Source organism: Mobula hypostoma, chromosome 8 (genome assembly GCF_963921235.1).
Source record: "Mobula hypostoma chromosome 8, sMobHyp1.1, whole genome shotgun sequence".
Taxonomy (NCBI): Eukaryota; Metazoa; Chordata; class Chondrichthyes; order Myliobatiformes; family Myliobatidae; genus Mobula; species Mobula hypostoma.
In genome coordinates, this window is record NC_086104.1 from 139,627,041 (window position 1) to 139,699,129 (window position 72,089).

The following is a 72,089-nucleotide window of genomic DNA, read 5'->3' on the forward strand; positions in this document are numbered from 1 at the left end:
AGATGGGGTTGGAGGGGGAGTTGGGGCCTTAGCGGAAGTTAGAGAAGTCAATGTTCATGCCATCAGGTTGGAGGCTACCCAGACGGAATATAAGGTGTTGTTCCTCCAACCTGAGTGTGGCTTCATCTTTACAGTAGAGGAGGCCGTGGATAGACATGTCAGAATGGGAATGGGATGTGGAATTAAAATGTGTGGCCACTGGGAGATCCTGCTTTCTCTGGCGGACAGAGCGTAGATGTTCAGCAAAGCGGTCTCCCAGTCTGCGTCGGGTCTCGCCAATATATAAAAGGCCACATCGGGAGCACCGGACGCAGTATATCACCCCAGTCGACTCACAGGTGAAGTATTGCCTCACCTGGAAGGACTGTTTGGGGCCCTGAATGGTGGTAAGGGAGGAAGTGTAAGGGCATGTGTAGCACTTGTTCCGCTTACACGGATAAGTGCCAGGAGGGAGATCAGTGGGGAGGGATGGGGGGGACGAATGGACAAGGGAGTTGCATAGGGAGCGATCCCTGCGGAAAGCAGGGGGTGAGGGAAAGATGTGCTTAGTGGTGGGATCCCGTTGGAGGTGGCGGAAGTTACGGAGAATAATATGTTGGACCCGGAGGCTGGTGGGGTGGTAGGTGAGGACCAGGGGAACCCTATTCCTAGTGGGGTGGCGGGAGGATGGAGTGAGAGCAGATGTACGTGAAATGGGGGAGATGCGTTTAAGAGTAGAGTTGATAGTGGAGGAAGGGAAGCCCCTTTCTTTAACAAGGGAAGACATCTCCCTCGTCCTAGAATGAAAAGCCTCATCCTGAGAGCAGATGCGGCGGAGACGGAGGAATTGCGAGAAGGGGATGGCGTTTTTGCAAGAGACAGGGTGAGAAGAGGAATAGTCCAGATAGCTGTGAGAGTCAGTAGGCTTATAGTAGACATCTGTGGATAAGCTGTCTCCAGAGACAGAGACAGAAAGATCTAGAAAGGGGAGGGAGGTGTCGGAAATGGACCAGGTAAACTTGAGGACAGGGTGAAAGTTGGAGGCAAAGTTAATAAAGTCAACGAGTTCTGCATGCGTGCAGGAAGCAGCGCCAATGCAGTCGTCGATGTAGCGAAGGATAAGTGGGGGACAGATACCAGAATAGGCACGGAACATAGACTGTTCCACAAACCCAACAAAAAGGCAGGCATAGCTAGGACCCATACGGGTGCCGATGGCTACACCTTTAGTTTGGAGGAAGTGGGAGGAGCCAAAGGAGAAATTATTAAGAGTAAGGACTAATTCCGCTAGACGGAGCAGAGTGGTGGTAGAGGGGAACTGATTAGGTCTGGAATCCAAAAAGAAGCGTAGAGCTTTGAGACCATCCTGATGGGGGATGGAAGTATATAAGGACTGGACATCCATGGTGAAAATAAAGCGCTGGGGGCCAGGGAACTTAAAATCATCGAAAACTTTAAAAGCGTGAGAAGTGTGACGAACATAGGTAGGAAGGGATTGAACAAGGGGTGATAAAACAGTGTCGAGGTATGCAGAAACGAGTTCGGTGGGGCAGGAGCAAGCTGAGACAATAGGTCGGCCAGGACAGGCAGGTTTGTGGATCTTGGGTAGGAGGTAGAAACGGGAAGTGCGGGGTGTGGGAACTATAAGGTTGGTAGCAGTGGATGGGAGATCCCCTGAGCGGATAAAGTCGGTGATGGTGTGGGAGACAATGGCCTCAATGGAGACAAAGCAGGATCTCCCAGTGGCGACACATTTTAATTCCACATCCCATTCCCATTCTGACATGATATCCACGGCCTCCTTTACTGTAAAGATGAAGCCACACTCAGGTTGGAGGAACCACACCTTATATTCCGTCTGGGTAGCCTCCAACCTGATGGTATGAACATCGACTTCTCTAACTTCCGCTAAGGCCCCACCTCCCCCTCGTACCCCATCTGTTACTTATTTTTATGCACACATTCTTTCTCTCACTCTCCTTTTTCTCCCTCTGTCCCTCTGAATATACCTCTTGCCCATCCTCTGGGTCCCCCACCCCCTTGTCTTTCTTCCCGGACCTCCTGTCCCATGATCCTCTCGTATCCCCTTTTGCCTATCACCTGTCCAGCTCTTGGCTCTGTCCCTCCCCCTCCTGTCTTCTCCTATCATTTTGGATCTCCCCCTCCCCCTCCAATTTTCAAATCTCTTACTCACTCTTCCTTCAGTTAGTCCTGACGAAGGGTCTCGGCTGAAACGTCGACTGCACCTCTTCCTAGAGATGCTGCCTGGCCTGCTGCGTTCACCAGCAACTTTGATGTTTGTTGCTTGAATTTCCAGCATCTGCAGAATTCCTGTTGTTTGAGATTTAGTTCAATTTGATTTGTTGTTTGGCGCACTCGTGAGCCGAGAGACCTTTTCCTGCGCTGTACTGTCTTCTGTTCTATAAGGAATTGTGCACAGCTAGATCCCATAAACATTGTCTAATGAACAGACGACTTACAAGTCATCTTGAATATGAAACCGAGAGCACTTCGTGCTCCCTCGGTACCTTGGGCCAGCGGCTTGAGGCAATCCATTGGTCGGGGTCGACCATGGATGTTGCGTCCGATCTGTTTACGTGAGACGCGAGCCAGGGCAGAACGACATGGAGTCAGCGTTGAATCCAGTGTAGGAACTGCTTAAGGATTTTTGCTCGGGATTTACTCCCGACGCCTTCCCCATGAGTGGGTATAGCCACAAGGCAGCAGAGGTTTGAGATCAGAGTTTTCCTTATCCAAGATGAGCTGCCAACCACGGCTGACAAGCCCGAAGCCTCGGGTTTTAAGGTGGTAGTACAGTACCCTGCCTTTACCCCTTCTCCTGTCAGTAGAAACGATTCCGTGGAGAGAGAGCGCCTGCTGTACGGACAACTGCTTGCTCTCCTTATCATACTGCCCTGGTTTTCGTATCACCTAGCTAAGCCACAGGTGAAGGGGTTGTCAGAGGCTATTTGAGATGTACGCCATTGGGAGCATTGGTAGAAGGAGCTTATTCCCACTACATCTCCCGGCTATGACAGCCAGTGGTTCATTTACTGACATGCCTGAAAGTATGGTTTCAAAGACGGCTCTTCCGACAGGAGGCGCAGTCCCAGCACTGCAGTCCAATGTCAACCCTTAGCTTTTACGCAGGGCTCTTATTGTTGACTCGTTGGGCAGAGTGGCCTGTAAACTTCTGTGAGGGGTTTGAATCGCTGCAAATGGCTCACCTCTGATAAACACGAGAGGTGCTAAAGCAATTAAGGAACATCCGTTTTCATGGACATGTGTAACGGAGGCTCTAGGCTGGACGTCGGCTTTAAGCGTAATGAATTCTCCTTCCCACTTCCACATTGACATGCCTTGTGGAGGCCAAGTCACCTGGGTATATTTAAAGCAGAGGTTTGTAGGCACTTGATTAGTAAGGGCGTCAAAGGTTACGGGGAGAAGGCGGGGGAATGGGATTGAGAGGGATAATAATTCAGCCATGATGGAATGCCGGAGCAGACTCGATGGCGAATGGCCTAATTCTGCTCATATATATTACGGCCTTATATCTGGCTCGGCTTCCTCCAGTGCCAAGGTGCAGCTCAACGCAAACGAGAGCAACATCACCTCCCATTCCGTTTGAGTAGTCTACAACGTTGAATTCGCCAATTTCAGGTAACCGGTTCCCTCGTTGTCCCTTTCCGTCCTGGTCTACCCATTTGGTCCTACACCCACCACAACCAACATCATCCTGTTCCTCTCCCCTGCTCCACCTACTCTGTCAGTCCATCACCCAAGCATTCCTCCCCCGGGACCTGTCCCATCACCCTCATTTAATTCCATTCTCCACCATCCTTTCATGTCAGATTCTGCCATCTACAGACCTTTGTCGCTATTACCTATCACCATGGCCTCTGTCACCATTTCCACTCTTCCCTGTTCTATCTTGCTTTCATCTATCACTTGCCAGCTCTTTCTCCACTCATCCCTCGCCTTTTTCTACCAGCCATCTACTCTCTACCTGTCAGTCCAGGGGAAGGGTCTCGACCAAAACCGTCTCCTGTCCATTCAACTTTAACAGATGCTGCCTAATCCGCTGAGTTCCCTCAGCATCTTGCTTGCTGCTCTAGGTTCCAGTACCCGAATCTCCTCTGCCTCCGGCGTAGTAACCATGCCCGCTGCTCTTCCCTCTTCACTGTCGGACACGGAGCTGCCAGTAAACCTCCGGTGATCAAGGAGAGCGGCGACTCAACCAGGCAACCCAGAACCAGAGGACGAAAGCTCTGGCGCTCTTCTCCCAGGTCCAGAGACCTTCCAATCCTCAGACGTACCTGTCCGCCCCGCAGGAGGAGCTCCTGGGCAGTGTAGAAGCTCACCTCCACCCAGGTCAAGATGTAGTTCCAGAACTGTCGCTCCAAATATACCAGGCAGAGGCAAGACAAGACCCTGGAACAAAGGGCAGTTCCGCCTCCTCAGCGGGCTGGTGATCGTTCCAGTATTGATACAGGACTACAAACCTTACCTCGGAAGTTCGCAATTCTACACTGCCCTTTGCAACATCACAGTGAATCCCTACCGCTCCCTACAAGGTTGCCGCTTTGCCGCTGATTATGGTACTAGAAAATGAGTCTACAGAGGCTACACTACGACGACAGGCGTGTAAGGGGGTCCCAGTAGCATCAAGGTTATGGGGAACCCAACATCGTCCTCTCAAGAGGCGTTGCAGGGAATTCATCTCCGGTGAGACCAGACCAAATTCCTTTGATGGTTGGGAGTTGGATTTGGAACAGGGATCAAAGGTTAGAGAAAAGTGAACAGACTGGACACGGAGGTTACACCTAGCGGACGGCTCTATGTAACACTCTCTTCTCTGAATCTTAGAGCCACAGAGTTGTGCAGCAGACCCTTCGGCCCAACTAGCCCATGCTCACCTGAGCTACCTGAAGAAAACTAACATAATTTTCTTAATTATATTAAGCGACCAAGGAGGAGATCGTCCCATGTGATTGTGAATGCCGAATATTCTCACCTTACCTTTCTCTTTATTTCATAAAAAAAACTGTTTTGGACTCCATCAACTTTTTTCCCGGAGTCATCGTGCTCTCCGTTTTGAAATATCTCGCTTCACCAACAAAACAAAGGGTGCTTCCGATCTTCGTTGTGTTATTATTATTGGTAGTGCGAGTGCATTAGTACTCCGGGCCCATTGTCCGAGAACACCGGATTACATTCTTGGTTGTCTCTATAATTAGATTGTGTTCCGGGGCAGCTCGTATTACCGCAGGTGAAGAATAAGAAGCTGTTTTCAATGGTTGCGGTTAACACGTTGTCACTAGAATGACATAGGTGCTATTCGTAAGAATGGTAAAACTGCTGGAATCAGATAAGACTAAAAATAACTGAAGGAAAATATGTAATATGAAAGCAAGCTGGCAAATAATATCAAAGTGGAAAGTGAAAGCTTTTACAAGTATGTAAAATACAAAGGAAGAGATGAGAGTGAATATAGGACCCCTAGAAAATGAGGCTGGAGAAATAATAAGGAGATGGCAGATGAATTAAATGAGTAGTTCACATCAGTCCTCACTGTGGAAGACACCAGCAATGTGCCAGGTGTTGAAGGATGTGAGGAAAGAGTAGTGAGTGTAGTTACTATTACCGGGGAAAAGGTGATCAAAAAGTTGAAAGACCCAAGGGCACAAAAGTCACCTGGATCAGATGAACTGCACTCTAGGGTTCCAAAAGAGGTAGCGGTAGATATTGCAGAGGCATTAGTAATGATCTTTCAAAAACCATTGGACTCTGGCATGGTGCCAGAGGACTGGAAAATTGCAAATGTCACTCCACTCTTTAAGAAAGGATGAAGGCAGCAGAAAGGAAATTATAGACCAGTTAGCTTGACCTTAGTGGTTGGGAAGATGTTGAAGTCAACTGTTAAGGATGAAGTTCTGGAGGACTTGGTGACACAGGACAAGACAGGACAAAGTCAGCATGGTTTCCTTCAGGGAAAATCTCGCCTGACAAACCTGCTAGAATTCTTTGAGCAGATTACAAGTAGGATAGATAAAGGGGATGCTGTGGATGTTGTAAATTTGGACTTTCAGAAGGCCTGTGACAAGGTGCCACACGTGAGACTGCTTACCAGGTTAAGAGCCCGTGGTATTACAGGAAAGTTACTAACATGGTTAGAGCATTGGCTGATTGGTAGGAGGCAGCAAGTGGGAATAAAAGGATCCTTGACTGATTGGCTGCCAGTGACTAGTGATGTTCCACAGGGGTGAGTGTTGGGACCACTTATTTTTTATGCTGTATATCAATGATTTAGATGATGGAATGTATGGCTTTGTTGTCAAGTTTGCAGATGATATGAAGATTGGTGGAGGGGCAGGTAGTGTTAAGGAAACAGGTAGAATGCAAAAGGATTTAGACAGATTAGGAAAATTGGCAAGAAAATGGCAAATGAAATAGGATGTTGGAAAATGCATGGTCATGCATTTTGTTAGTAAAAATAAATGTGCAGACTATTTTCTAAATGGGGAGAAAACCCAAAAATCTGAGATACAAAGGGATTTGGGAGTCCTCGTGCAGAACACTCTAAAAGTTAACTTACAGGTTGAATCGGTAGTGAGGAAGGCAAATGCAATATTAGCATTCTTTTCAAGAGGACTAGAATACAAGAGCAGGGATGTGATGCTGAGGCTTTATAAGGCACTGGTGAGGCCTCACCTTGAGTATTGTGAACAGTTTTGGGCCCCTCATCTGAGAAGAGATGTGCTGACATTGGTGAAGATCCAAAGGCGGTTCACAAGGATGATTCCAGGAATGAAACGGTTTTCATACGAGGAATGTTTGATGGCTCTGGGTCTGTACTCACTGGAATTTAGAAGGGTGAAGGGGATCTCATTGAAAACATTCGAATGTTGAAAGGCCTAAACAGAGTAGATGTGGAAAAGATGTTTCCCATGTCAAGGGAGTCTAGGACAAGACGGCACAGCCTCTGGATAGAGGCAATTCCATTTAAAACAGGTGTGGAGAAATTTCTTTATCCAGAGGGTGGTGATTTTGTGGAATTTGTTACCACAGCCAGCTATGGAGGCCTGGTCACTGGATGTGTTTAAAGCAGAGCTTGACTGGTTTATGATTGGACATGGCATCAAATGTTATGAAGAGAATGCCAGGGAATGGGGCTGTGGAGGGGAAAGAAGGATCAACCATGCTTGAATGACAGAGCAGGCTCGATGGGCCAAATGGCCTAATTCTGCTTCTATGTCTTATGGTCATGGTCTTATGGAATCCTTCGGTATCTGAGTGTGACAATATTCCTGAGTCTCCACCCGGGACCGACATGACTGTCAGTAGTGAAAACTGTGAGGAAGCTAATGATATGACAAGGGAAGTCCTGAATGCTGCCAGAGATAGAAGATTTTTATTCTTCCTCTAAATGCCAGCAACATAACAGGACTCAATAAAATTGCACTTAGAGATTGTCTATAGTGCCTATGGACTATGGGTGGGTGGGAGAGCATTTCTCAGTTGCAATACAGCCCTGGTGAAAAGGCTGTATTTTTTCAGTCTGGATGTCCATGCAGAGATGTTTTGTATCTCTTGCCCGTTGATAGGAGATTGGACGGGTGATTAGTGGGGTAGGATGGGCCCATCACGATGTTACGAGCCCGCCGTAGAGCGCATGAGTTGTAGCTGGTTTCCATATCTGGTCTGTGAAGTCCTGATCACTCTCTAAAGTGCTTTCTGGCCCATCTTGTTGCAGCTAGTGTACCATACAGCCATGCGGTCGGTCGGTATGCTCTCAGTAGCACATTAGTAAAAGTTCACCAACAGCTTTTGGGGCAGATTTGCTCTCTTTAAATTCATAAGATAGGTAGGCACTGCCGAGCCTTCCCTACATTGAAGGAGGTTCATGCCCAAGAACTTTAAGCTGGGACCCTTTCCGCTGCTTCACTGTCTATGAGTATTAGAGCTTGTTGATACTTTTCGTGATTTTCCAAAAATTGATAATAATTTCTAATTTTATGTTGAGTGAAAGGTTATTGCGTTCTGCCCCTCCTCTCTGCCTGCAGTTTCATCGTTATTTATAATTAATCCAGTCACTGTGGTGGCGTCTGGAAATCTGATGATGGAGTCGGCGGCATTGGCAGGGACGCAGCCATGGGTGAAAAGGGTGTAAAGGAGTGGGTTCAGTACACATCCCTGCAATGCACTGGTGTTCAGGGCCAGGGAGATTGATGTGTACTTGCCTAGTCTTATTGCACAATCCAGTTGCAAAGTGATATATTGAGTCCTAGACTGTCTAGTTTAATGGCCAGATTGTTGGGAAGTACAGTGCTGAAGGAAGAGCTGAAATCAATAAAGAGCATTCTGATGTAGATGTCCTTATGCTCCAGGTGCTCCAGTGTGGAGAGTGATGAGGGTGGTATCCTTGGTTGATCTGTTTTCCTGAAAAGCAAACTATTCTGGTCCAGAATAGTAGAAATGGCATTCTTAACGTGGGATGTAACTAGCTCTGGGAGTGAGTACAACCAGTCTATAATCATTAAGGCATGCTGCCACTGACTGCTTTGAGATTAGTATAATGGCTGACGTCTTGAAGTATGCAAGTGACAGAGGGAGGTTATAGATTTCGGCAGAAAACCTCTGCCGGCTGATCAGTGCTGTCCCTGAGGACCCGCTCAGGAACGCGTTCTGGTCTAGCCACTCAGAATGTGTTGATACTGCGGAGAGCACGTCTCACCCCACGTGTCCTCAGTGTCAGCACTGTGTCCTCCTCAGGTGTGAAGACCTTCACCACTGGGTCTTTGCTGTCCCTGTGAAACCGAGTAAAGACGTTGTTTAGCTCCTCAGGTAGTGTGTGTTCACCGTTTGCAGGAGATCCTTCCTTTATAGTCAGTGATGGACCTGGTGCCTTCCCACATGCATTGGGGGTTGGTAACATTATTGAAGTGTGCTTCTATCTGTTGTTTGTATCTGTACTTGGCAGCTTTAATGCTTCTTTTAAGGTTTGGCTTTAAAATAGCATGTTTATTTAAAATAGCATGTTTAATTATGACAGGCATTTAAAAATCTCTCACGGAGGTGCACGTCTGAACTAGACTTCTGGCTCCATCACTGCATATTTAAGAAACAGCTGTTCCACTATTAAGACAGGTAGCTGGTGCAACCCTCCACCCTAAATGGAACTCTGAATAGTGGGGAGAAACACTTTGAATCAGCCTCAATGTCAGCTGGGCAGCGTGAGGTAAACATTTCTCATGACAGTCCAAAATACCTAGGATTGAAGTGGAATGAAGAAACCCAGTGCAATTGGGTGTAGTCCTGCGTGTCAGTATTTTCATGCAAGGACAAGAAATTAATCACGTTGGGAATGCGTTAAGTGCATTAACCGTTCGAGAGGCATGTTTTGCACCTGTGACAACACTGCTCCGAGACTACTTCGTTCACTGAAACAAGGAGAACTTACAGAGATTAACCATTGGCCAGCCATGTGAAGGTCTTTAAAGGATTCCAAATCACAGGATTATTGTCTTAAATAATAATGAAATCCCTGCTTCAACGAGAAGGCAAAATCTATTCCAAGAACTGATGATAAGTCAGTCTCTTGCTAGAAGGCCACATTAACAAGCTTCTATGCCATCGTTCGGTTAAAGTTCAAAGTAAATTTATTGTCAAAGTACAAAATGAACGTTAAGGTAGCATATACTACCCTTACATTAGAATAAAAATACAATAGAATCAATGAAAAACTGCATACAAAATTGACAAACAAGCAATGAACAAAAAGACAAAAGAAGAAGTGTTTTCTACATTTTCTGTTTATGTTTCTAGCCACCTCTCACGTGAGGAATATGAAATGATCCCAGGTCTGTAATGTTCATCACACATCACATCTCTGACAAGAGAAGACTGGGAAGTAATCGGGCAGCAAATAAATCCTACAGTACCAACCACGGACGAGAGCTGCTCACTGTCCCACCCACTGCCAGTAGGGGGCAGAGTCAGCAGGGCAGTTACGAGCTCAGTAGACCAGCCTTTCTCAACCTATCTACCTCAGAGGAACCCTTGAAATAATTTTCAAGTTTCAGGGAGCCCTGCATAAAAATTATTATATCTGCAGCTCACGGTACATTAGCGTGATCAGTAAGTTGCAGATATAATATTCCAAAAATAATTGTCAATGCTCTTTTGAGTAGAGAATGAATTTTTATTCAATTTTTCTTCAAAAAAAAGGTAGTTAATCTCTGCCCGCCAAACTTTCCAATATGATGAGACTGAACTTGAACCTTCTCCCAAGCTTCAGAACCAATTAAAGCAACACACACAAAAAATGCTGGTGAACGCAGCAGGCCAGGCAGCATCTCTAGGAAGAGGTATAGTCAATGTTTTGGGCCGAGACCCTTCGTCAGGACTAACTGAAAGAAGAGCTAGTAAGAGATTTGAAAGTGGCAAGGGGAGGGGGAGATCCGAAATGATAGGACAAGACAGGAAAGGGAGGGGTGGAGCTAAGAGCTGGAAAGTTGATTGGCAAAAGGGATACGAGGCTGGAGAAGGGAGAGGATCATGGGACGGGAGGCCTAGTGAGAAAGAAAGGGGGAGGGGGGATGCCCAGAGGATGGGCAAGGAATAGCACTTTCTTTATTCTCATTTCACCATTCTATATAAGAGGCCATTCAGATAATCAAGTTTATGCCAGCTTTTATTTGTCACAGATTGTTATAGAGATACACAGGATGGAATCAGACCATTTGGCCCAACTCAGCTATGCCGACCATTGTGCCGATCTGAACTGTGCCTATTTGTCTGCGTTTGGTCTTTATCCCCCTAACCCAGGAGTTCCCCTCCCGGGGTCCACAGACCCCTCGGTTAATGGTAGGAGTCCTTGGCATAAAAGTGGTTGGGAACTTCTGCTCTAAACCATTTCTATCCATGTAACTGTCCAAATGCCATCTAAATTTTGTAACTGGACCTGAATTACCGCTTTCTCTGGCAGCTCCATATACCACTACCCACTGTGTGAAAAAACAGCTTCAAAATCCATTTAGGAATCAGATGTCAGAGGGGAAGAAGCTGTTCCTGACTCACTGAGTGTGTGCCTTCAGGCTTCTGTATCTCTGCGCTAATGGTAACAATGAGGAAAAGGCATGCCCTGGGTGGTGGGGGTCCTTAATGATGGACGCCGCTTCTCTGAGTCACCGCTCCTTGAAGATGTCTTAGATACTATGGAAGCTAGTACCCATGATGAAGCAGACTAATTTTACAAGTTACTTTTGATCTTGTGCAGTAGCATCTGACCCTCCCCACCTCCCACCACATACCGGACAGTGATGAAGCCAGTCAGAATGCAGAATGCTCTCTAGGGTACATTTGTACAAGCTTTCTAGTGTTTTAGTTGACAAACCAAATCTCCTCAAAATCCTAATGAAATATAGCTGCTTCTATATCTATTTCTACGGTGGTTGGCAGAGAGCTTTAATGTGCATTAGCACCACTGGAGTGTGTGTCAGGTATCTAAATCCTATATATTTATATTTTGTATCAAATTCTTTTAAAAAGACCCATATTCTTAAGGAAATCAACCTTAAGCATACACCCAATTCTTCAAAATATATCCTGAGTTAATACAGTTTATCATAAAGATGCTTATTTCCAAATCCCTTTATAGAATAAAAGTGGGTAATTCAGCCCATCTGGTCTATGCCAGCCCTCAGGACAATGCCATTGATCCTATTTTCTTTCTTATTCCCTGTATCCTATCTCTCCTTCTCCACCCATTCTCATTCCGCCCAAAGCCAACCAGGCGCAGAGCTGATGTCATGAGTGAATCATAGTCAGTAACTTCATGCAAACAACAGCAATACACTCATGATCAGATCAGCAGGGATCAGTATTGAACAGGCACTGGGAGGGATAGAGGAATGAATCCCCTCTTGGAAATCTAAAACACAAAACAGAAAATGCTGGAAACACTCAGCAGGTCAGTCAGCACCTGCGGGAAGATGAAGTTAACATTTCAGATCAAAGAGGCTTCTTCAGAACTTGGAAGGAAGCTAAGGGAGGTGCCTCTAACAGGGTAAAAAGGGGGTGATCATGGGAATACACTGAGAACAAGGTTATCTGTTCAGTGAGTGAATAGGAGCAGTTAAAGTCTGAGCCTTTTCCCCAACCTGGGGAAGTTGAAAACTTGAGGTATAGTTTTAAGGTGAGAGTGGGAAAGTTCCAAGGAGATTTGTGAGTTAAGGATATTACACAGAGAGTTTTAGGTGCTTGAAATACACTGCTCGAGATAGGGTGGGGGGGTAGGGCGGGTAGGTTCAAGGAAACAGAGATATAAACTGGAGACATCAACGAACACACGGCCACAACACCATCATTGCTCCTTTTTCGAAAGGCCAGTGGATACAAGCCTGGTCTGTTCAACTTTTTCTCATAAGCCACTCACTCATTCCAGGTATAGATTGAGTAAACCTTCCAACACATTTTTCCTTAACAAGGAGACTAGTAGTGGACAAAGTCACCTAAGTTAAAAGGTTGCATCAATGAAATGAACATCTCATGTTTGATTTCTACAATATGGCAGGAGGTCATTAAGTCCACTGAGTTTTTGCTGGCAAATCCATTAGTCACCATCTTCCATTTAATTCCTTGTAACCTATTCCCCTCTGAGTCTCAACACAGGAGCTCCTCGGGGCTGTGTAGTAAGTCCTCTCCTTTACTCCCTGTATACCCATGACTGTGTCGCCACCCACAGTTTTAATCTGCTAATTAAATTTGCTGATGACACTACATTGATTGGCCTCATCTCAAACAATATCGAGGTGGCCTACAGTGAAGGAGTCATCACCCTGACACAGTGGTGTCAAGAAAACAACCTCTCTCTCAATGTTGCAAAAACAAAGGAGCTGGTTGTGGATTACAGGAGGAATGGAGTCGGGTTAACTCCTATTAACATCAATGGATCTGGGGTTGAGAGGGTAAACAGCTTTAAGTTCCTCGGCATCCATATCACCGAGAACCTCATATGGTCTGTACACACCAACTGTGTGGTGAAAAAGGCACAACAGTGCCTCTTTCACCTCAGACGGTTAAGGAAGTTTGGTACGGGCCCCCAAATCCTAAAAACTTTCTACAGGGACGCATTGAGAGCATCCTGACTGGCTGCATCACTGCCTGGTATGGGAACTGTACCTCCCTCAATCGCAGGACTCTGCAGAGAGTGGTACGGACAGCCCAGAACATCTGTAGTTGTGAATTTCCCATGATTCAGGACATTTACAAAGACAGATGTGAAAAAAGGATCATTGGGGACCCGAGTCACCCCAACCACAATCTATTCCAGTTCCTACCATCCAGGAAGTGGTACCACAGCATAAAAACCAGCACCAACAGGCTCCAGGACAGCTTAACTATATAACCATATAACAATTACAGCACGGAAACAGGCCACCTCGGCCCTTCTAGTCCGTGCCGAACTCTTACTCTCACCTAGTCCCACTGATCTGCACTCAGCCCATAACCCTCCATTCCTTTCCTGTCCATATACCCATCCAATTTAACTTTAAACGAGCTTGTTCCACCAGGGCCATCAGACTGATTAACTCATGCTGATTTGAGTGTATTTCTATGTTAAATTGACTGTTCTACTTATTATAAATTACTATGATTGCACATTGCACATTTAGACGGAGACGTAACGTAAAGATTTTTACTGTCATGTATGTGAAGGATGTAAGAAATAAAGTCAATTCAATTCTTTCATGAGCCTTACAACTCCCCATGGCCTTTGGCAGCTTTGAACAAGACCATACAAAGAAAGATGCACATCAGGTCAGTCCACACTGGAAAGGAAGATGCATGTTGGCATGACTAAGAGCAGGGAAAGTACAAGAGGTGATATTATAGGTCCTTTACCCATTTCTACAGGAGACTGGCAAAGCTAAGCTGTCCCAGCCCAGGCAGCAGTGGGAAAGTAGAAGGAATAATTGCATTTCTCTGAATGTTCATTTTCCATGGATAGGAGGGGTTTAGAGTGATACGGACCAAACATAGGCAAATAGGACTTGTTTGTGATCACTATGGCTGACATGGACAAGATGGGCTGAAGGGCTTGTTTCCAAGTTGTATCACTCCAATGCTCTACGACAAATTCAGGTCATTGGAAAAAAGGTTTATAGTCAATAAAATGTATTGTAAATTAGAAAGCTGGTGGCCAGTTTGTGTACAGCAAGTTCTAACAACTGAGTGAGTACCAAGGTGAAGTCTCTTCCTCTGAATCTTTTCTTCATCTGATACAGTCAGGCATCCAGGGCAGGGGGCGCCCCCTGCTGGTGTCATGCATATTCTTCAGCTTTTTCTCTCTCCACAGTCACCTCCAACAGTCCAGGCGTGAGTTTCGTTATTTTGTGAGGGTTTTGAGTAAACAGCCACTAACATCTGAATCCACCCACTAAAACAGAAGAAAATAGGTTATACGCATAAGCCCAGACCACCTCTCCCTTGCTAGAGACAATCTGACATCCATCAGATCCCTGATTAGGCTGCAACGCAGCGGGATTTGAATATTAAAATGTAAAACGTATATTGGCCATATGCAGTCAGGTATTGCCATGTCAGTGATACATAGAACCTAACAGACTAATGTTCCATGTTGAATTGGAATGGGTGCAGAATTGGCTCAAAAACAGAAAACAATGAGTTTTGGTGAAAGGATCATTTTCACACCTGGAAGATGTTGAAAATGGGGTTCCGCAGGGACCAGTTTTGGGACCTCTGCTGTTTTTGATTTACGTTAATGATTTGGATAAACACGTAACAAATAACTAGTAAAGTTTGGCGATGACAGAAAATTTGGGGGATGGGCTGATAACATTCAGGCAACAGAATCAATACAGTTACATCTAAACCAAATCCAGATATGGGCAGATAAATGGCAGATGAAATTTAATGTAAGTAAATGTAAAGGATTACATTTAGGAAGTAGAAACATTAGATGAAAATGTACAATGGGAGTCTTAAGTTAGAAAGTGCATAGTATGAGAAGAATTTGGGCATCCTGGTAAACTCATCACTATCAATATCTATCAATATCTAGACAATGCATAGAGGCAATCAGAAAGGCAAATAGAATGTTGGGCTATATAATACGCTCACAGGAGTTCAGGTCTAGAGATGTTCTCCTTAAGTGTATAATGCATTTGTGAGATCACATCCTGAGTACTGTGTTCAGTTTTGGTCTCCATATTGTGTGAGGGATATGAAGACACTGGAGAGAGTTCAGGGAAAGGCAACGAGACTCATTCCAGGTCTGCAGGGTATGAGCTATGAAGAAAGATTGAAAGAAATAAATCTTTTTTAGCCTAAGTAGACATGGAATGAGAGGAGACATGATAGAAGTGTTCAAAATCATTAAGGGTATAAATAAGGTGGATGACAGCAGCTACTTCAAAATTATTCCATCACCAAGGACACGGAGCCTTAAGTGGAGACTGATTAAAAGGAGATTTCAGGCTAACATCAGGAAGCATTTCTTTACACAGCGAGTTGTGGACACATGGAACAAACTACCTAGTGGTGTAGTTGAGAGTAGTAGCTTAGAGACTTTCAAATCGAAACTCAATCATTATTTCAACACACTATGTGACTAGGAATTTGGCAAGCTCTGTTGGGCCGAATGGTCTAAACTCGTCAAAAACTTTCTAACGTACTAATGGTCAAATGATAGGGTGAGGGAGATGGTACCTTTCTCTCTGTTGCACATGCATGCATGTGCACGCACTCACATACACACTGACACATAGACACACACATGAGACAGGCAAAACAGACATACACACACAGGCACACACAAACACACAGAGACTCAGTAAAAAACAGACAACACCAGGGTTACAGATTTTACACACACACACACACAGAGTGAGAGAGAAGTGGACTGCAAAAGAGAGAGTAAGATGGAGATTGTTTGGCCAATACTCACCCCCATGTCTTAGCAAACCCCCAACTTCCACCTCCACTGCTGCCCACAGTCCCATTTCCATCATATCTCTTACATCACACCCACACCACCACTCCCCCCACCGCCAACCAGCGTCCCACAAATCCAACTCACAGCTCCAACTTCTCCTATAATTTGGTTCTCACATCCTTCCCCCTCACCCATCAATTCCTACCTCTCCCCACATTTCCCCATCACCGTACACCCTTTCATAGTTCCACCGAGCCCAGACCTACCAACTCCTACCTCAGATTCCCCATGAGACTCAAAATCTCCCACATCAGACCCAGCCCAGTCCCCTCTTCCCTCACCACCCCGTTTCCATGCATTACCAGCAGAACAACCCCTCCCTTCTCCCGGTCCACCATGGACTTCCAAGCCCAGCAGAACTCCAGTGAATCCCACCCAAACCACCCTTGGAACAAAGCTCCATTTCCTCGTTGGTGCTGAAGGCTCCATTGGCTTAACTTAGATTAGATTAGATTATGAGGACACGCAGTTCTCTTTTGTTGTCATTTAGTAATGCATGCATTAAGAAATGATACAATGTTTTTCCAGAATGATATCACGAAAACACATGACAAACCGACTTAAAAACTAACAAAAACCACATAATTATAACATATAGTGACAACTGTGCAAAGCAATACCATAATTTGATAAGAACAGACCATAGCACGGTAAAGTCTCAAAGTCTCTCGAAAGTCCCATTATCTCACGCAGACAGTAAACCTCCAGCACCGCCAACTTGCCGATGCAGCATCCCGGAAGCATCTGACCACAGTCCAACTCCGAGCCTCCGACCACCTCCCGACACCGAGCACTGAGCACCATCTCTGCCGAGCGCTTTGATCCCGGCCTGGCAATAAGCAATAGGCAAAGCCGAGGATTTGGGGCCTTCGTCTCCGGTGATTCTCGATCGCATAGTAGCAGCTGCAGTGAATCAGGCATTTCAGAAGTTACTCCAGGTGTTCCTCCGTACTCTTATAGCTGTCTCCATCAAATCCGGATTGTGCACGGCCCCCCTAGTTACACATACGATATTCATTCGGAACGGCCGCACACGATACATCGCGTCGCCATCTTCTCCTCCCTCCTGTTGTGGGCCTTGCACTTTGTTTGCCTACCTGCACGGCACTTTCTTTATAGTCAGGTTATTCTGCATTCAGATTTTTTCCCTTTCGTCCTATCTGAGTGTATTTGTATAAAATTTACCAGGATGTTGCCAGGACTTGAGGGAGAGGTTGAATAGCTTAGCACTTTATTCCCTGGAGTGTAGCAGAATGAGGGGAGATTTGAGAGAGGTAGACAACATTATGAGGGGTATAAATAGGATAAATACAAACAGGCCTTTTTCCACCGAGGTTGGCTGAGATAGAACTAGAGGTCATAGGTTGGGGGTGAAAGGTGATGTGTTTAAAGGGAACCTGAGGGGGAACTTCTTCACTCAGAGGGTGCTGAGAGTGCGGAACCAGCTGCCAGTGAAAGTGCTTGACACGGGTTCAATTTCAGCATTTAGGAGAAATTTGGATCAGTACATGGGGGGGGGAGCGGTGCAGAGAACTGTGTCCACTCTCATGTCAATGGGACTAAGCAAGATAATAGTTCTGATGATCTAAATGGCAAAGAGCCTGTTTCTCTGCTGTAATGCTCTATGACTCTATGACCTATCTGGATGGGATGCAAACAAAAGCTTATCACTGTATCTTAGTACATGTGACATGAATTGCCACAACCACAGATTCGGCACCGCAACAGATACAGCAATTGCGCTCGTGAATATGCACGTGTCAGAAATTATTTCATTGTGATGGTATTTAATTCCATTCTTTTCTTCACAGCGCTTGTCGAGACCTGAGCAAAGCACAGCAACGTTTCGCTGCCTGCTTGCACTCGGCCTTGCCTGGGAAATTGGTCTGTCAAGTCAACTGGCTCTGAAACCAGCAGTATTCGTTTTACATTTAGTTGTTTCTTTCAGCTGCAGTGTTGGCTTCGTTTTCCATTTGAGAGTTTTAGTTAACAGCCCTGTTTGGCCTAGCGTTTATTGTTTCCCTTTCCCTCCAACTCTGTTCGCATTAAAATCTGCGAACTATCGACCCACTTCAGTGAATCTCGCTCCGCACTTGGGCCATATCCAAACGCAGTGACATGAATAACCCAGTTACCAATTCCCAGAACGCAGGTAAGCCAGGTCAGAGATGACGGAGAATGGAATGGTGTAGAAGAGACCAGTGTCGCTCCTGAAGCCGCTACTCCAAGGAGACTGAGATTGGATGGAGTTTGGATGTGCACACTGTGGAGAAGGAGGATATACTACACCAGTGACACACAGACACAGTGATACTGCTGCTGTTTCACTGGTTCATTTCCAACCTCCGGGGCTGTGCGTGTGACGATTGCACGCTCTCTCTGTGACCACATGGGTTTCTGCCGGGGACTGTAGTCTCCTCCTACACCCCATAGACATGCAGGCTAGCTGGCTAATTGGCTGCTAAAGGTTACGATGGGGTTTAGGCAGGTGGAAAATGAATCAAAGAGAAGATGGTGGGAACGTGTGAGAGAATGGTTTGTGAGAGGTCTCATAGGGGAACAGCTAACAGATGGACTGTACCACACACCTTTTCAAACCAAAATGGTGCAGTACATTGCAAGGTATAAGTACCATAAGTTACTGAAATAGACAAGTAGTGTAAAGGAGTGTAGTGAGGTCATGCTCATGGGTTTGTGGACCATTCAGAAAATTCGGCAAAGGGGAAGTAGGTGTTCTTAAAATGTTAAGTGTGGGTCTTCAGGCTTCTCTACCTCCTCCTTGATGGTAGTAACAAGAAGAGAACATGTCCCAGATGTGAGCGTCCTTAATTATGGGTGGTAGTGTCCCCTGAAGAAGAAGAAGAAAGCACTTAACTCTGAGTGGAGTCTGGACACCGTCTTTCTTATTTTTACAAGGACGAGTTGCTAGCTTGACGCTCAGCCCAGCACCGATGGAAAGCGTGCAAGAGAGCCGGCTGGATTCGAACTCGGGAGCCTTCGCTCCGAAGTCCGGCGCTGATGCCACTACGCCACCAGCTGACACACTGTCCCCTGAAGATGTCCTTAACAGTGGAGAGGGGTGTGCCCGTGATGGAGCTGGAGACTCCAACCTTCTAAAGCCTCTTTTAATCCTGTGAGTTGGAGACTCCGCACCAGATTGTGATGCAGCCAGTCAGAGCACTCTCTACTGGGCACCTGTAGAAACTTGCAAGGGTCTTTGGTAACATACTAAATCTCCTCAAACTCCCAATGAGTTTACATAAACTGGGGATAACTTCAAAAGGTGATCCCTCAAGAAGGCAACATCCGTTGTCAATGACCCTCACTATATGGGACATGCTATTTCTCTCATTAATACTGTTAGGGAGGTGGCACAGGAGCCTGTAGACCAAACACTCAACAGCCTTTCCCCTATGCCATCAGATATCTGAATGATCCAGGAACCCATGAGCATTACCTTGCTATTCCTCTTTTGCGCTATTTATTTATTATAACTTATAGTATTCTTTTATGATCTGCACTGCTGCAACAAAGCAACAAATTTCACGACATACGGATGTCAGAGATAATAAGATTGATTCTGGTTCTGAAGTAGATACAGGCAGGCCGAGCTTCCAAGCCTCAGTTTAAAGCTATACTCTAACTCACCTCTAGGTGGCACTCTACCCATTCTTTTAGAGAATCTACTCGCCTTCCCCCAGGGAGATTTTGTATTGAATATCTCTACTGCTATCACCTCCTGATTCACATTCTCTGCTTCACAGTCCCTGAGAATTGAGAGGAAGAAGATTAAAGGGGAAGGGAAGGGAGAGAAAAGGTGGGGAGATGTTTGTGGGGGTGGTGGTGGGGACATGTTTAAGTGTTCCTTCGTCCACCTACTGTTTGTGACTTGGTGCTTATTCCGTCCTCTGCTCTCTCCCTGCCATCCTACACCCATCACCAGTTACAGGGTGAGCTCGCCCTCCAGCACTGAAACAGAAAGGCAACTGTGGCAAACCCATTTGTGATGAATCCTATCCTTGTCGCCCACAAAATGGAGGACAAGGACCTGCCTCCTTCTGAAATTCGCCTTAAATAGTCTCATTCCGTATTTCTCCTTCTACCAGTGACGTCTTTGGTTGGTGACCTCCTACAGATTAACCATGCAAGCCCTAGTTTTTGGTGTCTAACCCTCTCACCCCCAAGCCCCAGCTCCACCCACCACCTCCAATATTGACACCAAGCAACTATCCTGTACCATACCATCTTTTTGAAAAATGTACGGAAATTTCAGCAATTTGTGTATTTTTTATGATTCACTGGCTCAGAATATCCATCTCCTATTCTTCCCAAAATAAAACTATTTCTCCAGTCCTGGTTACCGGAGATATGGATCTCAGTGGGCATTATCCCTTGGAGAGGGAGCAAATAATAGCCAGGTGATAAACTTGGGGTGTTGCAGTTCAAAAGGGAGGTGCAACAACATTTAATGGGGGTTTCTGAAAGCATAGTGTCATGGAGTTGTACACCACTGAAACAAGCCCTTTGTCCAACGTACCTACACCAACCAAGGTGCCTGCCTTAGTTGATTCTATTTCCCTGCATTTGGCCCCGATCACCCTTCCCAATCATGAACCTGTCTGAATGCATTTTAAACATCATTGTACCTCCCTCTGCCACTTCTACCAGCAGCTCATTCCACACACCCTCCACCCTCTGTGAAAAACATAACCCACAGGTCCCTTCTAAATCTTTTCCCACATACTTTAACCCTATGCCCTTTCATTTTAGATTCCCTACCCAAGGCAAAAGACTGTCACAATCCATCTTATCTACGCCCCTCATGATTTTATAAACCTCACTAACAGGGGTTCCCAACCTAGGGATCATGGACCTTTTCCTTAATGGTATTGGACCATGGCATAAAAAGACTGGGAACCTTTCTAGGCACAGGCGAGGTCCCGAAGGACTGGCGAGTGGCTAATGTTGTATCTCTATTTAAGAAAGGAACAAGGGAAAGTCCTGGGGCCTATAGACCATTGTAGGGAAATTACCAGAAGTCATGCATTGTAGTTGAGAGGGGGCATGTTCAAGGGGGGTGTGAGGGATAATTTTTTTATTCAGAGCTGTGGATGCTTGGAATGCACTGCCTAGTAAGCTGGTAGAGGCAAATAGATTAGAGGCTTTTAAAAGACTTTTGGATGTAAGGAAGATGGAAGGATATGAACATGGTGTAGGTAAGAGGGATTAGTTTTTTTCTTTTTCAATATTTTTATTAATAACTTGCTACTGTATACCTAGACAAGATTTTTTCACATTATAGGGACCTTTACGGAACTACTTTCACAATTTTTGACTTGTTCAGCAATGATGATGGCTATTATATGTTTGAATTTACAACTATATGTCAGAGATTTTTTTTTCCTTTCTTTTAACCAAACAGCCGTTTTTTTGTTCTCTTTTTCTTGTTTTGTTATGGGGTTTTGATTTTGCTTTAGATTAGAATAAAATATACCTTTTCATTATTATGGTTAATTTACTATACATAGTTATGGGGCATTTCAATCTTGTTTCTGTTTCCATAATATCATAACATATTTTGTATTCGTCTATGGGAGGGATTACTTTTTGGGAGATTTTGGTTTGTTTCTTAGCTGGTTTAGCACAACACTATGGGCCAAATGGCCTCTGCCTGTGCTGTATTCTACGTTGAGCTCTGCTCTATAAGTTCACTCCCCTGCTTTCTTCACTCCGGGGAAAACAGTCCCAGTCTATCCAATCTCTCCTTATAACCGAAGTCCTCTTGCCCCTGCAGCATCCTTTTGAAGTTTTCACTCATTCTCCCTCATTTAGTCACATTCTTCCGGTAGTGTTTCAACTAGAACTGCACATAATCTATGCCTTGTACAACAATGACATGACATCCCACCTCCTATACTCGATGCCCGCGGTGTGGTACAATGCCAGCTCTTCTCCGAGGATCGTCACCTTGTCCTGGCGCGTTCCGGAGATGCTGAGATGGATGCCACCTGTGGCTTAGCTCCTGGTAGGGCGGTCAGGCCGAGGGGGTAGTTTCAGACAAAGAGCAGTCCAACCAAGATGTCAGTGGCGGAACTGGCAGAAGATGATCACACGTTACAATAGCAGTAAAGGCGGAGGAAGGCTGCAGCAGTGAAGGGTCCTCAGTTGTCCTGCACTCCATGCCACTCGACCATGTCCCTGGTCTGTCAAGGATGGTGTGGTGGCCATCTTGCACCATTGTCGTCGTCGTGGTTATCCCCCGAGATCGAGGATGATGGTCTTCATTCTGTTGATCTACTTATGGGCTCTCAAGTGGCTTATGAGCCCAATCTCGGCTTTGAAAGTTCTTCCGCACAGGACAGGTCATTCCAGATGGCAGACCGGGCTTTGGTTGTTGCTGCCTCTCTTTCCATTTTCTTCTCTTTTCTTCTCATTCTGTACATCTGTTGGCTTCGAAAGTTGCTGTTCCTTCTCGGATGACAGCTTCCCAGAGTTTCCTGTCCTTGGCATTGGTTTCCCAATTGTTGATGTCAATGTTATATTTCTTCATGTTGGCTTTTAAGACGTCTTTGAATCTCTTCTGTTGTCCGCCTCTTTTACGTTTGCCTTCTTTATCTTGCACCAGCCTCCCCATGTTAAACAAAGGCATGCACAGGCATTCTCCATTAAGGGAACAAGCCCTTAGGAGAGCATCTTAATTCAACTCGAGTGATCGCACCACTAATACAATGCCACTGTAGCATATGCCTTCTTCACCAGCTTGTCCACCTGTGTTGCCACTTTCCAGGAACAATGTACTTGGACATTAATTCACTCTGTTCTACTATGTTTCCTAAGCAAGACTGGGAAATCTGGCATAATAACTTCACAAAATGGAAGGAGGCCAGTCAGCCCACCAAAGCTATGCTGGCTCACACAGCAATCCAATCCTTTCCTAGTTTCCCCAGTAACTCCTGAATTTCCATCCATTCCGCTATGTGCCTACACTAGAGATTACTTACAGTGGGCATTTAAACCATCAGCCATCTCATCTTTAGGATGTGGGAGGAAAGTAGAGGTCGCCAGGGAAGCCCACATGACCACAGGGAGTGCATGCAAACTCCACATAAACAGCAAGTAAATTGAGGAAGATTTTACTCCAGATTCCCAGATTCTCTTGTGTCTGCATTCTACATGAGGTCAGGACTGAACCCAAGTTCACAAGAAGTCTGAGGCAGCAGCTCTTCTAGCTGTGCCAGTAAGATGACACATCATGTGAGTGCATCAGTTCATAGGTGACCTCACCTTTAACACTAATATCAATCCACATGATGGATCTCCTGCAGGTGAGGCAGTTCAAGTCTCAGTTCCCTGTCTCCCTCTTTGTGTCTCTGTACCTGTTTCGCACATGCAGCAACACCTCTCAGGTTCCTGCTTTAAATCATTTTGCCATTAACCTACTCCAAGGAACAATTTACAGTGGCCCAGCAAGCCACCAAGTCGGGTCAGGTTATAACAAATGCACAGTTACAGGTGCAATGTAAAACGTGCTTCCAGCTGTATCCCAGGCACACAGTATTAGGGACACAACTTTCATCAGGAAGTACATGTCTTTAAAGACGGGCAAAAAAACAGATCGTCCCAGGAGAAAACAGTCACAAAAAGAACATGTAAACTCCACACAGGTGGAATTGGACCCAGGTCCCTGGAGCTGTGAGATGGCCACAACAATTACCATTGCAGAGATCTACAAAATCGTGAAAGGTATAGATAATATGGATTGTGATAATCATTTTTCCAGCGTCGGAGGGTCTAAAAGTGGCCAGCATAGGCTTAAGGCGAATGAGGAAAGATTTAAGAGGGACTTGAAGGTGGAGGGTGGATGGAATGAGCTGCCAGTGGAAGTGGCTCGAGATTCCCTGCTTTGGTTTTTAACATGTCACAGTGGCATCTCTTATGATTAGTTTTATTTGTCTCAAGTACATCAAAACATACATTGAAATGCCAGTGGCCACACATTTTAATTCCACGTCCCGTTCCCATTCTGATATGTCTACCCACGGCCTCCTCGACTGTAAAAATGAAGCCACACTCAGGTTGGAGGAACAACACCTTATATTCCATCTGGGTAGCCTCCAACCTGATGGCATGAACATTGACTTCCCTAACTTCCGCTAATACCCCACCTCCCCCTCATACCCCATCCGTTATTTATTTATATACACACATTCTTTTTCTCTGTCTCCTTTTTCTCCCTCTGTCCCTCTCACTATACCCCTTGCCCATCCTCTGGGCTTCCCCCCTCCCCCTTTCCTTCTCCCTGGGCCTCCTGTCCCATGATCCTCTCATATCCCTTTTGCCAATCAGCTGTCCAGCTCTTGGCTCCATCCCTCCCCCTCCCGTCTTCTCCTATCACTGGATCTCCCCCTCCCCCTCCCACTTTCAAATCTCTTACTAGCTCTTCCTTCAGTTAGTCCTGACGAAGGGTCTCAGCCCGAAACGTCGACTGTACCTCTTCCTAGAGATGCTGCCTGGCCTGCTGCATTCACCAGCAACTTTTATGTGTGTTACATAGAAGTGTTGATCGAAATGCATTGTTTGTATCAAATCAAATCATCAAGGATTGTGCTGGGCCACACTTCCGGCACCAACATAGCATGCACACAACTTACAAACTCTACCTGTACGTCTTTGGAACGCGGGAGAAAACCAAAGCATCCTGAGGAAACCCAGTCAGTCACGAGGAGAGTGGGTGAAAACTCGTTACAGGCATTGGCGGGAATCTAACTTCTACCTGCAAATACTGGCACTGTAACAGCATTACACTAACTGCTGTGCTGGGTGTCACTCTAATGTGCGACTAGCGAGCAGACGGGGCTTTATTTTAACCTCATCCCTGCGATGACACCCGTAGCAGTTTACCAATCCTACAATGCAGTATCAGCCTTGTAGATATGTGTGTCTCTTCCATGGGACTTCAACCTACAACCTATGAATTAGGAGATGTGAATGCTGAGGTCTGAATACTGTGGTTCTAACTGGTTGCATCACGGCCTGGAATGTAGGTTGCAATGCACAAGATCAGAAAAGGCAGCAGAGGTTTGTTGACTCAGCCAGCTCCACCACAGACACAAGCCTGCCCACCATCGAGGACATATCCCAAAGGGGGATGCCTCAAGTAGGAGGCATCCATCATTAAAGACCCTCACCACCTGTGTACAAGAAGGGCCAGGACCGCCTCTATGTCCTGAGGAGACTGAAGTCTTTTGGAGTATGCAGGCCTCTCCTGCACATGCTCTACCAGTCTGTTGTCGCCAGTACAACCTTCTATACGGTGGTGTGCTGGGGCAATGGTATCAATGTGGGTGATGCCAAGAGGCTCAATAAACTGATTAGAAAGGCTGGTATTGGAGTCAAACTGGGCACACTGGAGGCTGTGATAGAATGAAGGACCCTACAGAAAACCCTGGCAATTCTGGACAATGTTTCTCAGCCTCTGCATGCCAACTTGACTGAACAGAGGAGCACTCCGCTAGACTAAGACAACTGCATGGCTCCAAAGAGCGCTATACGAGGTAATTCTTACCTTCGGCCATTAGGCTGCATAATGGGTCAACCTATAGCTGGGGAAGTGATGACCCCTTCCTGTTAGACTGTTTGAGGTAACATATTTTTTATTCTTTCTTACTTCTCTTCTAATATTTGTTTATCTGTGCACTTGTAATGCTACTATGACACTGTAATTTCCTTTTGGATCAATAAAGTATCTATCTAGCTGGAATTTGCTTTCCTTTCATTCCTACCATCAGGGAGGAGGTACAGGAGCCTGAAAACCCACTCTCAAGATTTTAGGATCATCCCATCTGCCATCAGATTTCTGAACTGTCCACCCCTCCTTTGTAGTGTTTATTTAATTTATTGTAAATTTTAGAAATTTACTACAAAGTAACAAATACCATGATAAATTAGTGATAATAAACCTGATTCTGAACCACGGATTGAACCAGTGACTATACTGCAGGAAAGGTTGCAGAATAAAGTGACCAAAAAATTGATCAGGAAAGCTTCCGCAGGACAAATATATTGCTAGGCACCAAAAAAAAACCAAGCTGAAACATTGGGTCTGCAGGCAGCATCTGTAAAGATGTGAACGTTTTTATTTGAGCAAGGGAAGAAAGGCCAACTGGAGTCGAACGTGGGAAAACAGACAGTCAGCCAGCTTCAGGGCCGTTTCTGTTGTGAGAGCAGCAGAAACGAACACAAACAAACAGAGCCAATTGGTTGCGCAGGTGAGGCAGGGTCGCTGGCTAAACTGTTGGCCAGACATCCAGTAGCAACGGAGGCCACCCAGGATGGCAGCACCTCACTCGAGCAAGTCAAACAAGGCACTTGTAGTGGGGAGCGACTCAGCAGACGCTCTTGCACTGGGAGGGCCAGCGCTGGGTCACATCAGGCCCGACAAGAACATCTGTTCAGATGCAGTTTCCCAGAAACAGCCTCCCCATGCGAAGCCTTTCATTGGAGAGTGAAGCTTAGACAGGAGGTATAAGTAACAAATTCGTGCCAGTCTCGGCGGCTCAGTTACCTGTGCAATAGGCTGATGTTTCACCAGAAGCTTGGTTCTTTCATACTAGTCCTGGATGCAAGGAAAGAGAATGGCCACACAACTCTACGAGTTGCCCTACCCCATCCAATATAGGCACATTACAACTCTTCAGACTCGGTATTGATATTAACAATTTCTGGTGATCACCCTGCCCTTTTTGTTTCAGATCTGTCCATTCCTATGTAAAACCATACACCCACAATATAAGTGATATCACTCTCCTTGGACTGCATCATAGTGATATTACACTCCCCAGACCACAACATAAGTGATATTACACTCCCCAGACCACAACATAAGTGATATTACACTCCCCGGACTGTAACATAGTGACATTACACTCCCCAGACCACAACATAAGTGATATTACACTCCCCAGACTGCATCATAGTGATATTAATCTCCCCGGACTGCATCATAGTGACATTACTCTCCCCGGACCGCAACATAGTGATATTACACTCCCCAGACTGCAACATAGTGACATTACTCTCCCGAGATTGCACCATAGTGAAGTTACTCTCCCCGGACTGCAACATAGTGATATTACACTCCCCAGACTGCATCATAGTGATATTAATCTCCCCGGACTGCATCATAGTGACATTACTCTCCCCAGACCGCAACATAGTGACATTACTCTCCCCAGACTGCAACATAGTGATATTACTCTCCCCAGATTGCATCATAGTGACGTTACTCTCCCCGGACTGCAACGTAGTGATATTACTCTCCCCGGACTGTAACATAGTGACATTACACTCCCCAGACTGCAACATAGTGACATTACTCTCCCGAGATTGCACCATAGTGAAGTTACTCTCCCCGGACTGCAACATAGTGATATTACTCTGCCCGGACCACAACATAGTGATATTACACTTCCCGGACTGCAACGTGGTGTTGTCACTCTCCCCGGACCGCAACGTAGTGATATCACTCTCTCCGGACCGCAACATAGTGATATCACTCTCCCCGGACTGCAACATAGTGACATTACTCTCCCCGGACCGCAACATAGTGATATTACACTTCCCAGACTGCAACGTGGTGATATTACTCTCCCCGGACCGCAACATAGTGATATTACTCTCCATGGACTGCAACATAGTGATATTACTCTCCCCGGACCCTGCCTGATGTGCTGAGAATTTCCAGCATTCTCTTCTGTTTCAAATTCCCAGCAACTGCATCTCAAAGATGCAGCTTGTCAATTTCTCTCCAAATTGCCTCATTCATTTCCTATGATTTACAGCAGGTGTTCCCAACTTTTATAATACCATGGGCCAATACCTTTAAGCAAGGGGTCCATGGACCCCAGATTGGGCAACCTTGATTTGCACTCACCCTTTCAGATTAACTCTGATGAGCCAGTATTCATTTCCCTTTCTCGGACAATTACAAAAGCAATTGTGTCACTTGGACAAACTTGGTCTCCGCCTTATTTCCATGTCCAGATTTCCTTACAGCATTGAGGGAGACTACTTGGCCCATCAAGTCTTTGCTGGATAGCAATTGTCCTACTCCCCCTTCCCCTGCCGCCAACTAATTTCCCCGTCATCTATGCTCCTCATATTCTCACTTCCAGACTCTATGATTCAAAAATCTACTGAGGGAGGAAATTATGTGAGCAATTGACCAACCACCCCCCCAGACTTGGGATGTGCGAGGAAGTTTCCTGGGATGCAATGCTTCAGTTCTCAGGAGAGACACAACAGCATTGTTGTTCTTATAGGGGAGGACCTGATAAAAGACATACCAAACTATGATTGGTATAGATGAGATAGACAGCAAGAAACATTTTCTTGTGTCCAAGTTGAGAAAGACCAGAGGGTTTAAGTTGAGGAGTTGGAGATTTAGAGCAATCATAGGGTGAGATTTTTTTTTTCACCTAGAGAGTGGATACAATCTAGACACATTGCCTGAGAAGGAGGTTAAGGAACTTGAATTGTTAGTAGGAGATGGACCTGGACCAAGTGTAGTAGAGTAGAGTAGCCAGAATGATGGGCTGAAGGGCCTGTTTCTGTACTGTTTGACTGGACTCTGACTCTCAGATAGTCATAATGAGAATGTGCACACTGACAGCACCAGAGGTCAGGATTGAACCTGGCTCTTTGAAACTGAGAAGCAGCAGCTCTATCCACTGTGCTACTGTGCCTCCTAACACAGATATTCCCTTTGTTCCCTCCACCCCTAACCCTCTTGCAGTATATAACTGGTTTTTATTTCCCTCTTTTTCCCATTTCCAATGATCATTGGCCTGACATGTTAACTCCGTTTCTCTCTCCGCAGGTGCTACCAGACCAGCTGAGTACCTCCAGCACTTTCCAGTTTTGTGTCAATGTTGGCAGGATGTCCTCATCCACAAGGCAATATTTCTCAGAGCATTCCCGTCCACATATCAAAATATTTTGTAGGTGAACCAGAGTCTGAGGCTCCCATTCATTAATGAAATGGACACGCCTTATCCCAAGTGGAGTACAAGAGACTGCAGGTGCTGGAATCCACAGCAAAATCTATCAGCTAAAAGGGCCCAGCGGGTCAAGCAACATTCTTTAGGGAGAAAGGAGATGTCAAAGTTTCAGTTCAAAACCACGTACACCCAATGACTGATTGTAATTCTTGTTTCTGCCCAACCCTCATGTCCAGTTGTACAATTTAAACCAGGAGCTTCCAACCTGGGGTCCACGGACACCTAGCTTAATGGCATTGGACCATGGCATAAAGAAAGGTTGGGAACCCCTGGTTTAAGTGCTTTTCTTGTGGGAGATTCATTCAATTGATTGCACCAGGAAATTTTAAACTGGCTATCCAGGAAGGAATTTTGGTAAATATGAGAAAATATGAAAGGATTCTTTCATCTGCCAGTTTTAGTAAGGCAGTTGCCAAAATCCCTCATGGGAGGTTAATCCAGAAGATTAAGGCGCATAGGGTCTGAGGCGATTTGGCTGCTTGGATTCAGAACTGGTATGCGCATAGAAGACGGAGGATAGTGGTTGAAGGAACTTATTCAAACTGGAGGTCTGTAATTAGTTGTGTTTCACAGGGATCTGGGCTGGGTCCTCGGCTGTTTGTGATGTATATCAATGACCTGGATGAAACTGTAGATGGCTGGGTTAGTACATTTGTGGATTATACCAAGATTGGTGGAGCTGTGGGTAGTATATAAGACTGACAAAGAATACATTGCGATATAGATCAGTTGCAGAAATCGCAGATGGAGTTTAACCAAGATAAATGTGAGGTGTTGCACTTTGGCAGGGTAAATGCAAGGAGGCAGTACACTGTTAAGGACAAGATCTTTAACAGTGTTGCTGAGCAGAAAGAATTTATAATCCACGTTCATAGCTCCATGAAAGTGGCTACACAAGTCAGTAAGCTGGTTAAGAAGGTTTATGGAATACTTACTTTCATTAGTCGAGGCATTAACTTCAAAAGTCAAGCAGTTATGTTGTGACTTTATAAAGCTCTGGTTAGGCGACATCTGCAGTATTGCATGCAGTTCTATTCGCTCCACTATTAGAAGGATGTTGAGGCTTTGGAGAGGGTGCAGAAGAACTTTACTAGGATGCTGCCTGGTTTAGAGGGCATGTGTTATCATGAGAGTCTGGATAAACTTGGATTGTTTTCTCTGGGGCATCGGAGGTTTACCCATATATCTAGAAGATCAAATAGAGGTTTTCAAGATTATGAGAGGCATAGATAGAGTTGGCAGAGAGCATCTGTTTGCCAGGGTTGAATTGTGTAAAACCAGAGGTCATGCACTGAAGGTGAGAGGGGGTAGGTTCAAGGGGGATTTGAGGGAGAAGTTTTTTACTCAGAGAGCAGTGGATGCCTGGAATGTGCTGCCTAGTATGGTGGGTAGAAGCAAATACGTATATATTAGAGGCTTTTAAGAGATGTTTGGATAGGCACATGGATATAAGGAAGATGGAGGGATATGGGTATTGTGTAGGTAGGAGGGATTATTGTTTGGGTGTTTTTGATTCACTTTTTAGCTGGTCAGCACAACCTTTTCCTGTGCTGTACTGCTCTATGTTCTATCCCTTGGTAGAGTGAATCAGAAATTCAGGAGAAGGTCACTTGATCCATGATGCCCTTGCCAACCAGACAAGGTTCCTATCTGTGGACCACAAAAGCAGGCTATCTACTCCAACTGGAGGCACAAGAGAATGCAACTGCTGGAACATGAAGCAAGAATAAACAAGCTGCTGGGTCAGGCAACATCTCTTGGGGAATATAATTGTCAATGCTTCAGGTCGAAACCCTACATAAGTTCTGACAGGGCTACAAGGTGGAAACCAACAATTCCTTCACCAGCACCCACCCTCACCCCCCTCGCAAATGCTGGTCAACCTGCGGAGCCCCTCTTTATCCCACATTCTGTCGATGAGAAGAGATTACTCAGCAGACTGAGGACGAGGCACAAAACCCACTTGAAGAAATACAGCATCCCTGCCGTCCACTGAGAACTTCTGGTCCATCACAGTTCAAAGGTATTGAAGGGGCATTTGGATAGTATTGAGAATGTCATTAATATTATTATTTAATTTATTACTTAGAGATACAGAATGGTAACAGGCAGTATCAAACAACGAGTCCACACCGCTCAATGACACCCATGTGACCAATTAGCCTACTAACCCATACATCTTTGGAATGTGGGAAGAAACCAGAGCACCAGGAGGAAACTCACATGGTCACGGTAAGAACATACAAGCTCCTTACAGACAGCGGTGGAGTCAAATCGAATCCCTGGTGCATTACACTGACCTATCACAAGAACCAAGAGATGGTCCATTTAATATTCCAGCATGCTAGGCTCTGGTTTTATTTATTGAGAGATACAACATAGTAACAAGACTTTCCCGCTCAATATTACCAGCCCTTCCTGCCCAAAGTAACAAGCCCTTCCCGCTAAATGTTACCAGCCCTTCCCACCCAATGTAACAAGCCCTTCCCCCTCAATGTTACCAGCCCTTCCCACCCAATGCAACAAGCCCTTCCCGCCCAATATAACAAGCCCTTCCCGCCCAATGTAACAAGCCCTTCCCGCCCAATGTAACAAGCCCTTCCCACCCAATGTAACAAGCCCTTCCCGCCCAATGTTACAAGCCCGTCCCGCCCAATGTTACCAGCCCTTCCCGCCCAATGTTACCAGCCCTTCCCGCCCAATATAACAAGCCCTTCCCGCCCAATATAACAAGCCCTTCCCACCCAATGTAACAAGCCCTTCCCACCCAATGTTACAAGCCCTTCCCACCCAATGTTACAAGCCCTTCCCGCCCAATATTACAAGCCCTTCCCACCCAATGTTACAAACCCTTCCCGCCCAATGTAACAAGCCCTTCCTGCCCAATGTAACAAGCCCTTCCCACCCAATGTTACAAGCCCTTCCTGCCCAATATTACAAGCCCTTCCCACTCAATAATACAAGCCCTTCCCGCCCAATGTACAAGCCCATCCCACCCAATGTAACAAGCCCTTCCCACCCAATATTACAAGCCCTTCCTGCCCAATATTACAAGCCCTTCCCACTCAATATTACAAGCCCTTCCCGCCCAATGTACAAGCCCATCCCGCCCAATGTAACAAGCCCTTCCCACCCAATGTTACAAGCCCTTCCTGCCCAATGAGCCCACATTGGGAAAACAGAGAAGTGGCAGAAGGGATGCTCCCCCTCATAAACAAACCAGCCACCAGTGTCGTCAGGCATCACCTACCCCATCTCTGAGTGAATTATTCATTTTGTAGGTCCTGAGGTGGTTGATGAGGCGTAATGGAAACAGACCATCCTAAGACTGAGGATGGCTGAAACCAAAGAATTATTCCTCCACAGACCACTCAGTTTCATTTAATATTGTTTTAATCTTTTTCTCAGCTCAAGCTGGTAAAACCTGAGCTACAGGCATAGCCAAGCATGCTCATTTGTCAATTGCTAGGAACCTTCGGACAATTCTAGTGGTGGTTAGTATTGTGGCTTTCTGGAGATTTACATAAATGTTGTTGTGTAGGCCTATTTATTTAACGCTATAGTGCAGTGACTTTGGAATGATATTACTATTGGGCCAATGTATACCCTGTTCATGTTCCATGGTCTTTTGTTTTCCTCTTTATTTGGCATATTTCTGGCATTTTTCACTTACTGATTTCTGTATGTTATGTCTGTTTGGAATGGCTGTATCTATAAAGAAAGTAGCTCTTGCTTGTTTATCCTGCAATATTATATCAAAATGATTATTATGGATTGTCCTATCTGTAATAATGGATCAGAATATAATCTGAAACTAAAACTGGATCAGTCATATTCAAGTTATAGTGTCTTTTATGAGTTTCTATTTTAAAGCAAGATGTTGGTGTATGTTGCTTGCCACCTGATTGTACCTGTGGAAGTAATCAGATTGAGTTAAACTGCTGCAGGATCCTGTAATGTGTTGGGTTGTTACTGGTTTCTCTTGGAATTTTCTGTATTTATTGTCTTGAATTTGTTGATTTTTTATGTATTTAGGATATTGTTTCTGTGTTAACCACCTGCTCCTGTACTGCCACAAGAAACCCCTCTGTTTCTGGGAAGAGGTCTCCAACACTGAGCCAGGGGTTCAACACTTCCCTGTCGACAATTAGTCTGCTCAGATCGTGGGGGTGTTTTCCATGAGGGTCATGCTCTTCCGTTGGTTAACTTTTTCTTCTGTAGTTGTAATTTCTTCAGTTTTCTGGGTTGTGCTTTAATTTAAGTTGAGTGGTGTGTATTTCTTATCAGTGCTGAAGCCTGTTTCCATTGATGAAAATATATCCTTAGAAGTTTTATCTGACTGTCGTGCAAAATTTTTATGGCTGTTATTTCTTTTCCTCCTTCTGTCCCAGGTATGTGTTAATCTATATGCATTCACGTGTGCATAGTGTTTTCTAAAATGTGTCATTTCAGTTCTTATTTTTCTTTGTAAATCTCTCAGATCTGTTTCGGACCAAAATATTATGCCAAAGGAATACATTATTATAGGTATAACGACAGTGTTTATTGCCTTTGTTATGTTTTTACTGTTGGGCTCTGTTTGGCAGATCTTCTTAAGCCTTGAAGTAAATTCTGATGAAAGTTTTCCCTTTATTGTGCATAATCTATTTTCTTTGCTTGTTGATATCCCGGACACTTATAGGTTTCACATTCATCTATCAGTTGTATTGTTCACTGATATTATTGTAATTACTATTTGTAGTATATTATTTTTTGTTACTGATTTTTTTTTCTTCTGCAACCCTGTGCTGTGTGCTGTGTATGGCTGTTGGTACTGGTTGACAATTAAACTTCAAATTGAACTTAAACTGAACTTATTTTGGAAGTTTAAATGCGTCAGTGCGGTAATGCAGATACAGCAGCCAGCCTTCACATAAACGAGCATCACAGTGGTAAATAGGATGAGTAAACTTAGAATGATGAACATGGTGGGTCAAAAGGCCTATTTATAATTCCAGGACACCCACAAAATACCATAGTGAGAACATGCACCAGTTGAGAACAAAACGCTCCAGATGTTCTAAATTCCTGATGTGACCACCGCTCCCTGGTCATTACCATTATTATGGAAAAGGATAGAATCAGAGAGGACAGGAAAATTTTTAACTGGGGAAGGGCAAATTATGAGGCTATAAGGCTAGAACTTGCAGGTGTGAAACGGGATGATGTTTTTGTGGGAAATGTACTATAGACATGTGGTCGATGTTTAGGGATCTCTTGCAGGATGTTAGGGATAAATTTGTCCCGGTGAGGAAGATAAAGAATGGTAGGGTGAAGGAACCATGGGTGACAAGTGTGGTGGAGAATCTAGTCAGGTGGAAGAAGGCAGCATGCATGAGGTTTAGGAAGCAAGGATCGGATGGATCTATTGAGGAATATAGGGTAGCAAGAAAGCTTAAGAAGGGGCTGAAGAGAGCAAGAAGGGGGCATGAGAAGGCCTTGGCGAGTAGGGTAAAGGAAAATCCCAAGGCATTCTTCAATTATGTGAAGGAAAAAAGGATGACAGGAGTGAAGATAGGACCGATTAGAGATAAAGGTGGGAAGATGTGCCTGGAGGCTGTGGAAGTGAGCGAGGCTCTCAATGAATGTTTCTCCTCGGTATTCACCAATGAGAGGGAACTTGATGATGGTGAGGACAATATGAGTGAGGTTGATGTTCTGGAGCATGTTGATATTAAGGGAGAGGAGGTGTTGGAGTTGTTAAAATAAGTTAGGACGGATAAGTCCCTGGGGCCTGACGGAATATTCCCCAGGCTGCTCCATGAAGTGAGGGAAGAGATTGCTGAGCCTCTGGCTAGGATCTTTATGTCCTCGTTGTCCACGGGAATGGTGCCGGAGGATTGGAGGGAGGCGAATGTTGTCCCTTTGTTCAAAAAAGGTAGTAGGGATAGTCTGGGTAATTATAGCCCAGTGAACCTTAGGTCTGTGGTGGGAAAGCTGTTGGAAAAGATTCTTAGAGATAGGATCTATGGGCATTTAGAGATTCATGGTCTGATCAGGGACAGTCAGCATGGCTCTGTGAAGGGCAGATCATGTCTAACAAACCTGATAGTGTTCTTTGAGGAGGTGACCAGGCATATAGATGAGGGCAGTGCAGTGGATGTGAGCTACATGGACTTTATTAAGGCACTTGACAAGGTTCCACACGGTAGGCTTATTCAGAAAGTTAGAAGGCATGGGATCCAGGGAAGTTTGGCCAGGTGGATTCAGAATTGGCTTGCCTGCAGAAGGCAGAGGGTGGTGGTGGAGGGAGTACATTCGTATTGGAGGGTTGTGACTAGTGGTGTCCCACAAGGATCTGTTCGGGGACCTCTACTTTTCGTGATTTTTATTAATGACCTGGATGTGGGGGTAGAGGGGTGGGTTGGCAAGTTTGCAGACGACACAAAGGTTGGTGGTGTTGTGGATAGTGTAGAGGATTGTCGAAGGTTGCAGAGAGACATTGATAGGATGCAGAAGTGGGCTGAGAAGTGGCAGATGGAGTTTAACCCGGAGAAGTGTGAGGTGGTACTCTTTGGAAGGACAAACTCCAAGGTCGAGTACAAAGTAAATGGCAGGATACTTGGAAGTGTGGAGGAGCACAGGGATCTGGGGGTACATGTCCACAGATCCCTGAAAGTTGCCTCACAGTTAGATAGGGTAGTTAAGAAAGCTTATGGAGTGTTAGCTTTCATAAGTCGAGGGATAGAGTTTAAGAGTCGTGATGTAATGATGCAGCTCTATAAAACTCTGGTTAGGCCACACTTGGAGTACTGTGTCCAGTTCTGGTCGCCTCACTACAGGAAGGATGTGGAAGCATTGGAAAGGGTACAGAGGAGATTTGCCAGGATGTTGCCTGGTTTACAGGGTAGGCATTATGATCAGAGATTAAGGGAGCTAGGGCTTTACTCTCTGGAGAGAAGGCGAATGAGAGGAGACGTGATAGAGGTATACAAGATATTAAGAGGAATAGATGGAGTGGATAGCCAGCGCCTCTTCCCCAGGGCACCACTGCTCAATACAAGAGGACATGCTTTAAGGTAAGGGGTGGGAAGTTCAAGGGGGATATTAGAGGAAGGTTTTTCACTCAGAGAGTGGTTGGTGCATGGAATGCACTACCGGAGTCAGTGGTGAAGGCAGATACACTAGTGAAATTTAAGAGACTACTAGACAGGTCTATGGAGGAGATTAAGGTGGGGGAGTTATATGGGACGCAGGGTTTAAGGCTCGGGACAACATTGTGGGCCGAAGGGCCTGTACTGTGCTGTACTGTTCTATGTTCTATGTTCTAAATAAAACTGTAGCCTGTAATGTGCTGTAAATTTCTATGTTCTATGTAAAAGCGTATATTCTACCCAGTGTCTGGAGAGAGAGGGCAGTGAAGGGGTTAAATTTCTTCTAGCAAACGCCTCCTATAATTAACCCTTAGTTTGCGCCGCGTGACATTTCAGAACGCAGCATAGGTGTTGGGCAAGTATTTGGGTTATGCGTCCCACGGAGATAAAATGAAATTTAAGTTAAAAAGCACGTTGAAAGAGACCGAGAGCCTGTCCGGTGCATCTCCGCACTGGACAGGGGAAGTGACCGGGGCCGTTCGCCAGAGCCCAGAGCAGACAGCGGTGATTGCATCTGAGGAGGAGACGGACTCCGCCTCTCCCTTTATGCTGCACCTTCGGGTATAATAAAGCCGAGAGCCAAGAAACCAACTTAACACTTCCTATCCCTGACCTGGTTACTGCTCCAGATCCAGGGCCGGAGGTATGTCTGTCACCACAAAACCATTCACATCTTTCCTCATCCAGGACATCCTGGCGCAGCAGGAAGTACCGGGAGGTCCCGGTCGGAGATCGGCCCCTTCAGAAACAGGTGCGTCCAAGCCCTGGCCGGAGGGCAGACGGTCAGCCGACCAGAAGACAAGATACGGAGGGGATTCGGAGACTGGGTTCCCTACTGGAGCTGGAGATCTTGCGAGAGAGACAGACCTGGAGGTCGGAGGTAGGGGAAATCTCTGGAGGTGATGGTGGGGTGGAGGGTGATATCTTTATTTCTCTCGCTCTCTGTAACGCGCCGGCATTGCGCTCGGCCTGAAGCTGATAGAAGTGAAGCAAGTCGGAGTTTCCATTAAAACCCCGTCGTCAGGCCAAAGACTGTCCAAAGGGACTGTCAGTGTTCTGGTAACCCAGAACCAATGGCTTCTGTTAACGGGTCGAACGCGGACTGCTGTCAGTTTCCGAGATTTCCAAACTCAGTTTTCGAGCGGCTTCTGCTCGCGGTCCCGTCCGCTCGTTCGTTCGCTCTCCACGTTCCTGCAAACGGCTCAAATGCTATGATGCGAACTTCGGGCAATCGGGGAAAGTCTGAGAAACTATACGGTGATTTAGAAGTGAAGTAAACGTACTTCACCCGAACGTTGGGATCCTTGGGGTCCGAATACGTAAGTACCCGCACAACAGTGTTCTGCTGTATCCTATTGAAACGGCACAAATTATGGGGCGGTCTGTTTCCCGACAATAGAGTAAAATGTGTTTTTTTCTGGCTGTATTGAAATTTAAATCTACCAATGAAATAATCTGCAACTGGCCCTAGTGGGAGGGGGCAGCAATAGCGGATGGACGGCAATATTAGCGGAGACTAAGCAGCAGTAACACAAGGAATGAGGAGGGGGTGGCTCTGTTGTACTGGGAGTTGCGTAGACCCAAAGGGCAAAATGGCCTCCTTCCGGGTACAACTTGTGAAGTTTTTCATCTCAGCTTAGTCTTGCTGGTGAGTTGATTAACACGCTCAAAATACTGGAGGAGCCCAGCAGGTCCGTCCAGAAGAGTGCGAGTGCGTGTTGCTCGCTATTTCCAGCTTCTACAGAATCCCCTGTGTTCATAATCCATTTCATTGTTGGACACCCCACACACACAGCTAGTTGTTACTCGTCCCAAACGTCTGCAGTTTATTCTCCTCCAGCACGTTTGTGTGTTACATGTTGGCTTTCGCTGCCTCCAAAACCCTCTTTTTGTTTATGATTTTCTCCAAGATTAAAGGTTTAGTTCTGTAAGCATTGTGCCTGATAACAATAATCCTGCTGCCCTAGGTGGTTTCGAATAGAAGGTTTTACACATAGGGTTCGAAGCACAGTCACTTCCACACATCTCAGTTTCAGTTCAATGCTTCATTTTTAGAAGGGTTGACTTGGTTTCTACACTTAGCTGGTTGGAGTAGGACAACCAGTTGAGCATAGAAACCAATTCTTCCTGACTCAGTAATATGAACCACATCAAATAATCTGAAGCAAGGTTCTGTCTGTCTGTATCTTGTTTTACTGCGGTTGGCAAAGCAAGGTTCACTAATCAAACTTTGAGCAGCACCAGTCCACACTGACTTCCCTCCTCTAGCACCAACCCTTGTGTCTTAGAATGCAAGGCACAATATAACTAAAGACCTCCCCACCCCACAGCTTGGTCATTCTCTCACCTTTCTCCTTCCATCGAGCAGAAGATACTTGATGCTTGAAAGCACACACACCAAGCTGAAGGACAATCTCTATGCTGCTGTATAAGATTCTTGAATAGATTAGTGTACGATAAAGATCTCTTAACCAACCTTGTCATGGTACTTGCACTTCATTTGTTTCCTGCACAGCACTTTCTCCATAACTCGAACACTATGTTCTGCATTGTTATTTTTTTCCTCAATGTTCTTTCATATGGAGTGATCGGTCCAGATGACATGCAAAGCTGTGTATCTTGGGACGTGTGACAATAATACACCAATTACAATTACACAGCAAGACAAATGATGACTTGTGTCAGGAAACCCTGGGTGTAAAGGGACAGATACTGTACCTCCACAACCAGAGTCTTAAACTGAAGGTGGGATTTTCCTCTTCCCATTAAGGGGTAGCATTTAGCAAGAAGGTGATTCACCAATCAATCTTTGTGGATGAGAAAGATTGGCGAAGCTAGGGCTGTACTGATATCATCAAGGGGGTTTCTGAGTGCTCAAAATCATGAAAGGTCAGACAAAATAAGCAAGGAGACAACCGAAGAACACATTAGGAGAAGCAAATTTAAGATGATGAGGCAGAGGTGATGTGTGGAAATTTTATTTTCACCCACATCGTGATGTTTGCGCAATTCAGCTGGTGTAAAATATTCCATTGCAACTTTCAGAGTTTGAAAGAGAAAGAAAGTGGGACACAGGCAATACAACTGAGGAACAGGCTCTTCAGCTTACACTGCATGAGCTGACCATGATGCCATATTAAGCTAACCCCACTTACCTGCACAAAATCTATATAAGTGCTTCTAAAATGTCACTGCCACTAAGCACATCTACACAAAGCATTGTTGTTAGAAAGCTGCATCCATCGCCAAGCACCCGTACCAATACCAGGTCAACTTCTCTTCTCATTGCTGCCATCAAGAAGATGATGAAGGAGCCTCAGGACTCTCACCATCAAGTTCAGGAACCTTGCCCCTCAACCAGCTCTTGAGCCAACAGAGATAACTTCACTTGCCCCAGCGTTGAAATGTTCCTACAACCTATGGACTCAGTGTTCAGGACACTTCAGCTCACGTTCTCAATATTTATTGTTTATTTATTATTATTTCTTCTTATATTTGCAGTTTGGTGTCTTTTTGCTCATTGGTTGAATGCCCAAGTTGGTGCTGTCTTTCAAAGATTCTATTATGGTTGTTATTCTATCATGGATTTATTGGGAATGCACACAAGAAAATCAATCACAGGGTTGTGTATGGTGGCATACAGTACATGTACTTTGATAATAAAATTACTTTGAACTTCCTTTACCCCTGTCAGCATGATCCAGGCACCTGTCACGCTCTACATATGAAAACAACTCTTGCTTAGAGTCAGAGGCATGGAACACTACAGCACAGAAGCAGGCCCTTTGGCCCATCTAGTCCTTGCTGAATTATTCTGCTTAATCCCACCGACCTGCACCTGGATCATGGTCCTATATACCCCTCCCATCCATACACTTGTCCGAACTTCTCCAAAATGTTGAAATCGAACCCGCATCCACCAATTTTGCTGGCAGCTTATTCCACACTCTCACCACCCTGAGTGAAGAAGTTGCCCCCTCATGGTCCCCTTAAATATTTCACCTTTCGTCCATGATCTCTTGCTCTAGTCTCTCCCAACCTCAGTGCAAAAAGTACCTGTTTGCATTTACCTTATCTATATCCCTCATAATTTTATATACCTCCATCAAATCTCCCTTCATTCTCCCACACTCCAAAGAATAACATCTGAAGGAGGCTCCACCTTTCCCTACAACTCTGGACCTCAATTCCTGGCAACAATCTTATTTTTTCTCTCTACTGTTTCAATCTTACTGATATCATTTTTGGAGGCAGACAACCAGAAATGAGCACACAATATGTCCTTTGAATTTCCCAGTCTCACCCTAAATCTATGTTCTTTAGAAAGAAACTTGTAGGGGTACGAGGAGGGAGTAGGTGCAGAGGGAGTATTGAATTGCTGTTTCTATATGCTGTTAGTCTCACTAGGATGAGCGACATCTCCTGCTTATCTGCGGCACGGGCCAAAATGCTGAAAGAATGACAATAATTTTTTAACTATCCCAAAGGTCTTTGTTCCACTAGAATTTTGCAAACGCTGATTTAGGTAAGCATAGGTGAGCTATGATCTTTGTCTACGTGCTTACATGTCTGACTGGTAAATCTAGACCTGGGTCAGAGTTGAGGGTGGATAGAAATGAATGGATGTGCAGAGTGGGATTGGTGGTGGGGTACATTGTCTCCAGGAGAGTCTGAAGAGATAGATTTAGCGTAGGAGTAAATGGAAAGGGCAGTGCTTTGCAGTGTGGCAGGGGATAAGCAATGATTGAAAAACAGAGAGTAATGAATGTTCAGGCCCTGCCTGTAGTCAGAAGGGTCTGGAGATTGTAGTTGGGGGAGGGAGTTAATGGGGAAGTGGGATAACTAGTCAGGAGAGTTGAGGGAAAGGGAGAAAAGAAGGGTGTCTGTATTGAGGAGAAGAGAGAGGGGGATTCGAGTAGCAGGACTGATGAAAGAGGGATAGGACAGGGTATAGAGAGGGATCAAGGATGGATTAATGAGGCAGTTTCTGTGTCTGAGCATGGAGGGGAAGGGGTGCATCTGTCATCAGTGGAAAAGCAGAGAGAAAGGGGGATGTGCAATTGGGCTGGGCATGGGAGAGAGAGTGTGTCTGTAGCTGGGAACAATGAGGAAGGGAGAACTAGGCTAGCTGTAGTCAGGACTGACGGAAGTGTTACCCGTTGTATGACTGATGTTCATGTTTCGGTAGTCGGTAACAATCTGTAGTGAGGAGGGGCTGGATGGACAGTCTGGTCAATGAATAACTAACAGTTTGCTGCAGAAACTCAGCGAGCCAAGCAGCGTCCTTGGAGGGGCAGAAAGAACTATCGACCATTCAGATCAAAACCCTGTATCGGGACTGAGGGGAAGGTTCTAGATGCTGTTTGACATGAAGTCCCTCAGCAGGCTGGGCATTGCTCAGGATTTTAACATCTCCAGTTTCTTGTGTCTCTGGTGAAGGAGCTCCCTGACGTGGGGGGAGATGAGGAGGAGGAATGGGTTACGAGTGGCTGGAAGTGATGTGATGCTGGAGTGCTATCTCCAACCGAGTGGAGATTGGAGGAGAGGAGCTGTCAGTATTCTAGGATAAATTGGCAGTGTTGGATGTCTCCTCTGACTGCTGACTTCCCCTTTAATCAGCCGATCACAAATCTCACGCAAATTTCTTTTCCCTCTTTTCTGCCAGGCGTTGCCGTTCACAGGAGGGCCGAGGTCTCGCCCGCAGGGGTGAGAAGCCCCAAGAAAAAGCGTACGCGAGCAGCCTTCTCGCACGCCCAGGTGCTGGAGCTGGAGCGGAGATTTGACGGGCAGAGATACCTGTCGGCGCCCGAGAGGGCCGACCTGGCCAGCGCTCTGAAGCTCACCGAGACGCAGGTGAAGATCTGGTTCCAAAACCGCAGGTACAAGACCAAGAGGAAGATGCTGTCAGCCAGTCAGAGCTACGCCGTGCCCAAGGAGCAGGTGGGCACGATGGAGAGGACACCATTCATGTCCTCCTACCAAAGTTACCGGCACTATCCCTACCTGTACTGCCTGGGATCCTTTAGCCCCACCATGTGGTGAGGTCAGAGACTGGCCTCACCTGCAGCGAAAACGCACTTTATTTATTGAGTCTCTCTCTCTGGAGGGAAGGGGGTGCTCTGTCCCACTCCAGACTGACTTGAACCCCACCGTTTCCCATCACTGTACTGGGACCAGAATACAACTGTAAATCAATATTATCCCTGCAATATTTGTAATAAAGCAATAGCTATTTTTTATAGCACATGTGGCACTGGTGAGCTTTATTTAATCGTTAGAATTGCTGACAACATACACTCAATGGCCACTCTATTAGGTATCTCTCGTACCTAACAAGTTGGCCTCCGAACGTATGTTCCTGACCTTCTGCTGCTGTAGCCCGTCTGCTTCAAAGTTGGACCTGTTCGGCATTTCGAGATGCTCTTCTACACACCACTGTTGTAATGCACGGTTATTTGAGTTACTGTCGCCTTCCCGTCAGCTTGAACCAGTCTAGCCATTCTCCTCTGACCTCTCTCAATGTTAATTTCACAGACAGAACTACCCTCACTGGATTTTTTTTTTCTCACCATTTTCGTAGACTGTGTGAGAGAATCCCTGGAGATCAGCAGTTTCTGAGACACTCAAACCACCCTTCCTGGCACCAACAAACATTCCACAGTCAAAGTTTCTTGGATGGCATTCCTCCCCCCCCCCCCCCCCGTTCAGGTGTTTGGTCTGAACAACTGAACCTCTTGACAATGTCTGCATGCTCTTGTGCATTGAGCATGATTGGCTGATTAGATATCTGCATTAACAAGGTCTACCTAATAAAATAGCCACAGTGTTGTCACTGACAGATACTCCTCAGTACAATTGACAAGGAGAGGTGCAGGAAGTCTGCCTATTCCAATTAATGGTGTACTCTGGATTCAAACTTGGGACCAATATTAGCAACTCAGTTTAATCAGGTGAATGTGTGGTGCTACATTATAAAAAGAGAAACTAGGACAGAACTTGCACAGTAACTGGTAGAGCCCCTGAGGAATGTTGCAGAACAGAAGGAGCGAAGGGTGTGGTAGACATTTCCTTGCAAGTGGAGGTACAGGTAGACTGGATAATGAAGGAGGAATATGAAGTACAAGATTTAGGATGTCATAGTGCATTACAGCATATTACAGGCTCTTTGACCCAGGATGTTTTGCCGAACTTTTAACCTGTTCTAAGATCAATCTAACCCCTGCAACCTACATAGCCCTCTGTTTTTTTTAAAATCATGTTCCAAAATGGTTACAAGCCACATTGGGAAAATTGCGCAGTCCTGCTATAAACGATGTCATTAAACTGGAGAGGATGCAAAAAGGACCTTGGATGAAGTTAAGGGTCTTTGGTTACAAAGAGAAGCTACATAGGACGAGATATTTTTCCTGAAACAAAGGAGGTGGAGGGGTAACCCTACGGAATTTTTAAATTCATAAAAGGTGTAGATAAGGTAACTAGAAAAGTCTTCCCCCCCCCCCCCCACCAAGGCAAGATAGTCCAAATCTAGAGAGCATAGTTTTAAATGGAAAGGAGAAAGATGGATTTAAAAAGGACCCAAGGGGAAGATCTTCCACACAAGAGGGTGGTGATTATATAGAATGGGCTGCCAGAGGAAATGTTGAAGTTGGATACAATTGCAACATTTGGAAGACATTTCAACAGTTAACAGATAGGACAGGTTAGATGGATGTGGGGCAAATGTAGGCAAATAGGACTAGCTCATTAGGCAATTTGTTTAGCCAAGACGGGTTGGGCCAAAAGGCCTGTTTCTGTGCTGCAATACTTTGAGAGGCAAGTGCAAACTACTGTTAGGAAGGGAAAGGAGGGAACGACTCATGCTGAGGTACAGAGTAACCTCCAGAGGGCTCAGGTGGAGTGGATGACAAATCAATGTAACAATTTCCTATGCTAAAGTTCACCACTTACAGATCATACTGTGGTTACTCACGGGATAATCAATAGTACCTCTTAAAAGTTCCAGTTACTCTTTCAGTACACCTTTTGACCAGTCCAGTGCCTGCTCCTAGAGTCACAGTCGTAAGATAGGGCATTAACCCTTTAGAGCGCATTTCTATCTCAAATATTCTCATGAAATTGGCTGTCACGAAGTTCGCTGCCCACTTTCACTTGCTCTGCGCAGGGTGAAGTGGAGCCTGTTTATTCAGCACCGTCGAGGCTGCTGAGAGCAGTTTATTTAATCGCCACCGCGTCTGGTCGAGTCTCGCCTCCCTTAGCGCAAGTGACAGCTGAAGGCAAGCATCCCAGAGATGATGGAAAGAGCAGGGATTGACTCTGGAAGCAATTCAGGGCACAGGTATGCTGATAAGAAAATGTCAGGTGGCACATTCTACAATGATTGAGTGCCTTTTGATACAGGATACACACCTTGCCTTTCCGTTATTAAGAGTGTGCTCTCAACCTCGCCTAATGAGCTGGAAAGTTATCTCCCGAGACTGTCCAAACAAACGCTATTATACTCGGCTCTTTAAAGGCCTATTATAGTTAAATGGCTCCCAAAGCAAACACGAGCTGTGGCAAATTTAAGCACAGCCAGTTGCCACTCTGGGCCATTAGTGTTTAAAGCCTTTTATCAGGAATCGATTGAGAAAATAAATGTTAACCAGGGTAATGGGCCATGGGCACGGCTTCCATCTGCACACTGGGAGTCGGGGGCCCTTGCAACGGATCCTCACCCTGCATCCAAACCACACCTCGTGCGGTAGCTGGAGCGAAGATATTCCTAATCCACTGGTGTCAGATCCGGTCCACCCACCAAGATGACTCCATTGTGATAGGTCTGTCCGTACCCGTCACTACCGCCGTGATCATCTGGTATGGCCTCCTCCACGTTAATGAGACCCGCCACTTTGTCAAGCACCTTCACTGTCCAGCGCGGAAAGCAAGATCTGCAAAGACTACCCATTTCAATTCAACTTCTCTTCCCGTTTGGACATGTCTGTCCATGACTTCTACTGTAATGATTAGGGCACATTCGGGTGGAAGGAGCAACACTTTGTATTCTGTCCCAGTATTCTCCAACCTGATGGCGTGAACATTAATTTCTCTAACTTATATCCCCTCTCCCTTCTCTTTTTCTATTCCACATTCTGGTTACCTTCCTACCCCTTCTCTTCTCCTCACCTCACCATCACCTCCCTCCGCTGCCACTTCACCCTCCGTTTCTTCAATAGTCCTCTATCATCTATTACATTTCTTTAGCCCTTCACCTCTTTCACCTATCACCTCCCTGCTTCATACTTCATGCCCCCTTCACCCTTGCCTGATTTCACTTCTCAACTGCCTACCCATTCCACCAGCCCCCCCCCATACTTATACTGGCTTCGAACCCTTTCCTTTCCAATCCCGACAGACGGCCTGAAACATCGACTGTTTGCTATTCCCCCCTCCCCCCATAGATGCTGTCCAGCTTGCTGAGTTTCTCCAGCATTTCGTTTATTTTGCTCTAGATTGCCAGCATCTGCTGAATCTCGTCTTCACACATTGCTATAGGGCCCGTTGTTACTTCAAAGTGCATTTAGTATCAAAGTATGCATATGATATACAACTTACAGGCAGCCACAAAACAACAGAACACATTTAAAAAAGGGAACCATCAGATACCCAATGTACAAATAAAAACAAGCCATGCAAACAAAAGTAAATAGGTAACATTCAGAACCGAAGTTCACAAAAGTGAGTTTGGCCAGAAAGCCAGTCACGACCAATCCAGGAGCCCCTTAGTTGCAGGCCACAGCCTCAGTTCAGTGCAGAGATGAGTAAGCCGAGCAGAGCAGCGAGCTGAACACCAGTTTATCCCTCACTTCCGGTCCCAATATCCTGATCTAGCACAATGTTTAAATAGGCCAAGTGTCTCACTCTCAGGCCTGAGCCCTGCTGCGTTAATATGGTCTCAGGCTTGGGGCCTGCCAGCTCAATTCAGCCCATACGCAACCTTTCCGAATTGGCACGGCACTTAAATTGGCCAAATCCATGGGTCAAACTCTCAGGCCCGGGTCTCACTGCCTTGACTCTACTTTCTCTCAGTTATATCACTTCGAGTCAACTCCAAGTCCGCTCCAGCAACAGCCAAACATTGGCTCCTTGCCCACTCTTGGACACTGCCTCATTTCGACCCATACGCGCACGCCACCCCGCAACCATCCTGCACCCTTGAGAATTCAGTTCACACTGCTAAAGTGAAAGGTCATACAGGCAGTTCAAAAGCCCAGCTCCGAAAGGGAAGTTACAGCCTATTGTTTTCCGTGATCATTGAGAAAACCTGAGTAATAACATAGTTAATGATTGTGTTTGCTGGCAGCAAGTCACCTTAGACTTGATACAATGTCCCCAAAGCATTCTGCAGCTATATGGTTGAAGTATAGTCAGGTATAGAAGGAGCAGCATTTTGGTTAAATTAATGAACTAACAGCCCAGAGACAAGAGTTCAAATCCCATCACAGCAACTCAATAAACTAAATTTAGATAAATTAATCTGGATTTAAAACTCTCCAGCATGAAATGATAGGACTTTTGTAGCAATGTTAATATATATTACTTTGAGGATAATTTTCTTGCTGCCACTTACAGGAAAAATGAGGAAATACAACAGAATTTATGACAAACTATACATAAACAATGGTTGATAAACAACCAGTGCATGAAAGGCAAGCTATGTAAATAAAACTAAAACTGAGAACACGAGTTTAAGGAGTCCTTGAAGGAGAGTTTGTAACTTGTAGGATCAGTTCAGAGTTTTACTGAGTGAAGGTATCCGTACATGTTCAAGAGCCTGCTATTTGCAGAGTAATAACTGTTCCTGAACCTGGTGGTGTGGGACATAAAGCTTCTGTACTTCCTGCCCAATGGTTGTAGCAAGAAGCAGTTTGGCCTGGATGGTGGGGGTCTTTGATGATGGATGCTGGGATCTTGTGCTAGCACTCCATGTAAATGTAATCAATGGTGGGGAGGGCTTTGCATGGATGGGCCTACTCATATTCACACCTGTCTGTAGTCTTTTCCATTCCTGACCAGTGGTGCTTCCATATCAGGTTTTGATGCACCTAGTTCGGGTACTCTCCATTGTGTATCTATAGGAGTTTATCAAACTTTTTGCTAAATGATAAACTTCAGAAAGTAGGTACTGTTTTGATTCTTTGTTCACTCCTATATTGCTGGGAATGAAACATCCCACCATTTCCCAATCTGGTCAGTCACTGACCCAGACCCACAACAGTGAGTTTGACTTCCAACCAGCTGGCAAGTCAAAATATTAACTGCCTACCCTCCCTCAAAAGTCCACATCATGTAGAAGTGTAATTTTAAAAATTACACCAGCATGAAAGTCAGTACCACATCCAAAGCCTCTACCAGATAATAAAGTATGAACCAGATAATGTTTCTATAGCATCACTTGAAGATTAGTCTTTACTCAGGACACAAGAGAGCAGTCCCCTGCTGCCTTTCAAGATATCACCTTGAAAGCTTTAATTCTCTCAAGAGCACAGATTCCCACAGCTGACTAGGTAACTTCTTCAGTTTTAACTTCCCTCACACTGAATAGCAGTGAACCCAATTGCAGAAACACATCACAAAAAGTTAGAGGGAAGAATCAAACAAGACTACTGGATTCCTTAGAACGCAAGGTGCAGGCACAGTGTCCAAAAAAAAAATCTCACAGGCAAAGTCAAAAGTCAAAAGAATCAATATTAACCAGAGTTCCAGAAATTAGTGATTCCTGCAAGCAAAAGCAGAGATAGAGAGATATATATATAATTTCAAGACTGAGCAAAGAAACAAGGGACAAGGAACATATATAGGGCTACAAACAAGGCACAGATGATAACAATGAATTAATAATTAGCCTAATAGGCAGGAGAGCAGAAAGGGGTTGGCCTTGTCATCTCTACCTCCCTCTGGTGGCCAGTTCCAGGAGTGACACAGATAGGGCACTTGGTTTAACCTTTCTACCGAAAGTAAGCACCTCTGACCCTTTGAGTCTCCGTGGATGTCCCAGTACATTGGTAACCAGCATCGCACAATAGTCTCCAGCCTAGACCACGCGCTGAGGTGGTCCAAACGTGTTTTTATTTGTTATTTTATCTGGAGAAACGCCACGGTAACTGGCCATTCTGGTCCAACAATCCTGAGTTGCCCAGTTACACCCACGTGACCAATTAACCTATGACCCGGAATGTCCTTGGAATGTGGGAAGAAACTGGAGCATCCGGAGAAAACATGCACAGAGGAGAATGCACAAGCTCCTTACAGACGCTGGCGGGAATTGAACGCGGATTGCTGGCACTGTAATAGCATTATGCCACCCTGTCACCCCAACCCACGACATTCCAAATCTCAAGAGTTGTGAAACCGAAGAGGTGCAGAGGATTTTAACAACAGATAAATATCACAGATTATCCCCAGACCGCATGTTATACAAGCGCCCGGTTTTCACTTGATCCTCGGGACTTCAAGCATTCCACAACGGAACCTCTCAAGCTGTCATTAACCAATGAGGCAGCTAACGTGGATTGCATTCCTTCCTAAATATGAATGCACTTCAAATACTAGCTCACCACCTGTGAAGATCCTCGTGCTGACTTTAAAACGATAAGATATTTGTTTTCACATCAACAAGTTGTGGTCTGAACTAAAAACCTTATCACCAGTGACACCCAACTTTATTTAAAGTGTATATAAAACACAGGAAGTAGTCATCACTGAAAATGCCAGCATTATTGTCCATCCCCAACTTTATTCTACATCAGCAATGTGTAGCAGCCTCTTGTGATCACGGGAAAAATGACCAAGACAATTACTCGCACCATTTGTTGGACAGTGCACTGTCTCCGTGCACGGCCTCTGATGCTCTCCTCCTTGGGTGGCTGCAGCCGGCAACATGGCACAGAACAAGCCCAGCTTCAGCGCCGTCCAGCAACTCATTAATGGGGTAGACTTGCTAGTGCTTGATGTTCTTAATTTCCAGCAGTGTCTTGTGATCATAAAACAGATGTAAGAGGACAACCAATCACTCCTTTGTTTGGCCCAGAGAAAATTACTTGTGATTACCCGCAATTAATAAAACTACTTGTGCAAGTTGCCGTGGAAATGTTTTCCTTTCGCTTTGTAGAAAAGTCCTAACAGAAATAACTCTGCAAGTTCTCCTGAGGGAAGTGGTTGGGAGCTGAATTCTGAAAGCAGTGGGATTCAATCTTAATGCTGCTGTTACCAAATTCTGAGACCTTACAGGACACCATACCTCAAGTTCAAGTTTGAGTTAATTGTTGTTATAGGCAGATATATAAATGTCATGAAAATCAGACTTCTTGCAGCAGCGGCACAGTACATTAAAAAATGAGGGCAAAAGTATAGAACATAGAATAGTACAGCACAGTACAGGCCCTTCAGCCCACAATGTTGTGCCGACCCTCAAACCCTGCCTCCCATATAAGCCCCCACCTTAGATTCCTCCATAAGTAAGTAAGTTAACATAATCTTGTTATTGCATAATAACTAGTCTAATTATGTTTATTTTGTTGTTTATGTTTGCATATACAAAAATAAGGCAAAAACGTAATTATAGTGTGAGATTGAGAAAGAGAGAGAAAATATATATAATCCAAAGAAAAGTAAACTTTACTTTCACAGTACATATATGTCACAGCATACAACCCAGAGATTCTTTTTCTGTGGGCCTACTCATAGAATAGTAACTGTAAACAGGATCAGTGAAAGAACAAGTAGAGTGCAGAAGACAAATGCAAATATAAATAAATAGCAATAAATAACGAGAGCAAGAAATAACAAGATAAAGCATCCTTAAAGTGAGATCACTGTCATTGACCTCTTTTGTTCAAAAGCTTGATGGTTGAGGGGTATCTTGAACCTAGTGGTGCTGGTCCAGAGGCACATGGTAGTGTGAAGGTTTTCTGATCGGTTCAAGAAACTGATGTCAGTGGGAGAACTGCTGTTGAACCCTAAGATGTGGTCTTCAGAATCCTGTAATTCCTGCCTAATGGAAACATTGACAAGAGGGCATGGACCAGAAGAGGACATGTGCTGGCTCCCTTAGAGAATCATCCCATTTAGTCAACCATCCAATTTATTCCCTCACTAAAACATGTTGGACACGTTCACTTTCATCTGGAATTGTTTCTTATTTGCCTTTCAGATGGTGCAGAGCATAAGCCCAAAAGAAACATTTCATTTACATTTTTGTGTATTTCCCAGTCATTATTAAAGTCCTCAGTCTGTGGAGGGACCATAGAGGAAGCAGGTTTTTCTCTCTCTAAAAACCCTCAGTATTGTACATCACATTGGGTTATCCCTTAACTTTCACCTCTCTAATTTTATGCATTGCTGCAAAAAAACCAATTTCATGGCATTTGTGAGTGATAGTAAACCTGATTCTGAAATCAGTCTCTTTTGTGGACTGAGAGTGGGAAGGGGGCAGGGAGATGGGGATCATGGTTGGAGAAAGAGGAAGGGAGAGGGGAGGGAGTGGGAAGCTCCAGAGAGACATTCTGTAATGATCAATAAGCCATTTTTTAGAATCAAATTACCATGACTGGTGTCTCAGGGCTAGATGTGTCTGTACCCACACCACCCCCTGCCCCTGTCACTCCTTCTCTGCCACCTGTCCCACACCCTTCCCACGGCACTCCACTCTTGCCATTCCTAAGAATTTTTGCTCCAGCCAGATGTAAAAACTTGCTCTCAGCTCCATGTTAACAAATACAATACTGTGCAAAAGTCTTGGGCATTCTAGCTATGTACTGTATATGCATCTGAAACTTTTGCACAGTACTGTAACCGGATGTCAAAAGCCCAGGATCTTTGCCAGTCTAATATCCAGATCAGGACGTCTGGTCCTCCAGCCACCTCACTTCCACTATCAGACTCAGAACCAGACTTATTATCAATTGTGTGGCATGACGACCAACCTGTGAAATTTGCAGCAGCATATTGCAAAGACATAACATTACTCTAAATTAAACAATAAATAAATAGAGCAGGTAAAGGAAGAGAGAGGCAGTGATCATGGGTTCATCGACCATATAGAAATCTGGCACAGGAAAGGAAAAAGCTGCTCTTGAATTCTTGACGCAAGCACGAGGAATTCTGCAGATGCTGGAATTTCAAGCAACACACATCAAAGTTGCTGGTGAACGCAGCAGGCCAGGCAGCATCTCTAGGAAGAGGTACAGTCGACGTTTCGGGCCGAGACCCTTAGTCAGGACTAACTGAAAGAAGAGCTAGTAAGAGATTTGAAAGTGGGAGGGGGAGGGGGAGATCCGAAATGATAGGAGAAGACAGGAGGGGGAGGGATGGAGCCAAGAGCTGGACAGGTGATTGGCAAAAGCGATATGAGAGGATCATGGGACAGGAGGCCTAGTGAGAAAGGAAAGGGGGGGGGGAAGCCCAGAGGATGGGCAAGGGGTATAGTGAGAGGGACAGAGGGAAAAATAGGAGAGAGAGAAAAAGAATGTGTGTATATAAATAAATAACGGATGGGGTACGAGGGGGAGGTGGGGCATTAGCGGAAGTTAGGGAAGTCAATGTTCATGCCATCAGGTTGGAGGCTACCCAGACGGAATATAAGGTGTTGTTCCTCCAACCTGAGTGTGGCGTCATCTTTACAGAAGAGGAGGCCGTGGATAGACATATCAGAATGGGAATGGGATGTGGAATTAAAATGTGTGGCCACTGGGAGATCCTGCTTTCTGTGTGTCTTCAGGCACCTGTATCTCTTCCTGGATGGTAGTAGTGAGAAAAGAGCATGTCCCAGATGGTAGGGGTGAAGGGGTTCTGCAGATGCTGGAAATCTAAAGTGACGCACACAAAATGCTGGAGGAACTCAGCAGGTCAGGCAGCATCTATAGAGAGGAATAAACAGTCAATGTTTCAATCTGAGACTCTTCACCTGATGAATGGTCTCAGCTGGAAACGTGAACTGTTTATTCCTCTTCATCAACGTTGCCTGACCTGCCCATCTCCTCCAGCGTTTTGTATGGGGCTTTAAGGATGTATGCCCCCTTCCTGATGCACCACATCTTGAAGATGTCCTCGACAGCAGGGAGGGTTATACCTGTGATGAAGCTGGCCAAGTTTACCACCCTCCACAGCCTCTTGTGTTCTTCTGCGTTGGAGCCTCTATACCAAGCTGCAATGAAATCGGCCAAAATGCTGCCCGCTGTTCAGCAGTAGAAATCTGCAAGTCTCTGGTGACGTTGTCACGATGTGCGCTAACAATATCAGAACCCAAATGTGGAGGAGTCAGACTCCGATGTAGAGACAGTGGTGAGAGTTTATGCGTAATAATTCCAAATGTGTATGGGTGGCTTGGCCGAGCCACACTGGTGGAAGTGCCGATCTCAAAACTAGGACCTAGCAATTAGTGCCAATCAGGCATCCACTTAAATAATACAAGTAACACGGTATCTCTGAGCCTATCAAAATAAACTTAACAAGCTTAAACACCAGGGGATCTCATTACAAAGAGTGAGTCGCTCGAGACAAACTCAAAGAATTCTAAACAATTAACCAATTCAGGTGCTCTAAAACCTCAGAGCCCAATGCTCTCTAGTGCCCTGCACTAGCCCAAAGAACTCAATACTGTACCACCTTCCCTAAGGCCAGCACCTGACAGCCTAGGGAAACCTGGGTAACTCGAGAGAGAGACCTGGGAACCCCAAGAGAGCCTTGGGTGTCCTTGAGACAAACTTGAGATCCCTCAAAACACACTTGGGACTATTCGAGACAGGAAGAATATTGAAAAAACTTTGGACACCTTGAAAAATACTTGGGAAACTTGGAGGGCCATGGGAAAGCTAAAGAAACTTGGCAACCTTGGACGCTTAGATTGGTATGCTCATACCCGGAAAAAAGACCTGACAACATGAAACTTGAAATCTAGGGAAGGATCTTGCTCATAGTGTTTTACTCTTCAATATTTTTTCTAGTGGCAATTAGGATACCGAAGGCTGTTCTCTCAATTTTACAGACTGAAGCAGCATGGACAGACACTTCTTATTGCTGAGCTAGCTGGCTCTCTGTAGATCTGTTTCATTTGCTACATGAAAGTTCAGTTTTCACAGTCTGTACCATGACCTTCATCACGAGATTAAATATGAGGTAATTTACTCTTGATAGGGTTAATTTACTTGAGAGTTTGCACACTCCAGCTTTTGGAGCAGGGCTCTTCAGGGTTGGAAATTCAAATTACTGTCTCAGGAGACACTTGACAGTGGAACGTTTGCTACCATTAACATCACTCATCGGAGCGGACTGAAGGGGATTATACATGATAAAAGATTAGTCCATCCCTCTGCAGTTGTTGGCATTAAGCTTATTTCAATTACTCCCAATGGTGTCCTTCCGAACATTGATTTAACATTAACAAAGGTGTACCATTACTTGCAAGGAACAACAGTAGGAAACGGCAAGTTTTTCCAAAATTTACACTATTGACTTAAAGGCTGATTTGTCGAAACAAAGGAACTTTATTGATAAGGCTGCTTACCACACTCAATTGCTAGGCACACCTGAGTCATGGAATCCCAAAGCTGGGAACCTGGGTACCTACAACTTGAAAAGCTTGCAACGGAGACCAGAGAAACTCAGAACGTAAACTAGAGAAGCCTGGAACATTGACTTTAGAAACACAGAACTTAAACGAGAAACTCAGGACGTGGACTTGGGAACAGATGGCATGCTCACCTAAAGCCGACTGATGTCAAAACACGACTCTTCAACCTCCACTGGGTCTATTACATGGTGGCTTCCTTCTCTGACAATGTGCTCCAGCAATATCAGAACCCAGCTGCGGATGAGAGACAGACCCCGATGCAGAGACAGCAATAAGAGTTTATTCATAATAACTCTGAAAGGACATCGACGGCTCGGCCGACCAACACCGCGAGAAGTAACGGTCTCAAAGCTAGGACCCAGCAATTAGCGCTAATCAGGCGTCTGCTTAAAAGGTACAAGTAACACAGAACGCCGAGCCTATCAAAACGAACTTAACAGGCTTAAGCAGAAAGCACCAGGTGGCCGCATTCCAAAGATTGAGAAAAACACAGGTATCTCTAAATGATTAATGACTTCAATTAAACAATAATTAACCAGTTCAGGTGCTCTAAAAACCTTGGAGCCCAGCACTCTCTGGCTCCCTGCAGAGGTCTGAAGGTCTCATTACAGATACACCAAACTCCTAATGAAGTCGAGCCACTGGTGTGCTTCTTGTGCTGAGGCCAGGACCGATCTTCAGTGACATTGAAGCTCAAGAACTTGATCTGCTCACTGACCCCTCAGTGTGGACTTTCTGACTTCCCTTTTGTGAAGTCCCACAATCAATTCCTGGGTCTTGCTGACACTGAGCGCAAGGCTGTTGCTACAACACCACTCAACCAGCGGATCCGTCTCAGTCTGAAACCAAAAAGATGACTTACTTATTTCAGTCCAGAGATACTGCCCGACTTGCTAAGGTCCTGAAGCATTTTGTGTGTGTGTGTGCGTTGCTCAAGATTTCCAGCATCTGCAGAATCGCTTCTATCTGTCTCACTCCAGTGCGCGTCCTTGTACAATTAAAGGGGGAATCTCCTCCTCCTGGGAGAGGCAGCCACCACATTCCTAACACTTCAGGAGAAGGCCACTCGCTCAGATGCCGATATCATGTGTTGTTAACTTTGATTAGAAAAGTTTGTTAACTTCATTAGGAACAATCCTTGTGCACTTCCTCTGGTGAATCCCACATCCAAAGGTCCATCCCCTGTGTCCTATCGACCTTGCACTTGCCGAACATAACTGCCTGCTAATTCTGCTGTGCCAGATGTGTAATCTATGTTTTGTTCAAATCCATCCACAGCCTCCCCTTCGCTATCCCAGTAACAATCTTAGGTCTTTCTCATTGACAGTAGAGCAGTCCATTTGCATCTTGTGTGCCTCAGAATTAAGTTGGTCCGCTAGTGGTGGCTACAGCTTCAACAATCAAACCTTCCCAAATTTCCCTGCTTCTCTCTTCACTGAGGTGCTCCATAAAACCTATCTTTGATTGACACATAACACAGTGACAAAATTGAAAAGGTAGACAAATACAGGACTAAAGGTGTTATATTTGAATGCACTCAGTGGACAGAATAAGGTAAATGATCTTGTAACACAATCAGAGATTGGCAGCTATGACATTGTGGACATCACAAAGTTGTGGCTGAAAGATGGTTATGGTTAGGAGCTTAACATCCAAGGATACATATTGTATCGAAAGGAGAAAGCAGGCAGGAAGAAGGGGTGGTGTGGCTCTGTGGGTAAAAAAATAAAATCAAATCATTAGACAGAAGTGATGTATGATAGGAAAGTGTAGAATTGTTGTGGGTAGAGTTACGGAACTGAAAGAGTAAAATGACCCTGATGAGAGTTATATACAGGTCTATATAGTAGTTGTATTACATGGTGTAAAGTATACAGTATATATAGATGAGTAGCGATAAATGTTACATATCTGAGTTGAGATGCATTCTATATTGAGTTGGAGTTTATAGCTAAATAGGGCGAAATGTAGTATGTTTAATATTTCAGTAATATTTGAACAATCTTGTAAGTATGTTGATTAAGCATTCTTTGTTTAAATAATTCATTATGGGTTATATGTAAATGTCTGTATTGTAAATGGCATCATCATGCCACAATGTAATACTCCCTTAAAGTAAAAAAAAATGAATGTACACAAGTGATCTCCGAGCTCCTTGTTTTTATTTTGATTAGTTTTATGTTTTAGAGTTACAAAACATAACAGTGGCTACGAGTAAGTTTTAAAACAAACCCAAGAAGACTACTTACCTGTTGAAGACATCGAGTTAAAATATAAGTGACACACATTTTTATTCAAGCAGCACGTTTACTTTGCAAAAGGAGTGATGATCGTTAAACAAAAGAATTTATGAGTTCATAAACGGTGAGTACTGGATAATAGTCATAAAAAAAAGCATAAATGGCTGGCTACATTGGAAAGATTGACACTTTTGATTGCTCAATGGATAACTGGCTCATCTACACTGAACTACTTGAGCAGTATTTTAAAGCTAATGCAATAGCAAATGAGAAGTGAATGCCAGTTTTGCTGAGTGCATTGGGTTTAAAGGCATACAGTTTGCTCAGAAATTTAATTGTTCCATCCAAACCAGCCAAAATGAGCTTTGCTGATATCATGAAGGTAATGTAAGAAAATTTAGAACTGAAATCATTGTTGATTGCAGAATGCCTTAAGTTTCATAAGTGGAATCAAAAAGAAGGGGAGTCCATTTCAGCATACATGGTGTGGGTGAATTGAAGAAGTTGTCTGAGGATTGTCAGTTTAGTAATAGGTTTAATGATGCACTGAGAAATTGCTTAGTTTGTAGAATCATCCAAGAAAGCATTCAAACACGACTCCTAATGAAGCACAACTTACATTTAAAAGAGCAGTTGAAATAGCTGTATCAATGGAAACAGCAGACTGAGATGCAATTGAGTTGCAGTCAGGAATGAAAGTGAGCGTGAACAAAATTGTAACATTCAAACAGAAACCAGCCAGGCTGAACAAATTTAGTATTGTGGCAATGTCTCACATTGACCAGACCAATGCAGATTTAAAGGTGAAACTTGCAGAGAATGCAACAAATTAGGACACATACACAGACTGTGCCGCACAGACAAAAATAAATAGACTGCACAGCGAAAAGAAAAAGCTAAAAAATCAAGTTGCAATTTCATACAGAACACTGATCTGCATGCTATTGATAAAAAATCTGAAATGATGATAGGACTGAGTAGTCTTGAGACTTAAAATATGAAAACTAACAGTAAACAAGCAATATGGCTTACACCAGAAGTGAACAGCATATTAATTAAAATTGAATTGGACACTAACCTGGCTGTTTCAGTCATTCCACAAAATGAGTTTGAACGTCATTTCAAAGATACTAAACTGAAGACTGCAGATATTTAACTAAGAACTTGTACTGGAGAAAAGATAACTCATATGGGAATGACATTTGTAACAGTGAAATACAATAACCAATAGACAGGGCTTCTATGTGGGAAAACAGGAATGCCAGCATTGTGGGGTTATGGATGGCTGAGATAAATACTATGTGATTGGAGATCTATCCGATCCATCCACCAATTGCATGCACATCCCCTGCAATACAGTCAACTGAAAGCAAATCAAGATAATGCCACAACTGCTTCTATGCTGTACACCGTGAACTGTTGCCCAACAGAGGTAAAACAGCTGTTGGTGCCAACCTCAATGCCTTTGTTTGGAAAGCATATTGGACAAAGGAAGGACCATGTTGCTCAGAGGGACCGTGAAAGTGACAAAAGCAGTGGTACAACCACAACAGTTTTCGTAGGCAACATATCTGAGAAGTCTTCTGATATGGTCCTCAGGCAGTTACTTGCAAAATGTGGCTTGGTTTTAAGCTGGAAGAGAACTCAAAGAGCTTCAGGAAAGTTGCAAGCTTTTGGCTATTGTGAGTATAAAGAACCAGAATCTACTTTGCATGCATTAAAGTTATTGCATGAACTTCAGGTGGGAGACACAAAGTTGCTTGTAAAAATAGATGCAAAGACCAAAGCTCAGCTGGGTGAATGGAGTGGCCAACAAGAAAGGAGTCGATGGAGATGCAGAAACAGACATTAATGAGATGATGCTGTGGATAAGGAAACCAAGAGGAGAGATCAGCTCGTAAAGGGAGTAATACAAATGTTTGTAGAAGGATTAAGAGAATACTCCAGTGAACTAAATACACCTTTCCAAGATCAAAATGCACAAACCAGAAGAAGAAAAAGAAAGGTGTCTAGAGCTGCCAGAAACGCTTTCTGTAGTCCCAGAGTTAACCCCTACAACCACCATGGAGGAGGTACCAGAACCTGAGATACTTCCACTGCCACAAGCAGAGGGATCCCCCTTGTCAGGAAATATGTTATCCCACAAGAGTAGGAAAGCCTCCACAGCAGTGAAATCTTTGGGCCTGAATGGGACAATTTAAAATTTATTGTGCTCTGGATGCTTGTATAGTAGTTGTACTATGGTGTATATTATGTGTATATATGAGATGCATCCTATATTGAGTTGGAGTTTATAGCTAAGCAGGGAGGAGTGTTGTGTATTTAATATTTCAGTAATATTAGAGTAATATTGTAAATATGTTGATTAAGCATTCTTTGCTTAAATAGTTCATTATGGGTACTCACTGTAAATGGTTGACATCATCACATTACCCCACATAATACGTGCACACTTCACTTAAAGTAAAAAAAACTAATGTACACGATTTATCTCCTGCTCCTTGTTTCTATTTTGTTTAGTTTTATGTTTTGAGTTATAAAACAGAACAGCTAAGACATACACCTTTCGCAGCTTGTTTTGCCACTCCGCTTTCTCTTCAGCTCTGTGTTGAGCGTTCGTAATGGAGATTGCTGCAATAAAAATTATGTGATAAGAACGGACAGAAGCAGAATAGACAACACATTCCAAGGAGAATGTTTTGTAAATCTATTGAAAACTTAGGAGTGCCACTGAATAGCTCTCCAGCACTCCCACAATGGAGCAATGCTGCCTGCCAGAACAGAAACAGGAGAGATAGTGATGTGAAGGTTTGATAATATCCTGCAAAGGTAACAATGGGATGGATGAGGATGGGCAACCTGTGATCGACATCTTCCAGCACAATGCCAGGACTTGACACGGTCCATTTACTGCCAATGACCAACTGATGAAAAGGTTTTGTTTGCTCTCAGGCATGTGTGTCAGTATTTTCTATATACAATGTAAATAATCCTTTATCATTGATCCCCATGTTATGCAACTGTAAGGGCTAGAAGCTTCCAACCCTACCTTTAGAGCATCAGGAGAGCATGAATAAACTGGCATTGACCCCCCCCCCCACCATCTCTCTGAGTGATGCTCTCCCTGGCTCAGACTTTGTTCCTGCACGACTCACTTTATTTGTTGCTTTCCAGCATTGTCACACAGAAGACAGACAATTTACACTGCTCACTGTTCGGGTAATCCTTCGCCCGTTTCATGGCTTCCTTGTGTGATTTATATTACAAGGATGTTGCCGGGACATGAGGACCCGATTAACTCGGACTTTATTCCCTGGAGTGTAGAAGAATGTGGGGCATTTGATGGTGGTCTATACAGTCTAGTCAAGCAGGCCTTTTCCACTGAGGTTGGTTGAGACTAAAACTTGATGTCATGCGTTAAGTGTGAAAGGAGAAACGTTTAAGGGGAACATGAGTGAGAACTTTCCGTGAGAGGGTGGAACTAGTGGAAGTTGTGGATGAAGGTTCAATTCAACATTGAAGACAAAATTGTTCCTGGATAGGGAAGGTATGGAGGGCTGTGACCCAAATCCAGGTCAATGGGACTAGACAGATACATACCTCAGCATGGACTAGATGGGCTGAAGAATGAACTGTACTGCTCTATGGCTGTTTCTACAGGCTTTGCAAGATGCTCTGCATTGATGAAGTGACTTTAACCAGTGGAATTGGCCTTAGCAGAATCAATGCTGCCTCCACAGCAAGTCACTGAGTACCCCCACACATTCTCATCGCATTGGTGGGGGCTGGTACGAGGAACACCATTATGGAGAGGGTGCTGCGTTGGTGCAGAGTTTAGCAGTGGGAGGTGTGTGTGTGTGTGTTAGGCTCTGTAACACTTTCCCAACATACAATCCAAGCAGTTAAGCAGGAACATCACCCCGTCTTCACCAGGAGTAGAACCCTCAGGAAATGCTTAGGACTGGAAGGCACAGTGGCACAATAAATAGAGCTTCTGCCTCAGAGCTCCAGAGACCTGGGTACAATCCCGATCTCCAGCGCTGTCTGCGTGGAGTTTGCATGTTCTCCCTTTGACGGTGTAGGTTTTCTCCCACATCCTAACGACAATGGTTATCAGGTTAACTGGGCACCATAAATCATTAACTGGGCACTGTAAGTCACCCCTCGCATAGGTACATAATAGAATCTGGGGAGGTCGATGTAGATGAGAGAAAAATAAAATGGGTTTGAGGATGATTTGTGTAAACTGATGCTGGATAATCAATTCAGACTCGATGATAGGTGAAGGCACCTGTTTCCATTCCCTTGGCTCAATGTCTTCCCTTTCTTTCATTACTTGTACTGACCAAGGCGCCATAGTGCAGTTACATTCTGGGATAAACAAAGTGAATTAAAACCACCAGCAAAATTCCTTTCATTGAGATGGTCAACTCACAGTAGCATAGCAGTTTGTGTAACACTCTACAGCACCAGCAGTCGGGGATTCAGTTCGTAAGGAATTGTGTGTTCTCCCTGTGACCGTGTGAATTTTCATCGGGTGCTCTGGTTTCCTCCGCATTCCAAAGACAGGTAGCAAGTTGTGGCCATGCTAAGTCGGTGCCTGAAGTAGGCGACATTGTGGGCTGCCCCCAGCACAATCCTCGGACTGCGTTGGCTGTTGACAGAAACAAGGCACTTCACCGTATGTTTCATTTTCAAAGTCAAAGTAAATTTATTATCAAATGATAGCATCAAAACTGGCCTTTCTCCAATTTAGAATCTCAACCCATGGACCAGACATATCTCTTTGCATACTTACTTTGAAACTAATAGCATTGTGGTCACTGATGCAATGTATCCCCTACACCAACTTCTGCCTCATTCCCTCACAGCAGATCCGGTATCGCACACTCTAAATTCTACACACTGATGAAAGAAACTTCCCTGAATGCATTTGACAAACTCCATTCCATCTAGTCCTTTTACAGTATGGAAGTCCTAATCAACATGTGAAAGTCAAAATCACCTACTAAAGGCAGCATGCATGAGGTTTAGGAAGCAAGGATCAGATGGGTCTATTGAGGAATACAGGGTAGCAAGAAAGGAGCTTAAGAAGGGGCTGAGAAGAGCAAGAAGGGGGCATGAGAAGGCCTTGGCAAGTAGGGTAAAGGAAAACTCCAAGGCATTCTTCAATTATGTGAAGAAAAAAAGGATGACTGGAGTGAAGGTAGGACTGATTAGAGATAAAGATGGGAAGATATGCCTGGAGGCTGTGGAAGTGAGCAAGGTCCTCAATGAATACTTCTCTTCGGTATTCACCAATGAGAGGGAACTTGATGATGGTGAGGACAATATGAGTGAGGTTGATGTTCTGGAGCATGTTGATATTAAGGGAGAGGAGGTGTTGGAGTTGTTAAAATACATTAGGACGGATAAGTCCCCAAGGCCTGATGGAATATTCCCCAGGCTGCTCCATGAGGCGAAGAAAGAGGTTGCTGAGCCCTTGGCTACGATCTTTATGTCCTCGCTGTCCATGGGAATGGTACCGGAGGATTGGAGGGAGGTGAATGTTGTCCCCTTGTTCAAAAGAGGTAGTAGGGATAGTCCGGGTAATTATAGACCAGTGAGCCTTACGTCTGTGGTGGGAAAGCTGTTGGAAAAGATTCTTAGAAATAGGATCTATGAGCCTTTAGAGAAACATGGTCTGATCAGGGACAGTCAGCATGGCTTTGTGAAGGGCAGATCGTGTCTAACAAGCCTGATAGAGTTCTTTGAGGAGGTGACCAGGCATATAGATGAGGGTAGTGCAGTGGATGTGATCTATATGGATTTTAGTAAGGCATTTGACAAGGTTCCACACAGTAGGCTTATTCAGAAAGTCAGAATGCATGGGATCCTGGGAAGTTTGGCCAGGTGGATTCAGAATTGGCTTGCCTGCAGAAAGCAAAGGGTCGTGGTGGAGGGAGTACATTTGGATTGAAGGGTTGTGACTAGTGGTGTCCCACAAGGATCGGTTCTGGGACCTCTACTTTTCGTGATTTTTATTAACGACCTGGATGTGGGGTAGAAGGGTGGGTTGGCAAGTTTGCAGACAACACAAAGGTTGGTGGTGTTGTGGATAGTGTAGAGGATTGTCGAAGATTACAGAGAGACATTGATGGGATGCAGAAGTGGGCTGAGAAGTGGCAGATGGAGTTCAACCAGGAGAAGTGTGAGCTTATGGGGTGTTAGCCCTCATAAGTCAAGGGATAGAGTTTAAGAGTCACAGAGTAATGATGCAGCTCTATAAAACTCTGTGTCTGTGAGTACTGTGTCCATTTCTGGTCGCCTCACTATAGGAAGGATGTGGAAGCATTGGAAAGGGTACAGAGGAGATTTACCAGGATGTTGCCTGGTTTAGAGTGTACGCATTATGATCAGAGATTAAGGGAGCTAGGGCTTTACTCTTTGGAGAGGAGGATGAGAGGACACATGATAGAGGTGTACAAGATAATAAGAGGAATAGATAGAGTGGATAGCCAGTGCCTCTTCCCCAGGGCAGGACTGCTCGATATAAAAGGACATGGCTTTAAGGTAAGGGGTGGGAAGTTCAAGGGGGATATTAAAGGAAGGTTTTTTACTCAGGGAGTGTTTGGTGCGTGGAATGAACTGCCTGAGTCAGTGGTGGAGGCAGATATACTAGCAAAATTTAAGAGACTACTAGACAGTTATATGGAGGAATTTAAGGTGGGGGGGTTATATGGGAGGCAGGGTTTAAGGGTCAGCACAACATTGTAGGCTGAAGGGCCTGTACTGTGCTTTACTATTCTATGTTCTATGTTCTATTAAAACAACCTCATGTTTCTTGTAAAAGTCTTGATCCCTTTACAAATATGTTCCTGTAGATCCCTAGGACTATTGGGTGGTCTGTTATATAGCCCCATTAACAGAGTCATACCTTTCTTATTCCTCAGTTCCACCCATAAAGCTTCTCTTGACAAGTTCTCCAGTCTGTCCCAACGGAGCACTGCTGTGACATTTTCCATGACTAGTAATGCCACCCCTTCTCTTAATCTCTCCTGCTCTGTCACGTCTAAAACAATGGTACCACGGAATATTGAGCCAGTCCTGCCCATCTTGCAACCAAGTCTCACTAATGGCTACAAAGTCATAATTTCAGGTGTTGATCCATGTCCTGAGCTCATCTGCTTTTCCAACAATTCTTCTCGCATTGAAACGTACACAGCTCAGGACACTAATTGCACCATGCTCAACCTGTTGATTCCTGACTTTGTCTGAAGTCTTACCGACATCTGCCACCACAACCTCTCCTCTATCTGTTCTGGCATTCTGGCTGCCATTCCCCTGCAATTCTAGTTTAAACCCCACCATGCAGCATTAGCAAACCTTCCTGCTAGGATATTAGTCCACCAATTCAGGTGCAAACTGTATCTTCTGTACAGTGCCCACCTACCCTGGAAGAGAGCCTAATGATCCATAAATCTTATGCCCTCTCTCCTTAGCCATGTGTTAGACTGTATAATCTTCCTAGTTCTTGCCTCACTGGAGGTCCTGCCTTTTAACTTAGCGCCTAAATCCTTGAACTCCCTATGCAAGACCTCATCACTCATCTTTCCCATGTCATTGGTACCTACATGGACCACAACCTCTGGCTATTCACCCTCCCACTTAAGAATGCCAAAGACTCGATCCGAGATGTCCTGGACGCTGGCACCTGTGAGGCAACATACCATTTGGTAATCTTGTTCTTGCCCACAGAACCACCTGCCTGTTCCCCTAACTAACAAATCTCCTCTCACCACAGTGTGCCTCTTCTCCTTTCTTCTCTTCTGAGTCACAGAGCCAGACTCAGTGCCAGAGACCCGACTGCTGTGGCTTCCCTTTGTAAGGCCATCCTCCACACCCCAACAGTATCCAGAGTGGTATACCTGTTGTTGAGGGAGCTGGCCACAGGGGGACTCCGCACTGGCTGTTTAACCCTTTCCCCTTCCTGACTGTCACCCAGTTTCCTGTGTCCTGCACCTTGGGTGTAACTACCTCTCCATACGTCCTATCTCTATCACCCCAACTGAACTGGAGTTCATCCAGTTCCAACTCCAACTCGAAGCCGCAGCTGGATGCACTTCTCACAGTTGTAGTGGTCAGGGATACTGGATGTCTCCGTCTTCCCACATCCCACAAGAGAAACACTTAACTATCCTTTCTGGCATCTCCATCGTCCTAACTAATAAAGAGGGGAAGGAAAAGAAAAAAAAACTTTACTTCGAGGTTTTCCTTTTTTTGCTCTCTCTGACTGAAGCCTCGAAGGGCCAAAGCCTCAAGATCACCACTCTGACTCTGCCCACTCAGACGATTGCCGCTGCGCTTGCCCCTACCTTCCTTTTATTTGCTCTTACTAATCAACCCCAAAAGCGGATTGGTCGCTGGTCAGAACTCAACGACGGGGCAGTTTGGAGTTCATTTCCAGAGTTCTCTGTAAGCAAGCCTGTACATCCCTTCCCGTGTGTGTGTGTGTGTGTGGGTTTCCTCTGGGTGCTCCAGTTTCCTCCCACGGTCCCAAGACGTAGCAGTTAGTAGATTAATTGGTTTTTGCAAATTGTTTTGTGATTAGGCTATGATTAAATTGGTGGGTTGGTGGGCGGTGTGGCTGGAAGATCCTCCTCCACGTTGTATCCCTAAACAAGAATACATAAATAAAATGCTGATAGGAGGAAATCTGCAGATGCTGGAAATTACCGCAACAGACAGAAAATGCTAGAGGAACTCAGCAGGTCAGGCAGCATCCATGGAAATGAATAAACAGTCGACGTTTCGGGCTGAGACCCTTCTTCAGGACTGGATAGGAAGGAGGAAGACCAAAATAAAAAGATGGGGTGGGGGGGGGGAGGGAAGGAAGCAGGCTGGAAGGCTGGAAGGTGATAGGGGAAGCCAAGGGGTGGGAAATACAGAGGGCTGGAGGAGAAGGAATCTGTTAGGAGAGGAGAGAGGACTGTAGGAGGAGGGGAAGGAGGGGACCGGGAGAAGTGATAGACAGGTGAGAAGAGGTAAAAGAGAAGAGTGGGTAATAGAGGAAGAGGGAAGGGGGATATAAAAATAATAGCAGGTTGAGGATATGCTGAGCCACCAGGCTGCAGATGGTGGTGACGCTGCTGCTTACAGTCCACTTCACCTCATGGATGCCTGGTTTTGATATGTCAGTTTTGTTCTGATCCCATCCCAGTTAGCTCCATGGTAGCCTCAGTGCGGAGTCAGGACTTTTCCTCTGTAGGGACATGCATGGAAATAGGTTTCCTTCCTCCACCAGCACTCTCCACACCCACCCCGACCATCAAGACACTGCAGAGGAACTTGAAAATAGTTCTGGAGTTGCTGGAGAAAATGGACCTAATCAATTATTTCCATCATCTTTAACAATCTGATGCTCTTCCAACAGAATGAGTAGAGTATGAATGTCATTGACATGCTCACAGCTATTGATATTGTGAGGTTGGGTTCAGGATATTGGGAAAATGTCTCCAGCACATCAGATAAAGCCAACATCCTCTCCTCCAAGATCCCTCTGGCCACATCCCTCCCTACTTGTTTCACATTCACCAGCTTTCTAATGCTCTTCCTTGTCTCTGTGCTTCCCCAATACCGGCCCCTTGCACATTGTCGATTTTAATCACTCCGCAGTCCAGGACTAGGTCTTGGAACCCAAAGGCAATCATCTCTGCCCACCTCCAATTTTCTTATAACATTCCTCAAAACCCCCTCATTTTGGCTGAGCTGGCCCCAAACTCTTCACTGGGCTGGCTGCCAAACTTTGCTTGATACCACTGCTGTAAAGCAACCTGGAACATACGCTTGTACGAAAGGAAAGCTGCTGTTGTTCATGAGGCACTTTGGCTTGAGCCCAGTGTTCATAGCATAGGTACGTGTGGAAAATCTGTAAACTTACTAACTTGTTTATGTTTTCTAACACCATCTGCTCTTTAAGCATCTCTTGTGTATGTGGACCTTTCTTTAATTAAATGGAGTTTATCATACTCTTTACAGGTGAAGTTAGATTGGACAGTTCCTTGCATGTTCAACTCAGTATCTGTCTGTGATACAATCTCTCCTTTCTTTTGGGTGGCTCATTATATTATGATATTCCTTTTCCATATGTGAAACGTTGGGCAGATTACCCTTATAAAGTCACAGCTTGCATCAGCAGATGGCTCTCCTGAACTGTTTATCTTAGATCACAATGCACACCATTGTGTGAAGTAATACTCATCCACCTCCCTGATTAAGTGGAAGAATGGTAACTCTAGTCAGAGGTTCCCACAGAGATGAGTTAAATCTCCCCATCCTCAGCATCAGTGTTCAATAGGGGAGCTCACACCAATGCAGGCTGGGATATCTGCAGTACTGAAGGTCAAAGTTCAAAGGAAATTTATTATTGAAGTACCAAATTCACCACAAACAACCCTAAGATTGATTTTCTTGTGGTATGCTCAATAAATCCATAATAAAATAATAACTATATAAAATTAATAAAAGACAGCACCAGCTTGGGCATTCAACCAGTGTGCAGAAGATAACAAACTGTGCAAATACAATAAGAAAGAAATAATAATAATAAAGAAATCTAGAAGTATCAAGAACATTTTTTTTATTTATTCATTTACAGGACGTGGGCATAGCCAGCTAAGCCAGCATCCCTAGTTACCCTTGAGGTGGTAGTGATGAGGTGACTTCTTGAATCACTGCAATCCCTGAGGTGTATGTACACCCACAGTGCGGCTAGAGAGGGAATTCCATGATTTTGACCCAGCAACAACGAAGGAATGGTGATATGTTTCCAAGTCAGGATGGTGAGTGACTTGGAGGGGGATTTCCAAGTGGTGGCGTTCCCAGGTATTTGCTGGTCTCGTCCTTCTAGATGGTAGTGGTCGTGTGTCTGGAAAGTTTTGCCTTAGGAACTTTGGTGTGCTGATGTGTTACATTATGTAGATAGTACACACTACTGCAAATGTCCGTCAATGGTGGAGGGATTGGATGCTTGTGCAAGGGGACCAATCAAGTGGGCTGCAATATACTGAATGGTGTCAAGTTCTTGAGTGCTGATGGAGCTGCATTCACCCAAGCAAACGCCGAGTATTCCATTACATTCCTGACCTTGTAGCTGGTGGACAGGCTCTGGGGAGTCAGGAGGTGAGTTACATGCTGCAGGATTCCTAGCCTTTGACCTGCTCTGGTAGCCACAGTGTTTATATAGCTAGACCAGTTCAGTTTCCTGTCAATGGTAACCTCCAGGATGATGATAGTAGGGGATTCAGTGATGGTGATACCACTGAATGTCATGGGGACGATGGTTAGAGCCTCTCTTGTTGGAGATGGTCATTGCCTAGCACTTGCGGGCTTGAAAGTTACTTGCCACTTGTCAGCCCAAGCCTGGATATTGTCCAGGTCTGCTGCATTTAGGTATAAACTGCTTTACCATCTGAGGAGTTACCAATGGTGCAGAACATTGTGCAGTCATCTACAAACATCCCCACTGCTAACTTTATGATGAAAGGAAGGTCATTAATGAAGCATCTGAAGATGTCTGGTCCAGGGACACTTCCCTGAGGAACTCCTGCAGTGATGTCCTGAGGATGAGATGATTGACCTCCAACCAACACAACCATCTTCCCTTGTGTCAGGTATGATTCCAACCAGGGGACATAGCCTCAAGAATCGGTGGAGTAAGTTTAGGACAGAGATGAGGAGGAACTACTTTTCCCAGAGTGGTGAATCTGTGGAATTCTTTGCTTAACAAAGCAGTGGAGGCTACCTCAGTAAATATATTTAAGACAAGTTTGAATAGATTTTTGCATAGTAGGGGAATTAAGGGTTATGAGGAAAAGGCAGGTAGGTGGAGGTAAGTCCATGGTTTTCCCCTTAATTCCCGTTGACTCCATTTTAGCTAGGGCAGCTTGATGCCACACTTAGTCAGATGTTGCCTTGATATTGAGGGCTCTCTCTCTCTCACCTCACCTCTGGTAGTTAGCTCTTTGGTCCATGTTTGGATAAGCATGAGATGAGATAAAGATGAATATGAGATAAAGAGTCCTTCAAAATAAGGTCCATAGGTTGTGGGAACATTTCAATGAAAGGACAAGAGAGGTTGAGAGGTTATCTCCTTTCGTTCAAGAGCCTGGTGGTTTAGGGGTAGTAACTGTTCCTGTACCCTCTTCTGATGGCAGCCACAAGAAGAGAGCATGACGTGATGGTGGGAGCCTCAAACTTGAAGCTGTTATCTAGTCCATACTCCATTGTTTTGGCTCCCGTTTTTGGCGACAACAAGCCAAAGTAGTATCCTGTTGTCTCTGCCACAGTTTGTATCTCACAGATAGATTGGAAAGGAAGCAAATGAACTTTCCCATGTCCTTGTGAGATTCATTACCTTCAGGCTATGTCACAGTATAGGTAACCCCTGCATTACAATAGCTTGGTAATTGAAATTCACTTTATGGAATTCACAAATAACCACAAAAATACCTGAAAATCATAGAGGTAGACAGCATGGAAGTCGATACTTGGACCCAACTTGTCCATGCAACCATGGTGCCCACCCAGAAGTTCCACATCCTTAGATTTTCCCACATCTCTCCTACCAATGTTCTATTTGAGTGTCCTTTAAAACTAATTGTACCTGCCTCCACTTCCTGTGGTAACTCACAACACTTACATGCCATGATGTGGAATAAAAACTTGCTCTCAGTGAATGTACATGCGAGAAACAAATAACCAAAATATTCTTTTCCAGCTCTCATGTTTTAATATGTGCAGATGCTGTGGGTCCACAGTACAATATGGACAGTGTTCTGGGAATGAATCTATACATTCCCCCACCCCTCATAACATGGGAGTCACCCAAATGAACGATTGATCAGCATTTCCTGGGGCAGTAGCCTAAACTTTGCGCAGAAGTCACCTGGCCCAAATACATAAACCCCAATCTGGCTCTGATCTGTAATTACTCCATGATAACCCAGTGTTTAAGAAACAAGTTTCTAGTCTCCAGTGTTGAGGATTTCTCTCTCCACTAATCAAATGCTACCATAGATCTGGGCAAGGCAGTGGAGGAGAGAGATAGCAACACTTTGTCTTGTGAAAACTTCAAGGAGACCTAATTCTCCAAATATGAGCCTTTCACACCTTTGCCACTGGAGAGATTAGTTGAGTACATTAATGGGGATGACTTCTTCAGAATCACAGACATCATGGAACAATGGGAATTTCCTCTAGAATTCTCCCATTTCTTTACAAAAACCCATTCTCAATAAGAGGAACAATTTGGCAAATCCCAGATTATTTGTTCTCCATCAGTTTAAGTAAATAAATGGTAGAATTTTGAAAATGTATTGAGGGGTATAGTAGTCCAGTCACCAGAATAGGAAGAAAAACTTTCATTTCTACAGCCCTTTGAGCACCTGGACTGAGGGATTTACAACCAGAGGTGCTTATGCAGAATAGTGCTTGTTGTAATGTAGGAAGCACAAAAGCCAACATAGTTAATTCCTAGAGATGTGATAACAACACATTTGAGATAAATTGATTGAGGGATAAATATTGCTTAGAGCTTAGAGATAACTCCTACGCTCTTTGAAACTGTGTCAAAGGAAGAATTTCACAGCTCTTGCTGGCTATGCAATGTTGCCTCAGTGCTGCATCAGAATTCTGAGCTCAATACTTCGGTTTGACTTCTTAATCTCCTGACATGGACAGTGAAATACCCAAACCACAGTTCTGTTTCTGTTTATTAGAAGTCTGCATAGTCTTAGCATGTCACTTAAGACTTTGACAAACTTCGATCGATGCACTGTGGAGAGTATCCCAACTGGCTGCATCACAGCCTGGTATGGAAACACCAATGCTCAGGATGGAAGGCTAGAAAAAGTGGTGGACACAGCCCAGAGCAAAAGGCTAAGCCTCCCCACCACTGAGCACATTTACATGGAGCTGCAAGAAGAAAGCAGTATCCATCAAAGGATCACCACCATTAGGCTATGCTCTGTTCTCGCCACTACCATTAAGCTGAAGGTAGGCCTTAAGGCCTACATTAGAAATAGTTGTTACCCAATAACCATCAGACTCCTGAACCAGTGTGGATAACTTAACTCACCACAACTCAGAACCAATTCCAGAACCTACTGACTCACTTTAAAGGACTTTACAACTCATATTCTCAGTTATTTTTTCCTTCCGTTTTTATTTTCACAATTTGACTTCTTTTGCGCATTGGTTGTTGGTCAGTCTTTGTGTTTAGATTTTCATATGTTATATTGTATCTCTATTTTCCTATAAATGCTTGCAAGAAATGAATCTTGGTTTCCTTCCAAATTTATGTTATATAAATGTGATTTGGCTGTTGTTGTTCTCTTTTTCTTCTTATATATATGATTGTAAGACGTATTGCTCAGTTTTTCTCTTTTTTTGTTTTGTAGTTAGTGGGGTTTTTTTTTAGTTAGTTGGGGTTCTCTTTCCTTCTTTTTCTTTTATAAATTTTTTTTCATTAGCATATGTTTTTTTTTCAGCTTTATTAATTATATATATACTAATTTGTTGAATTTCTGTATTTTATAGCTGTAGAAGATTATATATAAAAAGATTTAATAATGAAATGAAGAAATAAATCTCAAGACAGTATATAAATCTACTTTTTGACTTGAACAAAAAAAAAACACAAGCCCAAGCTGCTACCCTACAGTATGCCAGTTATGTTTCCAGTACAACTACAATTAGAATTAATAGAATCATAACTAGGAAATCAACTCCTTCTGCCCATGGATCCCATACTGAACATTAAACACCCATTTACATAACACCATTTTTAAAAAATACAAATTCTTCCCTCATTGCCATTGCACTCAACCTCAGCATGCCAAGTAATCGATTGTAGACTTCAGGAAGAGGAAGTCAGGAGAACACACATGCCAGTCCTCACTGAAGGGTCACTGATGGATAGAGTGAGCATTTTGCATTCCTGGGTGTCAACATCGGAGGCTATGTCCTGGGCTCATCATATGCTGCAATTACAAAGGCGGCTCCATTTCATCGGGAGTTTGAGGAGATTCAGCGTGCCACCAAAGCCTTGCAAATTTCTACGTACTGCATGTAAAATGGAGAGAGTGCTGACTGGTTGCATCACAGCCTGGTCCAACGCACAGGATCGCAAGAGACTGCAGAGGGTTGTAGATGCCATCTTAAAGTAACGCTCCCCACCATTGAGGACATCGTCTAAAGACGGTGCCTCAGGAAAGCAGAATCCTTCAGTTAGCACCTTGACCATCCAGGACATGGCCTCTTCTCATTATTATCATAAGGGAGGAGGTACAAGAGCCTGAAGAACCATACTCAGCTTCTTCCCCTTGGACATCAGATTTCCCAACAGTCCATGAACCCACGAATAGTCCTTCACTATTTTTATGCACGACTTATTTTGTAATTTATGGTAGTTTTATATCTTTGTGTTGTATTGCTGCTGCAAAACAAATTTCACATCAGACAGTGATAACAATCCTGATTCATCAGCTCCATGAGATTCTATCATCAACCAGTTTACCGGAACCAACTAGCCTCCCAACCAGACGTGGGAGAAAACTGGAGTACCTGGAGGAAACCCACAATCACAGCAAGGGCATGCAAACAGCTGTCAGCACCTCTGGTCAAGATTGAACATAGGTTTCTGAATTTTAAAAAAATTATTTATTGAGATACAGCGTGGAATAGGCCCTTCAAGCTGCACCACCCAACAATCCCCCAGTTTAGTTCTAGCCTAATCACAGGACAAATTACAATGACCAATTAACCACACAACCAGTACGTCTTTGGATCACGGGAGGAAACCGACGCAGTCGCGAGGAGAACATACAGACTCCTTGCAGGCAGCAATTTTGAGGTAGCAGCTCAAGCAGTTGTGCCCCCTTGGCTTGCATTGCAACAGGGCGGCAAATTATCGCCCCGTCCTGCAGCTTATCATAGAAACGTTCTGTTTGTGTGTCCTCTTCCTGCTTCAGAGGACAGAGTGTAAGATGGACTCTTGGCTGCACAACCTACCTCGTG

General features: G+C 44.7%; 1 protein-coding gene across 1 annotated transcript; it reads left to right on the plus strand.

Moving 5' to 3' along the window:
* The first annotated feature begins 36,596 nt into the window (after positions 1-36,596).
* LOC134350274 (homeobox protein Nkx-3.1-like) lies at positions 36,597-42,405 on the plus strand. Its single transcript, XM_063055306.1, has 2 exons — positions 36,597-37,068; positions 41,854-42,405. Exons 1-2 carry the CDS (start codon positions 36,834-36,836, stop codon positions 42,228-42,230), a joined length of 612 nt encoding a protein of 203 aa, XP_062911376.1. The 5' UTR covers positions 36,597-36,833; the 3' UTR covers positions 42,231-42,405.
* Positions 42,406-72,089: the final 29,684 nt, after the last annotated feature.

What these genes read in the sequence shown, in the direction of transcription:
- LOC134350274 (XM_063055306.1), top strand. Translation starts at nt 36,834, where the DNA reads ATGTCTGTCACCACAAAACCATTCACATCTTTCCTCATCCAGGACATC. An exon ending in GACAGACCTGGAGGTCGGAG is followed by an intron (nt 37,069 to 41,853) that starts GTAGGGGAAATC and finishes CTTTTCTGCCAG; the next exon opens with GCGTTGCCGTTCACAGGAGG.